This window comes from Astyanax mexicanus, chromosome 1, assembly GCF_023375975.1.
Source record: "Astyanax mexicanus isolate ESR-SI-001 chromosome 1, AstMex3_surface, whole genome shotgun sequence".
Classification (NCBI taxonomy): Eukaryota; Metazoa; Chordata; class Actinopteri; order Characiformes; family Acestrorhamphidae; genus Astyanax; species Astyanax mexicanus.
This window is the reverse complement of record NC_064408.1, coordinates 67,283,134-67,354,234: the sequence shown is the minus strand read 5'-3', so window position 1 is coordinate 67,354,234 and position 71,101 is coordinate 67,283,134.

Below are 71,101 nucleotides of genomic sequence, written 5' to 3'. Positions count from 1 at the left end.
TTGAAAAATTTTGGGACCAAAAAAATTTTGACCCAAAAAAAACTTCGAAAAATTTTGGGACCAAAAAAATTTTGACCCAAAAAAAACTTCGAAAAATTTTGGGACCAAAAAAATTTTGAGCCAAAAAAACAGTTTGAAGAATTTTGGGACCAAAAAAACTTTGACCCAAAAAAAAGTTCGAAAAATTTTGGGACCAATCAAAAAATTTGACCCAAAAAAGTTTGAAAAATTTTGGGACCAAAAAAATTTTGACCCAAAAAAAAGTTTGAAAAATTTTGGGACCAAAAAAATTTTGACCCAAAAAAACTTCGAAAAATTTTGGGACCAAAAAAATTTTAAGTCAAAAAAAAGTTTGAAAAATTTTGGGACCAAAAAAATTTTGACCCAAAAAAAAGTTCGAAAAATTTTGGGACCAAAAAAATTTTGACCAAAAAAAAAGTTTGAAAAATTTTGGGACCAAAAAAAATTTGACCCAAAAAAAAGTTCGAAAAATTTTGGGACCAAAAAAATTTTGACCCAAAAAAACTTCGAAAAATTTTGGGACCAAAAACATTTTAAGTCAAAAAAAAGTTCGAAAAATTTTGGGACCAAAAAAATTTTGACTCAAAAAAAACTTAGAAAAATTTTGGGACCAAAAAAATTTTGACCCAAAAAAAACTTCGAAAAATTTTGGGACCAAAAACATTTTGAGCCAAAAAAACAGTTTGAAGAATTTTGGGACCAAAAAAACTTTGACCCAAAAAAAAGTTCGAAAAATTTTGGGACCAAAAAAATTTTGACCCAAAAAAGTTTGAAAAATTTTGGGACCAAAAAAATTTTGACCCAAAAAAAAGTTCGAAAAATTTTCGGATCAAAAAAATTTTGACCCAAAAAAAAGTTCGAAAAATTTTGGGACCAAAAAAAATTTGACCCAAAAAAAAGTTTGAAAAATTTTGGGACCAAAAAAATTTTGACCCAAAAAAAAGTTCGAAAAATTTTGGGACCAAAAAAATTTTGAGCCAAAAAAAAAGTTTGAAAAATTTTGGGACCAAAAAAAATTTGACCCAAAAAAAAGTTTGAAAAATTTTGGCACCAAAAAAATTTTGACCTAAAAAAAAGTTTGAAAAATTTTGGGACCAAAAAAAATTTGACCCAAAAAAAAGTTTGAAAAATTTTGGGACCAAAAAAATTTTGACCCAAAAAAAACTTCGAAAAATTTTGGGACCAAAAAAATTTTGACCCAAAAAAAACTTCGAAAAATTTTGGGACCAAAAAAATTTTGAGCCAAAAAAACAGTTTGAAGAATTTTGGGACCAAAAAAACTTTGACCCAAAAAAAAGTTCGAAAAATTTTGGGACCAAAAAAATTTTGACCCAAAAAAGTTTGAAAAATTTTGGGACCAAAAAAATTTTGACCCAAAAAAAAGTTTGAAAAATTTTGGGACCAAAAAAATTTTGACCCAAAAAAACTTCGAAAAATTTTGGGACCAAAAAAATTTTAATTCAAAAAAAAGTTTGAAAAATTTTGGGACCAAAAAAATTTTGACCCAAAAAAAAGTTCGAAAAATTTTGGGACCAAAAAAATTTTGACCAAAAAAAAAGTTTGAAAAATTTTGGGACCAAAAAAAATTTGACCCAAAAAAAAGTTCGAAAAATTTTGGGACCAAAAAAATTTTGACCCAAAAAAACTTCGAAAAATTTTGGGACCAAAAACATTTTAAGTCAAAAAAAAGTTCGAAAAATTTTGGGACCAAAAAAATTTTGACTCAAAAAAAACTTAGAAAAATTTTGGGACCAAAAAAATTTTGACCCAAAAAAAACTTCGAAAAATTTTGGGACCAAAAACATTTTGAGCCAAAAAAACAGTTTGAAGAATTTTGGGACCAAAAAAACTTTGACCCAAAAAAAAGTTCGAAAAATTTTGGGACCAAAAAAATTTTGACCCAAAAAAGTTTGAAAAATTTTGGGACCAAAAAAATTTTGACCCAAAAAAAAGTTCGAAAAATTTTGGGACCAAAAAAATTTTGACCCAAAAAAAAGTTCGAAAAATTTTGGGACCAAAAAAAATTTGACCCAAAAAAAAGTTTGAAAAATTTTGGGACCAAAAAAATTTTGACCCAAAAAAAAGTTCGAAAAATTTTGGGACCAAAAAAATTTTGAGCCAAAAAAAAAGTTTGAAAAATTTTGGGACCAAAAAAACTTCGAAAAAATTTTGACCCAAAAAAAAGTTTGAAAAATTTTGGGACCAAAAAAATTTTGACCCAAAAAAAAGTTCGAAAAATTTTGGGACCAAAAAAATTTTTACCCAAAAAAAAGTTTGAAAAATTTTGGGACCAAAAAAAATTTGACCCAAAAAAACTTCGAAAAATTTTGGGACCAAAAAAATTTTTACCCAAAAAAAAGTTTGAAAAATTTTGGGACCAAAAAAAATTTGACCCAAAAAAACTTCGAAAAATTTTGGGACCAAAAAAATTTTGAGTCAAAAAAAAGTTCGAAAAATTTTGGGACCAAAAAAACTTTGACCCAAAAAAAAGTTCGAAAAATTTTGGGACCAAAAAAATTTTGACCAAAAAAAAAGTTTGAAAACTTTTGGGACCAAAAAAACTTTGACCCAAAAAAAAGTTCGAAAAATTTTGGGACCAAAAAAATTTTGAGCCAAAAAAAAGTTTGAAAAATTTTGGGACCAAAAAAATTTTTGACCAAAAAAAAAGTACGAAAAATTTTGGGACCAAAAAAATTTTGAGCCAAAAAAAAATTTGAAAAATTTTGGGACCAAAAAATTTTTGACCCAAAAAAAAAGTTTGAAAAAATTTGGGACCAAAAAAATTTTGACCCAAAAAAAACGTCGAAAAATTTTGGGACCAAAAAAATTTTGAGCCAAAAAAAAAGTTTGAAGAATTTTGGGACCAAAAAAACTTTGACCCAAAAAAAAGTTCGAAAAATTTTGGGACCAAAAAAACTTCGCAAAAATTTTGACCTAAAAAAAAGTTTGAAAAATTTTGGGACCAAAAAAATTTTGACCCAAAAAAAACTTCGAAAAAATTTTGACCCAAAAAAAAGTTTGAAAAATTTTGGGACCAAAAAAATTTTGACCCAAAAAAAAGTTTGAAAAATTTTGGGACCAAAAAAATTTTAAGTCAAAAAAAAGTTCGAAAAATTTTGGGACCAAACAAATTTTGACCCAAAAAAAACTTCGAAAAATTTTGGGACCAAAAAAATTTTAAGTCAAAAAAAAGTTCGAAAAATTTTGGGACCAAAAAAATTTTGACCCAAAAAAACGTTCGAAAAATTTTGGGACCAAAAAAATTTTGACCCAAAAAAAAGTTCGAAAAATTTTGGGACCAAAAAAAATTTGACACAATAAAAAGTTTGAAAAATTTTGGGACCAAAAAAATTTTGACCCAAAAAAAAGTTTGAAAAATTTTGGGACCAAAAAAATTTTGAGTCAAAAAAAAGTTCGAAAAATTTTGGGACCAAAAAAATTTTGACCCAAAAAAAAGTTCGAAAAATTTTGGGACCAAAAAAAATTTGACCCAAAAAAAAGTTTGAAAAATTTTGGGACCAAAAAAATTTTGACCCAAAAAAAAGGTCGAAAAATTTTGGGACAAAAAAAATTTTGAGCCAAAAAAAAAGTTTGAAAAATTTTGGGACCAAAAAAACTTCGAAAAAATTTTGACCCAAAAAAAAGTTTGAAAAATTTTGGGACCAAAAAAATTTTGGTACCAAAAAAATTTTGACCAAAAAAAAAGTTTGAAAAATTTTGGGACCAAAAAAAATTTGACCCAAAAAAAAGTTCGAAAAATTTTGGGACCAAAAAAATTTTGACCCAAAAAAACTTCGAAAAATTTTGGGACCAAAAACATTTTAAGTCAAAAAAAAGTTCGAAAAATTTTGGGACCAAAAAAATTTTGACTCAAAAAAAACTTAGAAAAATTTTGGGACCAAAAAAATTTTGACCCAAAAAAAACTTCGAAAAATTTTGGGACCAAAAAAATTTTGAGCCAAAAAAACAGTTTGAAGAATTTTGGGACCAAAAAAACTTTGACCCAAAAAAAAGTTCGAAAAATTTTGGGACCAAAAAAATTTTAAGTCAAAAAAAACTTCGAAAAATTTTGGGACCAAAAAAATTTTGACCCAAAAAAAACTTCGAAAAATTTTGGGACCAAAAAAATTTTGAGCCAAAAAAACAGTTTGAAGAATTTTGGGACCAAAAAAACTTTGACCCAAAAAAAATTTCGAAAAATTTTGGGACCAAAAAAATTTTGACCCAAAAAAGTTTGAAAAATTTTGGGACCAAAAAAATTTTGACCCAAAAAAAAGTTCGAAAAATTTTGGGACCAAAAAAATTTTAAGTCAAAAAAAAGTTCGAAAAATTTTGGGACCAAAAAAAATCTGACCCAAAAAAAAGTTAGAAAAATTTTGGGACCAAAAAAAATTTGACCCAAAAAAAAGTTTGAAAAATTTTGGGACCAAAAAAATTTTGACCTAAAAAAAAGTTCGAAAAATTTTGGGACCAAAAACAAATTTGACCCAAAAAAAAGTTTGAAAAATTTTGGGACCAAAAAAATTTTGACCCAAAAAAAACTTCGAAAAATTTTGGGACCAAAAAAATTTTGACCCAAAAAAAACTTCGAAAAATTTTGGGACCAAAAAAATTTTGAGCCAAAAAAACAGTTTGAAGAATTTTGGGACCAAAAAAACTTTGACCCAAAAAAAAGTTCGAAAAATTTTGGGACCAAAAAAATTTTGACCCAAAAAAGTTTGAAAAATTTTGGGACCAGAAAAATTTTGACCCAAAAAAAAGTTCGAAAAATTTTGGGACCAAAAAAATTTTAAGTCAAAAAAAAAGTTCGAAAAATTTTGGGACCAAAAAAAATTTGACCCAAAAAAAAGTTTGAAAAATTTTGGGACCAAAAAAAATTTGACCCAAAAAAAAGTTTGAAAAATTTTGGGACCAAAAAAAATTTGACCCAAAAAAAAGTTCGAAAAATTTTGGGACCAAAAAAATTTTGACCCCAAAAAAACTTCGAAAAATTTTGGGACCAAAAAAATTTTAAGTCAAAAAAAAAGTTCGAAAAATTTTGGGACCAAAAAAATTTTGACCCAAAAAAAACTTAGAAAAATTTTTGAACTAAAAAAATTTTGACCCAAAAAAAACTTCGAAAAATTTTGGGACCAAAAAAATTTTGAGCCAAAAAAACAGTTTGAAGAATTTTGGGACCAAAAAAACTTTGACCCAAAAAAAAGTTCGAAAAATTTTGGGACCAAAAAAATTTTGACCCAAAAAAGTTTGAAAAATTTTGGGACCAAAAAAATTTTGACCCAAAAAAAAGTTCGAAAAATTTTGGGACCAAAAAAATTTTAAGTCAAAAAAAAAGTTCAAAAAATTTTGGGACCAAAAAAAATTTGACCCAAAAAAAAGTTCGAAAAATTTTGGGACCAAAAAAAAATTGACCCAAAAAAAAGTTTGAAAAATTTTGGGACCAAAAAAATTTTGACCCAAAAAAAAGTTCGAAAAATTTTGGGACCAAAAAAAATTTGACCCAAAAAAAAGTTTGAAAAATTTTGGGACCAAAAAAAATTTGACCCAAAAAAAAACTTCGAAAAATTTTGGGACCAAAAAAATTTTGAGCCAAAAAAACAGTTTGAAGAATTTTGGGACCAAAAAAACTTTGACCCAAAAAAAAGTTTGAAAAATTTTGGGACCAAAAAAATTTTGACCCAAAAAGGTTTGAAAAATTTTGGGACCAAAAAAATTTTGACCCAAAAAAAAGTTCGAAAAATTTTGGGACCAAAAAAATTTTGACCCAAAAAAAACTTCGAAAAATTTTGAGACCAAAAAAATTTTAAGTCAAAAAAAAGTTCGAAAAATTTTGGGACCAAAAAAATTTTGACCCAAAAAAAAGTTAGAAAAATTTTGGGACCAAAAAAAATTTGACCCAAAAAAAAGTTTGAAAAATTTTGGGACCAAAAAAATTTTGACCCAAAAAAAAGTTCGAAAAATTTTGGGACCAAAAAAATTTTGAGCCAAAAAAAAAGTTTGAAAAATTTTGGGACCAAAAAAACTTCGAAAAAATTTTGACCCAAAAAAAAGTTTGAAAAATTTTGGGACCAAAAAAATTTTGACCCAAAAAAAGTTCGAAAAATTTTGGGACCAAAAAAATTTTGACCCAAAAAAAACCTCGAAAAATTTTGGGACCAAAAAAATTTTGAGCCAAAAAAAAACTTTGAAGAATTTTGGGACCAAAAAAACTTTGACCCAAAAAAAAGTTCGAAAAATTTTGGGACCAAAAAAATTTTGACCCAAAAAAGTTTGAATAATTTTGGGACCAAAAAAATTTTGACCCAAAAAAAAGTTCGAAAAATTTTGGGACCAAAAAAAATTTGACCCAAAAAAAAGTTTGAAAAATTTTGGGACCAAAAAAATTTTGACCCAAAAAAAAGTTCGAAAAATTTTGGGACCAAAAAAATTTTGAGCCAAAAAAAAAGTTTGAAAAATTTTGGGACCAAAAAAACTTCGAAAAAATTTTGACCCAAAAAAAAGTTTGAAAAATTTTGGGACCAAAAAAATTTTGACCCAAAAAAAGTTCGAAAAATTTTGGGACCAAAAAAATTTTGACCCAAAAAAAACCTCGAAAAATTTTGGGACCAAAAAAATTTTGAGCCAAAAAAAAACTTTGAAGAATTTTGGGACCAAAAAAACTTTGACCCAAAAAAAAGTTCGAAAAATTTTGGGACCAAAAAAATTTTGACCCAAAAAAGTTTGAATAATTTTGGGACCAAAAAAATTTTGACCCAAAAAAAAGTTCGAAAAATTTTGGGACCAAAAAAACTTTGACCCAAAAAAAAAGTTCGAAAAGTTTTGGGACCAAAAAAATTTTGACCCAAAAATGTTTGAAAAATTTTGGGACCAAAAAAATTTTGACCCAAAAAAAAGTTCGAAAAATTTTGGGACCAAAAAAACTTTGACCCAAAAAAAAGTTCGAAAAATTTTGGGACCAAAAAAACTTTGACCCAAAAAAAAGTTCGAAAAATTTTGGGACCAAAAAAACTTTGACCCAAAAAAAAGTTCGAAAAATTTTGGGACCAAAAAAATTTTGAGCCAAAAAAAAACTTTGAAGAATTTTGGGACCAAAAAAACTTTGACCCAAAAAAAAGTTCGAAAAATTTTGGTACCAAAAAAATTTTGAGCCAAAAAAAAAAGTTTGAAGAATTTTGGGACCAAAAAAACTTTGACCCAAAAAAAAGTTCGAAAAATTTTGGGACCAAAAAAATTTTGACCCAAAAAAGTTTGAATAATTTTGGGACCAAAAAAATTTTGACCCAAAAAAAAGTTCGAAAAATTTTGGGACCAAAAAAACTTTGACCCAAAAAAAAAGTTCGAAAAGTTTTGGGACCAAAAAAATTTTGACCCAAAAATGTTTGAAAAATTTTGGGACCAAAAAAATTTTGACCCAAAAAAAAGTTCGAAAAATTTTGGGACCAAAAAAACTTTGACCCAAAAAAAAGTTCGAAAAATTTTGGGACCAAAAAAATTTTGACCCAAAAAAAAGTTTGAAAAATTTTGGGACCAAAAAAAATTTGACCCAAAAAAAAGTTTGAAAAATTTTGGGACCAAAAAAATTTTGAGCCAAAAAAAATTTAGAAAAATTTTGGGACCAAAAAAATTTTGACCCAAAAAAAACTTCGAAAAATTTTGGGACCAAAAAAAATTTGACCCAAAAAAAAGTTTGAAAAATTTTGGGACCAAAAAAATTTTGACCCAAAAAAAAGTTTGAAAAATTTTGGGACCAAAAAAATTTTGACCCAAAAAAACTTCGAAAAAAATTTGACCCAAAAAAACTTCGAAAAATTTTGGGACCAAAAAAATGTTGAGCCAAAAAAAAAGTTTGAAGAATTTTGGGACCAAAAAAACTTTGACCCAAAAAAAAGTTCGAAAAATTTTGGGACCAAAAAAATTTTGACCCAAAAAAAACTTCGAAAAATTTTGGGACCAAAAAAATTTTGAGCCAAAAAAAATTTAGAAAAATTTTGGGACCAAAAAAATTTTGACCCAAAAAAAACTTCGAAAAATTTTGGGACCAAAAAAATTTTGACCCAAAAAAAAGTTTGAAAAATTTTGGGACCAAAAAAATTTTGACCCAAAAAAAAGTTAGAAAAATTTTGGGACCAAAAAAAATTTGACCCAAAAAAAAGTTTGAAAAATTTTGGGACCAAAAAAATTTTGACCCAAAAAAAAGTTCGAAAAATTTTGGGACCAAAAAAATTTTGAGCCAAAAAAAACTTAGAAAAATTTTGGGACCAAAAAAATTTTGACCCAAAAAAAACTTCGAAAAATTTTGGGACCAAAAAAATTTTGAGCCAAAAAAACAGTTTGAAGAATTTTGGGACCAAAAAAACTTTGACCCAAAAAAAAGTTCGAAAAATTTTGGGACCAAAAAAATTTTAAGTCAAAAAAAACTTCGAAAAATTTTGGGACCAAAAAAATTTTGACCCAAAAAAAACTTCGAAAAATTTTGGGACCAAAAAAATTTTGAGCCAAAAAAACAGTTTGAAGAATTTTGGGACCAAAAAAACTTTGACCCAAAAAAAATTTCGAAAAATTTTGGGACCAAAAAAATTTTGACCCAAAAAAGTTTGAAAAATTTTGGGACCAAAAAAATTTTGACCCAAAAAAAAGTTCGAAAAATTTTGGGACCAAAAAAATTTTAAGTCAAAAAAAAGTTCGAAAAATTTTGGGACCAAAAAAAATCTGACCCAAAAAAAAGTTAGAAAAATTTTGGGACCAAAAAAAATTTGACCCAAAAAAAAGTTTGAAAAATTTTGGGACCAAAAAAATTTTGACCTAAAAAAAAGTTCGAAAAATTTTGGGACCAAAAAAAATTTGACCCAAAAAAAAGTTTGAAAAATTTTGGGACCAAAAAAATTTTGACCCAAAAAAAACTTCGAAAAATTTTGGGACCAAAAAAATTTTGACCCAAAAAAAACTTCGAAAAATTTTGGGACCAAAAAAATTTTGAGCCAAAAAAACAGTTTGAAGAATTTTGGGACCAAAAAAACTTTGACCCAAAAAAAAGTTCGAAAAATTTTGGGACCAAAAAAATTTTGACCCAAAAAAGTTTGAAAAATTTTGGGACCAGAAAAATTTTGACCCAAAAAAAAGTTCGAAAAATTTTGGGACCAAAAAAATTTTAAGTCAAAAAAAAAGTTCGAAAAATTTTGGGACCAAAAAAAATTTGACCCAAAAAAAAGTTTGAAAAATTTTGGGACCAAAAAAAATTTGACCCAAAAAAAAGTTTGAAAAATTTTGGGACCAAAAAAAATTTGACCCAAAAAAAAGTTCGAAAAATTTTGGGACCAAAAAAATTTTGACCCCAAAAAAACTTCGAAAAATTTTGGGACCAAAAAAATTTTAAGTCAAAAAAAAAGTTCGAAAAATTTTGGGACCAAAAAAATTTTGACCCAAAAAAAACTTAGAAAAATTTTTGAACTAAAAAAATTTTGACCCAAAAAAAACTTCGAAAAATTTTGGGACCAAAAAAATTTTGAGCCAAAAAAACAGTTTGAAGAATTTTGGGACCAAAAAAACTTTGACCCAAAAAAAAGTTCGAAAAATTTTGGGACCAAAAAAATTTTGACCCAAAAAAGTTTGAAAAATTTTGGGACCAAAAAAATTTTGACCCAAAAAAAAGTTCGAAAAATTTTGGGACCAAAAAAATTTTAAGTCAAAAAAAAAGTTCAAAAAATTTTGGGACCAAAAAAAATTTGACCCAAAAAAAAGTTCGAAAAATTTTGGGACCAAAAAAAAATTGACCCAAAAAAAAGTTTGAAAAATTTTGGGACCAAAAAAATTTTGACCCAAAAAAAAGTTCGAAAAATTTTGGGACCAAAAAAAATTTGACCCAAAAAAAAGTTTGAAAAATTTTGGGACCAAAAAAATTTTGACCCAAAAAAAACTTCGAAAAATTTTGGGACCAAAAAAATTTTGAGCCAAAAAAACAGTTTGAAGAATTTTGGGACCAAAAAAACTTTGACCCAAAAAAAAGTTTGAAAAATTTTGGGACCAAAAAAATTTTGACCCAAAAAGGTTTGAAAAATTTTGGGACCAAAAAAATTTTGACCCAAAAAAAAGTTCGAAAAATTTTGGGACCAAAAAAATTTTGACCCAAAAAAAACTTCGAAAAATTTTGAGACCAAAAAAATTTTAAGTCAAAAAAAAGTTCGAAAAATTTTGGGACCAAAAAAATTTTGACCCAAAAAAAAGTTAGAAAAATTTTGGGACCAAAAAAAATTTGACCCAAAAAAAAGTTTGAAAAATTTTGGGACCAAAAAAATTTTGACCCAAAAAAAAGTTCGAAAAATTTTGGGACCAAAAAAATTTTGAGCCAAAAAAAAAGTTTGAAAAATTTTGGGACCAAAAAAACTTCGAAAAAATTTTGACCCAAAAAAAAGTTTGAAAAATTTTGGGACCAAAAAAATTTTGACCCAAAAAAAGTTCGAAAAATTTTGGGACCAAAAAAATTTTGACCCAAAAAAAACCTCGAAAAATTTTGGGACCAAAAAAATTTTGAGCCAAAAAAAAACTTTGAAGAATTTTGGGACCAAAAAAACTTTGACCCAAAAAAAAGTTCGAAAAATTTTGGGACCAAAAAAATTTTGACCCAAAAAAGTTTGAATAATTTTGGGACCAAAAAAATTTTGACCCAAAAAAAAGTTCGAAAAATTTTGGGACCAAAAAAACTTTGACCCAAAAAAAAAGTTCGAAAAGTTTTGGGACCAAAAAAATTTTGACCCAAAAATGTTTGAAAAATTTTGGGACCAAAAAAATTTTGACCCAAAAAAAAGTTCGAAAAATTTTGGGACCAAAAAAACTTTGACCCAAAAAAAAGTTCGAAAAATTTTGGGACCAAAAAAACTTTGACCCAAAAAAAAGTTCGAAAAATTTTGGGACCAAAAAAATTTTGAGCCAAAAAAAAACTTTGAAGAATTTTGGGACCAAAAAAACTTTGACCCAAAAAAAAGTTCGAAAAATTTTGGTACCAAAAAAATTTTGAGCCAAAAAAAAAAGTTTGAAGAATTTTGGGACCAAAAAAACTTTGACCCAAAAAAAAGTTCGAAAAATTTTGGGACCAAAAAAATTTTGACCCAAAAAAGTTTGAATAATTTTGGGACCAAAAAAATTTTGACCCAAAAAAAAGTTCGAAAAATTTTGGGACCAAAAAAACTTTGACCCAAAAAAAAAGTTCGAAAAGTTTTGGGACCAAAAAAATTTTGACCCAAAAATGTTTGAAAAATTTTGGGACCAAAAAAATTTTGACCCAAAAAAAAGTTCGAAAAATTTTGGGACCAAAAAAACTTTGACCCAAAAAAAAGTTCGAAAAATTTTGGGACCAAAAAAATTTTGACCCAAAAAAAAGTTTGAAAAATTTTGGGACCAAAAAAAATTTGACCCAAAAAAAAGTTTGAAAAATTTTGGGACCAAAAAAATTTTGAGCCAAAAAAAATTTAGAAAAATTTTGGGACCAAAAAAATTTTGACCCAAAAAAAACTTCGAAAAATTTTGGGACCAAAAAAAATTTGACCCAAAAAAAAGTTTGAAAAATTTTGGGACCAAAAAAATTTTGACCCAAAAAAAAGTTTGAAAAATTTTGGGACCAAAAAAATTTTGACCCAAAAAAACTTCGAAAAAAATTTGACCCAAAAAAACTTCGAAAAATTTTGGGACCAAAAAAATGTTGAGCCAAAAAAAAAGTTTGAAGAATTTTGGGACCAAAAAAACTTTGACCCAAAAAAAAGTTCGAAAAATTTTGGGACCAAAAAAATTTTGACCCAAAAAAAACTTCGAAAAATTTTGGGACCAAAAAAATTTTGAGCCAAAAAAAATTTAGAAAAATTTTGGGACCAAAAAAATTTTGACCCAAAAAAAACTTCGAAAAATTTTGGGACCAAAAAAATTTTGACCCAAAAAAAAGTTTGAAAAATTTTGGGACCAAAAAAATTTTGACCCAAAAAAAACTTCGAAAAAATTTTGACCCAAAAAAAAGTTTGAAAAATTTTGAGACCAAAAAAAATTTGACCCAAAAAAACTTCGAAAAATTTTGGGACCAAAAAAATTTTGACCCAAAAAAAACTTCGAAAAATTTTGGGACCAAAAAAATTTTGACCCAAAAAAAACGTCGAAAAATTTTGGGACCAGAAAAATTTTGAGCCAAAAAAAAAGTTTGAAGAATTTTGGGACCAAAAAAACTTTGACCCAAAAAAAAGTTTGAAAAATTTTGGGACCAAAAAAATTTTGACCCAAAAAAAAGTTTGAAAAATTTTGGGACCAAAAAAATTTTGACCCAAAAAAAAGTTTGAAAAATTTTGGGACCAAAAAAATTTTGACCCAAAAAAACTTCGAAAAAAATTTTGACCCAAAAAAAACTTCGAAAAATTTTGGGACCAAAAAAATGTTGAGCCAAAAAAAAAGTTTGAAGAATTTTGGGACCAAAAAAACTTTGACCCAAAAAAAAGTTCGAAAAATTTTGGGACCAAAAAAATTTTGACCCAAAAAAAACTTCGAAAAATTTTGGGACCAAAAAAATTTTGAGCCAAAAAAAATTTAGAAAAATTTTGGGACCAAAAAAATTTTGACCCAAAAAAAACTTCGAAAAATTTTGGGACCAAAAAAATTTTGACCCAAAAAAAAGTTTGAAAAATTTTGGGACCAAAAAAATTTTGACCCAAAAAAAACTTCGAAAAAATTTTGACCCAAAAAAAAGTTTGAAAAATTTTGAGACCAAAAAAAATTTGACCCAAAAAAACTTCGAAAAATTTTGGGACCAAAAAAATTTTGACCCAAAAAAAACTTCGAAAAATTTTGGGACCAAAAAAATTTTGACCCAAAAAAAACGTCGAAAAATTTTGGGACCAGAAAAATTTTGAGCCAAAAAAAAAGTTTGAAGAATTTTGGGACCAAAAAAACTTTGACCCAAAAAAAAGTTTGAAAAATTTTGGGACCAAAAAAATTTTGACCCAAAAAAAAGTTTGAAAAATTTTGGGACCAAAAAAATTTTGACCCAAAAAAAAGTTTGAAAAATTTTGGGACCAAAAAAATTTTGACCCAAAAAAAAGTTCGAAAAATTTTGGGACCAAAAAAAATTTGACCCAAAAAAAGTTTGAAAAATTTTGGGACCAAAAAAATTTTGACCCAAAAAAAAGTTCGAAAAATTTTGGGACCAAAAAAATTTTGAGCCAAAAAAAAAGTTTGAAAAATTTTGGGACCAAAAAAACTTCGAAAAAATTTTGACCCAAAAAAAAGTTTGAAAAATTTTGGGACCAAAAAAATTTTGACCCAAAAAAACTTCAAAAAAATTTTGACCCAAAAAAAAGTTTGAAAAATTTTGGGACCAAAAAAATTTTGACCCAAAAAAAAGTTCGAAAAATTTTGGGACCAAAAAAATTTTGAGCCAAAAAAAAAGTTTGAAAAATTTTGGGACCAAAAAAACTTCGAAAAAATTTTGACCCAAAAAAAAGTTTGAAAAATTTTGGGACCAAAAAAACTTTGACCCAAAAAAAAGTTCGAAAAATTTTGGGACCAAAAAAATTTTGAGCCAAAAAAAAGTTTGAAAAATTTTGGGACCAAAAAAATTTTTGACCAAAAAAAAAGTACGAAAAATTTTGGGACCAAAAAAATTTTGAGCCAAAAAAAAATTTGAAAAATTTTGGGACCAAAAAATTTTTGACCCAAAAAAAAAGTTTGAAAAATTTTGGGACCAAAAAAATTTTGACCCAAAAAAAACGTCGAAAAATTTTGGGACCAAAAAAATTTTGAGCCAAAAAAAAAGTTTGAAGAATTTTGGGACCAAAAAAACTTTGACCCAAAAAAAAGTTCGAAAAATTTTGGGACCAAAAAAACTTCGCAAAAATTTTGACCTAAAAAAAAGTTTGAAAAATTTTGGGACCAAAAAAATTTTGACCCAAAAAAAACTTCGAAAAAATTTTGACCCAAAAAAAAGTTCGAAAAATTTTGGGACCAAAAAAATTTTGACCAAAAAAAAAGTTTGAAAACTTTTGGGACCAAAAAAATTTTGACCCAAAAAAAACTTCGAAAAATTTTGGGACCAAAAAAATTTTGAACCAAAAAAAAGTTTGAAAAATTTTGGGACCAAAAAAATTTTGACCAAAAAAAAAGTACGAAAAATTTTGGGACCAAAAAAATTTTGAGCCAAAAAAAAATTTGAAAAATTTTGGGACCAAAACATTTTTGACCCAAAAAAAGTTTGAAAAATTTTGAGACCAAAAAAATTTGACCCAAAAAAACTTCGAAAAATTTTGGGACCAAAAAAATTTTGACCCAAAAAAAACTTCGAAAAATTTTGGGACCAAAAAAATTTTGACCCAAAAAAAACGTCGAAAAATTTTGGGACCAAAAAAAATTTGAGCCAAAAAAAAAGTTTGAAGAATTTTGGGACCAAAAAAACTTTGACCCAAAAAAAAGTTCGAAAAATTTTGGGACCAAAAAAACTTCGAAAAAATTTTGACCTAAAAAAAAGTTTGAAAAATTTTGGGACCAAAAAAATTTTGACCCAAAAAAAAGTTTGAAAAATTTTGGGACCAAAAAAATTTTGAGTCAAAAAAAAGTTCGAAAACTTTTGGGACCAAAAAAATTTTGACCCAAAAAAAAGTTCGAAAAATTTTGGGACCAAAAAAAATTTGACCCAAAAAAAAGTTTGAAAAATTTTGGGACCAAAAAAATTTTGACCCAAAAAAAAGTTCGAAAAATTTTGGGACCAAAAAAATTTTGAGCCAAAAAAAAAGTTTGAAAAATTTTGGGACCAAAAAAACTTCGAAAAAATTTTGACCCAAAAAAAAGTTTGAAAAATTTTGGGACCAAAAAAATTTTGACCCAAAAAAAGTTTGAAAAATTTTGGGACCAAAAAAATTTTTACCCAAAAAAAAGTTTGAAAAACTTTGGGACCAAAAAAATTTTGACCCAAAAAAAACTTCGAAAAATTTTGGGACCAAAAAAATGTTGAGCCAAAAAAAAAGTTTGAAGAATTTTGGGACCAAAAAAACTTTGACCCAAAAAAAAGTTCGAAAAATTTTTGGACCAAAAAAATTTTGACCCAAAAAAAACTTCGAAAAATTTTGGGACCAAAAAAATTTTGAGCCAAAAAAAATTTAGAAAAATTTTGGGACCAAAAAAATTTTGACCCAAAAATAACTTCGAAAAATTTTGGGACCAAAAAAACTTTGACCCAAAAAAAAGTTCGAAAAATTTTTGGACCAAAAAAATTTTGACCCAAAAAAAACTTCGAAAAATTTTGGGACCAAAAAAATGTTGAGCCCAAAAAAAATTTGAAGAATTTTGGGACCAAAAAAACTTTGACCCAAAAAAAGTTCGAAAAATTTTTGGACCAAAAAAAATTTGACCCAAAAAAACTTCGAAAAATTTTAGAACCAAAAAAATTTTGACCCAAAAAAAACTTCGAAAAATTTTGGGACCAAAAAAATTTTAAGTCAAAAAAAAGTTCGAAAAATTTTGGGACCAAAAAAATTTTGACCCAAAAAAACGTTCGAAAAATTTTGGGACCAAAAAAATTTTGACCCAAAAAAAAGTTCGAAAAATTTTGGGACCAAAAAAAATTTGACCCAATAAAAAGTTTGAAAAATTTTGGGACCAAAAAAATTTTGACCCAAAAAAAAGTTTGAAAAATTTTGGGACCAAAAAAATTTTGAGTCAAAAAAAAGTTCGAAAAATTTTGGGACCAAAAAAATTTTGACCCAAAAAAAAGTTCGAAAAATTTTGGGACCAAAAAAAATTTGACCCAAAAAAAAGTTTGAAAAATTTTGGGACCAAAAAAATTTTGACCCAAAAAAAAGGTCGAAAAATTTTGGGACCAAAAAAATTTTGAGCCAAAAAAAAAGTTTGAAAAATTTTGGGACCAAAAAAACTTCGAAAAAATTTTGACCCAAAAAAAAGTTTGAAAAATTTTGGGACCAAAAAAATTTTGACCCAAAAAAAGTTTGAAAAATTTTGGGACCAAAAAAATTTTTACCCAAAAAAAAGTTTGAAAAACTTTGGGACCAAAAAAATTTTGACCCAAAAAAAACTTCGAAAAATTTTGGGACCAAAAAAATGTTGAGCCAAAAAAAAAGTTTGAAGAATTTTGGGACCAAAAAAACTTTGACCCAAAAAAAAGTTCGAAAAATTTTTGGACCAAAAAAATTTTGACCCAAAAAAAACTTCGAAAAATTTTGGGACCAAAAAAATTTTGAGCCAAAAAAAATTTAGAAAAATTTTGGGACCAAAAAAATTTTGACCCAAAAATAACTTCGAAAAATTTTGGGACCAAAAAAACTTTGACCCAAAAAAAAGTTCGAAAAATTTTTGGACCAAAAAAATTTTGACCCAAAAAAAACTTCGAAAAATTTTGGGACCAAAAAAATGTTGAGCCCAAAAAAAATTTGAAGAATTTTGGGACCAAAAAAACTTTGACCCAAAAAAAGTTCGAAAAATTTTTGGACCAAAAAAAATTTGACCCAAAAAAACTTCGAAAAATTTTAGAACCAAAAAAATTTTGACCCAAAAAAAACTTCGAAAAATTTTGGGACCAAAAAAATTTTAAGTCAAAAAAAAGTTCGAAAAATTTTGGGACCAAAAAAATTTTGACCCAAAAAAACGTTCGAAAAATTTTGGGACCAAAAAAATTTTGACCCAAAAAAAAGTTCGAAAAATTTTGGGACCAAAAAAAATTTGACCCAATAAAAAGTTTGAAAAATTTTGGGACCAAAAAAATTTTGACCCAAAAAAAAGTTTGAAAAATTTTGGGACCAAAAAAATTTTGAGTCAAAAAAAAGTTCGAAAAATTTTGGGACCAAAAAAATTTTGACCCAAAAAAAAGTTCGAAAAATTTTGGGACCAAAAAAAATTTGACCCAAAAAAAAGTTTGAAAAATTTTGGGACCAAAAAAATTTTGACCCAAAAAAAAGGTCGAAAAATTTTGGGACCAAAAAAATTTTGAGCCAAAAAAAAAGTTTGAAAAATTTTGGGACCAAAAAAACTTCGAAAAAATTTTGACCCAAAAAAAAGTTTGAAAAATTTTGGGACCAAAAAAATTTTGACCCAAAAAAAGTTCGAAAAATTTTGGGACCAAAAAAATTTTTACCCAAAAAAAAGTTTGAAAAATTTTGGGACCAAAAAAAATTTGACCCAAAAAAACTTCGAAAAATTTTGGGACCAAAAAAATTTTGAGTCAAAAAAAAGTTCGAAAAATTTTGGGACCAAAAAAACTTTGACCCAAAAAAAAGTTCGAAAAATTTTGGGACCAAAAAAATTTTGACCAAAAAAAAAGTTTGAAAACTTTTGGGACCAAAAAAATTTTGACCAAAAAAAAAGTACGAAAAATTTTGGGACCAAAAAAATTTTGACCCAAAAAAAAATTTGAAAAATTTTGGGACCAAAACATTTTTGACCCAAAAAAAAAGTTTGAAAAATTTTGGGACCAAAAAAATTTTGACCCAAAAAAAACTTAGAAAAATTTTGGGACCAAAAAAATTTTGACCCAAAAAAAAGTTTGAAAAATTTTGGGACCAAAAAAATTTTGAGCCAAAAAAACAGTTTGAAGAATTTTGGGACCAAAAAAACTTTGACCCAAAAAAAAGTTCGAAAAATTTTGCGACCAAAAAAATTTTGACCCAAAAAAGTTTGAAAAATTTTGGGACCAAAAAAATTTTGACCCAAAAAAAAGTTCGAAAAATTTTGGGACCAAAAAAATTTTAAGTCAAAAAAAAGTTCGAAAAATTTTGGGACCAAAAAAATTTTAAGTCAAAAAAAAGTTCGAAAAATTTTGGGACCAAAAAAAATTTGACCCAAAAAAAAGTTCGAAAAATTTTGGGACCAAAAAAAATTTGACCCAAAAAAAAGTTTGAAAAATTTTGGGACCAAAAAAATTTTGACCTAAAAAAAAGTTTGAAAAATTTTGGGACCAAAAAAAATTTGACCCAAAAAAAAGTTTGAAAAATTTTGGGACCAAAAAAATTTTGACCCAAAAAAAACTTCGAAAAATTTTGGGACCAAAAAAATTTTGACCCAAAAAAAACTTCGAAAAATTTTGGGACCAAAAAAATTTTGAGCCAAAAAAACAGTTTGAAGAATTTTGGGACCAAAAAAACTTTGACCCAAAAAAAAGTTCGAAAAATTTTGGGACCAATCAAAAAATTTGACCCAAAAAAGTTTGAAAAATTTTGGGACCAAAAAAATTTTGACCCAAAAAAAAGTTTGAAAAATTTTGGGACCAAAAAAATTTTGACCCAAAAAAACTTCGAAAAATTTTGGGACCAAAAAAATTTTAAGTCAAAAAAAAGTTTGAAAAATTTTGGGACCAAAAAAATTTTGACCCAAAAAAAAGTTCGAAAAATTTTGGGACCAAAAAAATTTTGACCAAAAAAAAAGTTTGAAAAATTTTGGGACCAAAAAAAATTTGACCCAAAAAAAAGTTCGAAAAATTTTGGGACCAAAAAAATTTTGACCCAAAAAAACTTCGAAAAATTTTGGGACCAAAAACATTTTAAGTCAAAAAAAAGTTCGAAAAATTTTGGGACCAAAAAAATTTTGACTCAAAAAAAACTTAGAAAAATTTTGGGACCAAAAAAATTTTGACCCAAAAAAAACTTCGAAAAATTTTGGGACCAAAAACATTTTGAGCCAAAAAAACAGTTTGAAGAATTTTGGGACCAAAAAAACTTTGACCCAAAAAAAAGTTCGAAAAATTTTGGGACCAAAAAAATTTTGACCCAAAAAAGTTTGAAAAATTTTGGGACCAAAAAAATTTTGACCCAAAAAAAAGTTCGAAAAATTTTCGGACCAAAAAAATTTTGACCCAAAAAAAAGTTCGAAAAATTTTGGGACCAAAAAAAATTTGACCCAAAAAAAAGTTTGAAAAATTTTGGGACCAAAAAAATTTTGACCCAAAAAAAAGTTCGAAAAATTTTGGGACCAAAAAAATTTTGAGCCAAAAAAAAAGTTTGAAAAATTTTGGGACCAAAAAAAATTTGACCCAAAAAAAAGTTTGAAAAATTTTGGCACCAAAAAAATTTTGACCTAAAAAAAAGTTTGAAAAATTTTGGGACCAAAAAAAATTTGACCCAAAAAAAAGTTTGAAAAATTTTTAAACCAAAAAAATTTTGACCCAAAAAAAACTTCGAAAAATTTTGGGACCAAAAAAATTTTGACCCAAAAAAAACTTCGAAAAATTTTGGGACCAAAAAAATTTTGAGCCAAAAAAACAGTTTGAAGAATTTTGGGACCAAAAAAACTTTGACCCAAAAAAAAGTTCGAAAAATTTTGGGACCAAAAAAATTTTGACCCAAAAAAGTTTGAAAAATTTTGGGACCAAAAAAATTTTGACCCAAAAAAAAGTTTGAAAAATTTTGGGACCAAAAAAATTTTGACCCAAAAAAACTTCGAAAAATTTTGGGACCAAAAAAATTTTAAGTCAAAAAAAAGTTTGAAAAATTTTGGGACCAAAAAAATTTTGACCCAAAAAAAAGTTCGAAAAATTTTGGGACCAAAAAAATTTTGACCAAAAAAAAAGTTTGAAAAATTTTGGGACCAAAAAAAATTTGACCCAAAAAAAAGTTCGAAAAATTTTGGGACCAAAAAAATTTTGACCCAAAAAAACTTCGAAAAATTTTGGGACCAAAAACATTTTAAGTCAAAAAAAAGTTCGAAAAATTTTGGGACCAAAAAAATTTTGACTCAAAAAAAACTTAGAAAAATTTTGGGACCAAAAAAATTTTGACCCAAAAAAAACTTCGAAACATTTTGGGACCAAAAACATTTTGAGCCAAAAAAACAGTTTGAAGAATTTTGGGACCAAAAAAACTTTGACCCAAAAAAAAGTTCGAAAAATTTTGGGACCAAAAAAATTTTGACCCAAAAAAGTTTGAAAAATTTTGGGACCAAAAAAATTTTGACCCAAAAAAAAGTTCGAAAAATTTTGGGACCAAAAAAATTTTGACCCAAAAAAAAGTTCGAAAAATTTTGGGACCAAAAAAAATTTGACCCAAAAAAAAGTTTGAAAAATTTTGGGACCAAAAAAATTTTGACCCAAAAAAAAGTTCGAAAAATTTTGGGACCAAAAAAATTTTGAGCCAAAAAAAAAGTTTGAAAAATTTTGGGACCAAAAAAACTTCGAAAAAATTTTGACCCAAAAAAAAGTTTGAAAAATTTTGGGACCAAAAAAATTTTGACCCAAAAAAAAGTTCGAAAAATTTTGGGACCAAAAAAATTTTTACCCAAAAAAAAGTTTGAAAAATTTTGGGACCAAAAAAAATTTGACCCAAAAAAACTTCGAAAAATTTTGGGACCAAAAAAATTTTTACCCAAAAAAAAGTTTGAAAAATTTTGGGACCAAAAAAAATTTGACCCAAAAAAACTTCGAAAAATTTTGGGACCAAAAAAATTTTGAGTCAAAAAAAAGTTCGAAAAATTTTGGGACCAAAAAAACTTTGACCCAAAAAAAAGTTCGAAAAATTTTGGGACCAAAAAAATTTTGACCAAAAAAAAAGTTTGAAAACTTTTGGGACCAAAAAAACTTTGACCCAAAAAAAAGTTCGAAAAATTTTGGGACCAAAAAAATTTTGAGCCAAAAAAAAGTTTGAAAAATTTTGGGACCAAAAAAATTTTTGACCAAAAAAAAAGTACGAAAAATTTTGGGACCAAAAAAATTTTGAGCCAAAAAAAAATTTGAAAAATTTTGGGACCAAAAAATTTTTGACCCAAAAAAAAAGTTTGAAAAAATTTGGGACCAAAAAAATTTTGACCCAAAAAAAAACGTCGAAAAATTTTGGGACCAAAAAAATTTTGAGCCAAAAAAAAAGTTTGAAGAATTTTGGGACCAAAAAAACTTTGACCCAAAAAAAAGTTCGAAAAATTTTGGGACCAAAAAAACTTCGCAAAAATTTTGACCTAAAAAAAAGTTTGAAAAATTTTGGGACCAAAAAAATTTTGACCCAAAAAAAACTTCGAAAAAATTTTGACCCAAAAAAAAGTTTGAAAAATTTTGGGACCAAAAAAATTTTGACCCAAAAAAAAGTTTGAAAAATTTTGGGACCAAAAAAATTTTAAGTCAAAAAAAAGTTCGAAAAATTTTGGGACCAAACAAATTTTGACCCAAAAAAAACTTCGAAAAATTTTGGGACCAAAAAAATTTTAAGTCAAAAAAAAGTTCGAAAAATTTTGGGACCAAAAAAATTTTGACCCAAAAAAACGTTCGAAAAATTTTGGGACCAAAAAAATTTTGACCCAAAAAAAAGTTCGAAAAATTTTGGGACCAAAAAATATTTGACACAATAAAAAGTTTGAAAAATTTTGGGACCAAAAAAATTTTGACCCAAAAAAAAGTTTGAAAAATTTTGGGACCAAAAAAATTTTGAGTCAAAAAAAAGTTCGAAAAATTTTGGGACCAAAAAAATTTTGACCCAAAAAAAAGTTCGAAAAATTTTGGGACCAAAAAAAATTTGACCCAAAAAAAAGTTTGAAAAATTTTGGGACCAAAAAAATTTTGACCCAAAAAAAAGGTCGAAAAATTTTGGGACCAAAAAAATTTTGAGCCAAAAAAAAAGTTTGAAAAATTTTGGGACCAAAAAAACTTCGAAAAAATTTTGACCCAAAAAAAAGTTTGAAAAATTTTGGGACCAAAAAAATTTTGGTACCAAAAAAATTTTGACCAAAAAAAAAGTTTGAAAAATTTTGGGACCAAAAAAAATTTGACCCAAAAAAAAGTTTGAAAAATTTTGGGACCAAAAAAATTTTGACCCAAAAAAACTTCGAAAAATTTTGGGACCAAAAACATTTTAAGTCAAAAAAAAGTTCGAAAAATTTTGGGACCAAAAAAATTTTGACTCAAAAAAAACTTAGAAAAATTTTGGGACCAAAAAAATTTTGACCCAAAAAAAACTTCGAAAAATTTTGGGACCAAAAACATTTTGAGCCAAAAAAACAGTTTGAAGAATTTTGGGACCAAAAAAACTTTGACCCAAAAAAAAGTTCGAAAAATTTTGGGACCAAAAAAATTTTGACCCAAAAAAGTTTGAAAAATTTTGGGACCAAAAAAATTTTGACCCAAAAAAAAGTTCGAAAAATTTTGGGACCAAAAAAATTTTGACCCAAAAAAAAGTTCGAAAAATTTTGGGACCAAAAAAAATTTGACCCAAAAAAAAGTTTGAAAAATTTTGGGACCAAAAAAATTTTGACCCAAAAAAAAGTTCGAAAAATTTTGGGACCAAAAAAATTTTGAGCCAAAAAAAAAGTTTGAAAAATTTTGGGACCAAAAAAACTTCGAAAAAATTTTGACCCAAAAAAAAGTTTGAAAAATTTTGGGACCAAAAAAATTTTGACCCAAAAAAAGTTCGAAAAATTTTGGACCAAAAAAATTTTGACCCAAAAAAGTTCGAAAAATTTTTAAACCAAAAAAAATTTGAGCCAAAAAAAAGTTCGAAAAATTTTGGGACCAAAAAAATTTTGACCCAAAAAAAGTTTGAAAAATTTTGACCCAAAAAAAACTTCAAAAAAATTTTGACCAAAAAAAAAGTTTGAAAAACTTTGGGACCAAAAAAATTTTGACCCAAAAAAAAGTTCGAAAAAATTTTGACCCAAAACAATTTTTAGCCAAAAAAAAGTTAGAAAAATTTTGGGACCAAAAAAATTTTGACCCAAAAAAAATTCGAAAAAAATTTTTTTCCCCAAAAAAATTTTGAGCCAAAAAAAACTTCGAAAAATTTTGGGACCAAAAAAATTTTGACCCAAAAAAAACTTCGAAAAAATTTTGACCCAAAAAAATTTTGAGCCAAAAAAAACTTCGAAAAAATTTTGACCCAAAAAAAAGTTCTAAAAATTTTGGGACCAAAACAATTTTGACAAAAAAAAAAACTTCGAAAAAATTTTGACCCAAAAAAATTTTGAGCCAAAAAAAACTTCGAAAAATTTTGGGACCAAAAAAATTTTGACCCAAAAAAAACTTCGAAAAAATTTTGACCCAAAAAAAAGTTCTAAAAATTTTGGGACCAAAACAATTTTGACCAAAAAAAAGTTCGAAAAATTTTGGGACCAAAAACATTTTGACCCAAAAAAAAGTTCGAAAAATTTTGACCCAAAAAAAATTTGAAAAACTTTGGGACCAAAAAAATTGAGCCAAAAAAAAAAGTTCGAAAAATTTTGGCCCTAAAAAAAAGTTCGAAAAATTTTGGGAGCAAAAAAATTTTTGACCCAAAAAAAAGTTCGAAAAATTTTGGGACCAAAAAAAAGTTCTAAAAATTTTGGGACCAAAAAAATGTTGACCCAAAAAAAAGTTCGAAAAATTTTGACCCAAAAAAATTTTGACCCAAAAAAAAACTTCGAAAACTTTTGGGACCAAAAAAATTTTGACCCAAAAAAAACTTCGAAAAAATTTTGACCCAAAAAAAAGTTCAAAAAATTTTGGGACCAAAATAATTTTGACCAAAAAAAAAGTTCGAAAAAATTTGGGACCAAAAAAATTTTGACACAAAAAATAGTTCGAAAAATTTTGGGACCAAAAAAATTTTGACCCAAAAAAAAGTTCGAAAAATTTTGGGACCAAATAAATTTTGACCCAAAAAAAGTTCGAAAAAATTTTAAACTAAAAAAATTTTGAGCCAAAAAAAAGTTCGAAAAAATTTTTACCCAAAAAAAAGTTCGAAAAAATTTTAAACCAAAAAAAATTTGAGCCAAAAAAAACTTCGAAAAATTTTGGGACCAAAAAAATTTTGACCCAAAAGAAACTTTGAAAAATTTTGGGACCAAAAAAATTTTGAGCCAAAAAAAACTTCGAAAAATTTTGGGACCAAAAAAAAGTTTGAAAAACTTTGGGACCTAAAACATTTTGACCCAAAAAAAAGTTCGAAAAATTTTGACCCAAAAAAAACTTCAAAAAAAATTTGACCCAAAAAAAAAGTTTGAAAAACTTTGGGACCAAAAAAAGTTTGACCCAAAAAAAAGTTCGAAAAGTTTTGGGACCAAAAAAATTTTGACCCAAAAAAAGTTTGAAAAGTTTTGACCCAAAAAAAACTTCAAAAAAATTTTGACCAAAAAAAAAGTTTGAAAAACTTTGGGACCAAAAAAATTTTGACCCAAAAAAAAGTTCGAAAAAATTTTAAACCAAAAAAATTTTGAGCCAAAAAAAAGTTCGAAAAATTTTGGGACCAAAAAAATTTTGACCCAAAAAAAGTTTGAAAAATTTTGACCCAAAAAAAACTTCAAAAAAATGTTGACCAAAAAAAAAGTTCGAAAAAATTTTGACCCAAAACAATTTTTAGCCAAAAAAAAAGTTTGAAAAATTTTGGGACCAAAAAAAATTTGACACAAAAAAAACTTCGAAAAAATTTTGACCCAAAAAAAAGTTCTAAAAATTTTGGGACCAAAAAAATTTTGACCCAAAAAAAACTTCGAAAAATTTTGGGACCAAAAAAATTTTAAGTCAAAAAAAAGTTCGAAAAATTTTGGGACCAAAAAAATTTTGACCCAAAAAAAACTTCGAAAAATTTTGGGACCAAAAAAATTTTAAGTCAAAAAAAAGTTAGAAAAATTATGGGACCAAAAAAATTTTGACCCAAAAAAAAGTTCGAAAAATTTTGGGACCAAAAAAATTTTGACCCAAAAAAAAGTTCGAAAAATTTTGGGACCAAAAAAAATTGGACCCAATAAAAAGTTTGAAAAATTTTGGGACCAAAAAAATTTTGACCCAAAAAAAAGTTTGAAAAATTTTGGGACCAAAAAAATTTTGAGTCAAAAAAAAGTTCGAAAAATTTTGGGACCAAAAAAATTTTGACCCAAAAAAAAGTTCGAAAAATTTTGGGACCAAAAAAAATTTGACCCAAAAAAAAGTTTGAAAAATTTTGGGACCAAAAAAATTTTGACCCAAAAAAAAGGTCGAAAAATTTTGGGACCAAAAAAATTTTGAGCCAAAAAAAAAGTTTGAAAAATTTTGGGACCAAAAAAATTCGAAAAAATTTTGACCCAAAAAAAACTTTGAAAAATTTTGGGACCAAAAAAATTTTGACCCAAAAAAAGTTCGAAAAATTTTGGGACCAAAAAAATTTTTACCCCAAAAAAAGTTTGAAAAATTTTGGGACCAAAAAAAATTTGACCCAAAAAAACTTCGAAAAATTTTGGGACCAAAAAAATTTTGAGTCAAAAAAAAGTTCGAAAAATTTTGGGACCAAAAAAACTTTGACCCAAAAAAAAGTTCGAAAAATTTTGGGACCAAAAAAATTTTGACCAAAAAAAAAGTTTGAAAACTTTTGGGACCAAAAAAATTTTGACCCAAAAAAAACTTCGAAAAATTTTGGGACCAAAAAAATTTTGAGCCAAAAAAAAGTTTGAAAAATTTTGGGACCAAAAAAATTTTGACCAAAAAAAAAGTACGAAAAATTTTGGGACCAAAAAAATTTTGAGCCAAAAAAAAATTTGAAAAATTTTGGGACCAAAACATTTTTGACCCAAAAAAAAGTTTGAAAAATTTTGAGACCAAAAAAATTTTGACCCAAAAAAAACTTCGAAAAATTTTGGGACCAAAAAAATTTTGACCCAAAAAAAACGTCGAAAAATTTTGGGACCAAAAAAATTTTGAGCCAAAAAAAAAGTTTGAAGAATTTTGGGACCAAAAAAACTTTGACCCAAAAAAAAGTTCGAAAAATTTTGGGACCAAAAAAACTTCGAAAAAATTTTGACCTAAAAAAAAGTTTGAAAAATTTTGGGACCAAAAAAATTTTGACCCAAAAAAAAGTTTGAAAAAATTTGGGACCAAAAAAATTTTGAGTCAAAAAAAAGTTCGAAAACTTTTGGGACCAAAAAAATTTTGACCCAAAAAAAAGTTCGAAAAATTTTGGGACCAAAAAAAATTTGACCCAAAAAAAAGTTTGAAAAATTTTGGGACCAAAAAAATTTTGACCCAAAAAAAAGTTCGAAAAATTTTGGGACCAAAAAAATTTTGAGCCAAAAAAAAAGTTTGAAAAATTTTGGGACCAAAAAAACTTCGAAAAAATTTTTACCCAAAAAAAAGTTTGAAAAATTTTGGGACCAAAAAAATTTTGACCCAAAAAAAACTTCGAAAAATTTTGGGACCAAAAAAATGTTGAGCCAAAAAAAAAGTTTGAAGAATTTTGGGACCAAAAAAACTTTGACCCAAAAAAAAGATCGAAAAATTTTTGGACCAAAAAAATTTTGACCCAAAAAAAACTTCGAAAAATTTTGGGACCAAAAAAATTTTGAGCCAAAAAAAATTTAGAAAAATTTTGGGACCAAAAAAATTTTGACCCAAAAATAACTTCGAAAAATTTTGGGACCAAAAAAACTTTGACCCAAAAAAAAGTTCGAAAAATTTTTGGACCAAAAAAATTTTGACCCAAAAAAAACTTCGAAAAATTTTGGGACCAAAAAAATGTTGAGCCCAAAAAAAATTTGAAGAATTTTGGGACCAAAAAAACTTTGACCCAAAAAAAGTTCGAAAAATTTTTGGACCAAAAAAAATTTGACCCAAAAAAACTTCGAAAAATTTTAGAACCAAAAAAATTTTGACCCAAAAAAAACTTCGAAAAATTTTGGGACCAAAAAAATTTTGACCCAAAAAAAAGTTCGAAAAATTTTGGGACCAAAAAAAATTTGACCGAATAAAAAGTTTGAAAAATTTTGGGACCAAAAAAATTTTGACCCAAAAAAAAGTTTGAAAAATTTTGGGACCAAAAAAATTTTGAGTCAAAAAAAAGTTCGAAAAATTTTGGGACCAAAAAAATTTTGACCCAAAAAAAAGTTCGAAAAATTTTGGGACCAAAAAAAATTTGACCCAAAAAAAAGTTTGAAAAATTTTGGGACCAAAAAAATTTTGACCCAAAAAAAAGGTCGAAAAATTTTGGGACCAAAAAAATTTTGAGCCAAAAAAAAAGTTTGAAAAATTTTGGGACCAAAAAAACTTCGAAAAAATTTTGACCCAAAAAAAGTTTGAAAAATTTTGGGACCAAAAAAATTTTGACCCAAAAAAAGTTCGAAAAATTTTGGGACCAAAAAAATTTTTACCCAAAAAAAAGTTTGAAACATTTTGGGACCAAAAAAAATTTGACCCAAAAAAACTTCGAAAAATTTTGGGACCAAAAAAATTTTGAGTCAAAAAAAAGTTCGAAAAATTTTGGGACCAAAAAAACTTTGACCCAAAAAAAAGTTCGAAAAATTTTGGGACCAAAAAAATTTTGACCAAAAAAAAAGTTTGAAAACTTTTGGGACCAAAAAAATTTTGACCAAAAAAAAAGTACGAAAAATTTTGGGACCAAAAAAATTTTGACCCAAAAAAAAATTTGAAAAATTTTGGGACCAAAACATTTTTGACCCAAAAAAAAAGTTTGAAAAATTTTGGGACCAAAAAAATTTTGACCCAAAAAAAACTTAGAAAAATTTTGGGACCAAAAAAATTTTGACCCAAAAAAAAGTTTGAAAAATTTTGGGACCAAAAAAATTTTGAGCCAAAAAAACAGTTTGAAGAATTTTGGGACCAAAAAAACTTTGACCCAAAAAAAAGTTCGAAAAATTTTGCGACCAAAAAAATTTTGACCCAAAAAAGTTTGAAAAATTTTGGGACCAAAAAAATTTTGACCCAAAAAAAAGTTCGAAAAATTTTGGGACCAAAAAAATTTTAAGTCAAAAAAAAGTTCGAAAAATTTTGGGACCAAAAAAATTTTAAGTCAAAAAAAAGTTCGAAAAATTTTGGGACCAAAAAAAATTTGACCCAAAAAAAAGTTCGAAAAATTTTGGGACCAAAAAAAATTTGACCCAAAAAAAAGTTTGAAAAATTTTGGGACCAAAAAAATTTTGACCTAAAAAAAAGTTTGAAAAATTTTGGGACCAAAAAAAATTTGACCCAAAAAAAAGTTTGAAAAATTTTGGGACCAAAAAAATTTTGACCCAAAAAAAACTTCGAAAAATTTTGGGACCAAAAAAATTTTGACCCAAAAAAAACTTTCGAAAAATTTTGGGACCAAAAAAATTTTGAGCCAAAAAAACAGTTTGAAGAATTTTGGGACCAAAAAAATTTTGACCCAAAAAAAAGTTCGAAAAATTTTGGGACCAAAAAAATTTTGACCCAAAAAAGTTTGAAAAATTTTGGGACCAAAAAAATTTTGACCCAAAAAAAAGTTTGAAAAATTTTGGGACCAAAAAAATTTTGACCCAAAAAAACTTCGAAAAATTTTGGGACCAAAAAAATTTTAAGTCAAAAAAAAGTTTGAAAAATTTTGGGACCAAAAAAATTTTGACCCAAAAAAAAGTTCGAAAAATTTTGGGACCAAAAAAATTTTGACCAAAAAAAAAGTTTGAAAAATTTTGGGACCAAAAAAAATTTGACCCAAAAAAAAGTTCGAAAAATTTTGGGACCAAAAAAATTTTGACCCAAAAAAACTTCGAAAAAGTTTGGGACCAAAAACATTTTAAGTCAAAAAAAAGTTCGAAAAATTTTGGGACCAAAAAAATTTTGACTCAAAAAAAACTTCGAAAAATTTTGGGACCAAAAACATTTTGAGCCAAAAAAACAGTTTGAAGAATTTTGGGACCAAAAAAACTTTGACCCAAAAAAAAGTTCGAAAAATTTTGGGACCAAAAAAATTTTGACCCAAAAAAGTTTGAAAAATTTTGGGACCAAAAAAATTTTGACCCAAAAAAAAGTTCGAAAAATTTTGGGACCAAAAAAATTTTGACCCAAAAAAAAGTTCGAAAAATTTTGGGACCAAAAAAAATTTGACCCAAAAAAAAGTTTGAAAAATTTTGGGACCAAAAAAATTTTGACCCAAAAAAAAGTTCGAAAAATTTTGGGACCAAAAAAATTTTGAGCCAAAAAAAAAGTTTGAAAAATTTTGGGACCAAAAAAACTTCGAAAAAATTTTGACCCAAAAAAAAGTTTGAAAAATTTTGGGACCAAAAAAATTTTGACCCAAAAAAAAGTTCGAAAAATTTTGGGACCAAAAAAATTTTTACCCAAAAAAAAGTTTGAAAAATTTTGGGACCAAAAAAAATTTGACCCAAAAAAACTTCGAAAAATTTTGGGACCAAAAAAATTTTGAGTCAAAAAAAAGTTCGAAAAATTTTGGGACCAAAAAAACTTTGACCCAAAAAAAAGTTCGAAAAATTTTGGGACCAAAAAAATTTTGACCAAAAAAAAAGTTTGAAAACTTTTGGGACCAAAAAAACTTTGACCCAAAAAAAAGTTCGAAAAATTTTGGGACCAAAAAAATTTTGAGCCAAAAAAAAGTTTGAAAAATTTTGGGACCAAAAAAATTTTTGACCAAAAAAAAAGTACGAAAAATTTTGGGACCAAAAAAATTTTGAGCCAAAAAAAAATTTGAAAAATTTTGGGACCAAAAAATTTTTGACCCAAAAAAAAGTTTGAAAAATTTTGGGACCAAAAAAATTTTGACCCAAAAAAAACGTCGAAAAATTTTGGGACCAAAAAAATTTTGAGCCAAAAAAAAAGTTTGAAGAATTTTGGGACCAAAAAAACTTTGACCCAAAAAAAAGTTCGAAACATTTTGGGACCAAAAAAACTTCGCAAAAATTTTGACCTAAAAAAAAGTTTGAAAAATTTTGGGACCAAAAAAATTTTGACCCAAAAAAAACTTCGAAAAAATTTTGACCCAAAAAAAAGTTTGAAAAATTTTGGGACCAAAAAAATTTTGACCCAAAAAAAAGTTTGAAAAATTTTGGGACCAAAAAAATTTTAAGTCAAAAAAAAGTTCGAAAAATTTTGGGAACAAACAAATTTTGACCCAAAAAAAACTTCGAAAAATTTTGGGACCAAAAAAATTTTAAGTCAAAAAAAAGTTCGAAAAATTTTGGGACCAAAAAAATTTTGACCCAAAAAAACGTTCGAAAAATTTTGGGACCAAAAAAATTTTGACCCAAAAAAAAGTTCGAAAAATTTTGGGACCAAAAAAAATTTGACACAATAAAAAGTTTGAAAAATTTTGGGACCAAAAAAATTTTGACCCAAAAAAAAGTTTGAAAAATTTTGGGACCAAAAAAATTTTGAGTCAAAAAAAAGTTCGAAAAATTTTGGGACCAAAAAAATTTTGACCCAAAAAAAAGTTCGAAAAATTTTGGGACCAAAAAAAATTTGACCCAAAAAAAAGTTTGAAAAATTTTGGGACCAAAAAAATTTTGACCCAAAAAAAAGGTCGAAAAATTTTGGGACCAAAAAAATTTTGAGCCAAAAAAAAAGTTTGAAAAATTTTGGGACCAAAACAACTTCGAAAAAATTTTGACCCAAAAAAAAGTTTGAAAAATTTTGGGACCAAAAAAATTTTGGTACCAAAAAAATTTTGACCAAAAAAAAAGTTTGAAAAATTTTGGGACCAAAAAAAATTTGACCCAAAAAAAAGTTCGAAAAATTTTGGGACCAAAAAAATTTTGACCCAAAAAAACTTCGAAAAATTTTGGGACCAAAAACATTTTAAGTCAAAAAAAAGTTCGAAAAATTTTGGGACCAAAAAAATTTTGACTCAAAAAAAACTTAGAAAAATTTTGGGACCAAAAAAATTTTGACCCAAAAAAAACTTCGAAAAATTTTGGGACCAAAAACATTTTGAGCCAAAAAAACAGTTTGAAGAATTTTGGGACCAAAAAAACTTTGACCCAAAAAAAAGTTCGAAAAATTTTGGGACCAAAAAAATTTTGACCCAAAAAAGTTTGAAAAATTTTGGGACCAAAAAAATTTTGACCCAAAAAAAAGTTCGAAAAATTTTGGGACCAAAAAAATTTTGACCCAAAAAAAAGTTCGAAAAATTTTGGGACCAAAAAAAATTTGACCCAAAAAAAAGTTTGAAAAATTTTGGGACCAAAAAAATTTTGACCCAAAAAAAAGTTCGAAAAATTTTGGGACCAAAAAAATTTTGAGCCAAAAAAAAAGTTTGAAAAATTTTGGGACCAAAAAAACTTCGAAAAAATTTTGACCCAAAAAAAAGTTTGAAAAATTTTGGGACCAAAAAAATTTTGACCCAAAAAAAGTTCGAAAAATTTTGGACCAAAAAAATTTTGACCCAAAAAAGTTCGAAAAATTTTTAAACCAAAAAAAATTTGAGCCAAAAAAAAGTTCGAAAAATTTTGGGACCAAAAAAATTTTGACCCAAAAAAGGTTTGAAAAATTTTGACCCAAAAAAAACTTCAAAAAAATTTTGACCAAAAAAAAAGTTTGAAAAACTTTGGGACCAAAAAAATTTTGACCCAAAAAAAAGTTCGAAAAAATTTTGACCCAAAACAATTTTTAGCCAAAAAAAAGTTAGAAAAATTTTGGGACCAAAAAAATTTTGACCCAAAAAAAATTCGAAAAAAATTTTTTTCCCCAAAAAAATTTTGAGCCAAAAAAAACTTCGAAAAATTTTGGGACCAAAAAATTTTGACCCAAAAAAAACTTCGAAAAAATTTTGACCCAAAAAAATTTTGAGCCAAAAAAAACTTCGAAAAATTTTGGGACCAAAAAAATTTTGACCAAAAAAAAACTTCGAAAAAATTTTGACCCAAAAAAAAGTTCTAAAAATTTTGGGACCAAAACAATTTTGACAAAAAAAAAAACTTCGAAAAAATTTTGACCCAAAAAAATTTTGAGCCAAAAAAAACTTCGAAAAAATTTTGACCCAAAAAAATTTTGAGCCAAAAAAAACTTCGAAAAATTTTGGGACCAAAAAAATTTTGACCCAAAAAAAACTTCGAAAAAATTTTGACCCAAAAAAAAGTTCTAAAAATTTTGGGACCAAAACAATTTTGACCAAAAAAAAGTTCGAAAAATTTTGGGACCAAAAACATTTTGACCCAAAAAAAAGTTCGAAAAATTTTGACCCAAAAAAAATTTGAAAAACTTTGGGACCAAAAAAATTGAGCCAAAAAAAAAAGTTCGAAAAATTTTGGCCCTAAAAAAAAGTTCGAAAAATTTTGGGAGCAAAAAAATTTTTGACCCAAAAAAAAGTTCGAAAAATTTTGGGACCAAAAAAAAGTTCTAAAAATTTTGGGACCAAAAAAATGTTGACCCAAAAAAAAGTTCGAAAAATTTTGACCCAAAAAAATTTTGACCCAAAAAAAAACTTCGAAAAATTTTGGGACCAAAAAAATTTTGACCCAAAAAAAACTTCCAAAAAATTTTGACCCAAAAAAAAGTTCAAAAAATTTTGGGACCAAAATAATTTTGACCAAAAAAAAAGTTCGAAAAAATTTGGGACCAAAAAAATTTTGACACAAAAAATAGTTCGAAAAATTTTGGGACCAAAAAAATTTTGACCCAAAAAAAAGTTCGAAAAATTTTGGGACCAAAAAAATTTTGACCCAAAAAAAGTTCGAAAAAATTTTAAACTAAAAAAATTTTGAGCCAAAAAAAAGTTCGAAAAAATTTTTACCCAAAAAAAAGTTCGAAAAAATTTTAAACCAAAAAAAATTTGAGCCAAAAAAAAGTTCGAAAAATTTTGGGACCAAAAAAAATTTGACCCAAAAAAAGTTTGAAAAATTTTGACCCAAAAAAAACTTCGAAAAAATTTTGACCTAAAAAAAATTTGAGCCAAAAAAAACTTCGAAAAATTTTGGGACCAAAAAAATTTTGACCCAAAAGAAACTTCGAAAAATTTTGGGACCAAAAAAATTTTGAGCCAAAAAAAACTTCGAAAAATTTTGGGACCAAAAAAAAGTTTGAAAAACTTTGGGACCTAAAACATTTTGACCCAAAAAAAAGTTCGAAAAATTTTGACCCAAAAAAAACTTCAAAAAAAATTTGACCCAAAAAAAAAGTTTGAAAAACTTTGGGACCAAAAAAATTTTGACCCAAAAAAAAGTTCGAAAAGTTTTGGGACCAAAAAAATTTTGACCCAAAAAAAGTTTGAAAAGTTTTGACCCAAAAAAAACTTCAAAAAAATTTTGACCAAAAAAAAAGTTTGAAAAACTTTGGGACCAAAAAAATTTTGACCCAAAAAAAAGTTCGAAAAAATTTTAAACCAAAAAAATTTTGAGCCAAAAAAAAGTTCGAAAAATTTTGGGACCAAAAAAATTTTGACCCAAAAAAAGTTTGAAAAATTTTGACCCAAAAAAAACTTCAAAAAAATGTTGACCAAAAAAAAAGTTCGAAAAAATTTTGACCCAAAACAATTTTTAGCCAAAAAAAAAGTTTGAAAAATTTTGGGACCAAAAAAATTTTGACACAAAAAAAACTTCGAAAAAATTTTGACCCAAAAAAAAGTTCTAAAAATTTTGGGACCAAAAAAATTTTGACCCAAAAAAAACTTCGAAAAAATTTTGACCCAAAAAAAAGTTCTAAAAATTTTGGGACCAAAATAATTTTGACCAAAAAAAAACTTCGAAAAATTTTGGGACCAAAAAAATTTTGACACAAAAAATAGTTCGAAAAATTTTGGGACTAAAAAAATTTTGACCCAAAAAAAAGTTCGAAAAATTTTGGGACCAAAAAAATTTTGACCCAAAAAAAGTTCAAAAAAATTTTAAACTAAAAAAATTTTGAGCCAAAAAAAAGTTCGAAAAATTTTGGGACCAAAAAAATTTTGACCCAAAAAAATTTTGAAAAACTTTGGGACCAAAAAAATTTTGAGCAAAAAAAAAGTTCGAAAAATTTTGGCCCTAAAAAAAACTTCGAAAAATTTTGACCCAAAAAATTTTGACCCAAAAAAATTTTGAAAAACTTTGGGACCAACAAAAGTTTGAGCCAAAAAAAAGTTCGAAAAATTTTGGGACTAAAAAAATTTTGACCCAAAAAAAAGTTCGAAAAATTTTGGGACCAAAAAAATTTTGACCCAAAAAAATTTTGAAAAACTTTGGGACCAACAAAAGTTTGAGCCAAAAAAAAGTTCGAAAAAATTTGGGACCAAAAAAATGTTGACCCAAAAAAAAATTCGAAAAATATTGAACCCAGAAAAAACTTCGAAAAAATTTTGAGCCAAAAAAAGTTCGATAAAATTTGGGAACAAAAAAATTTTGACCCAAAAAATAAGTTCGAAAAATATTGAACCTAAAAAAAAGTTTGAAAAATTTTGACCCAAAAAAAACTTCGAAAAAATTTTGACCCAAAAAAAAGTTCGAAAAAATTTTGCAACCAAAAAAATTTTGAGCCAAAAAAAACTTCGAAAAAATTTTGACCCAAAAAAAAGTTCGAAAAATTTTGCAACCAAAAAAATTTTGACCCAAAAAAAAGTTCGAAAAAATTTTGACCCAAAAAAAAGTTCGAAAAATTTTGGGACCAAAAAAATTTTGACCCAAAAAAAAGTTCGAAAAATATTGAACCCAAAAAAACTTCGAAAAAATTTTGAGAAAAAAAAGTTCGAAAAATTTTGGGACCAAAAAAAGTTTGAGATAAAAAAAAGTTCGAAAATTTTGGGACCAAAAAAATTTTGACCCAAAAAAAAGTTCGAAAAATATTGAACCCAAAAAAACTTCTAAAAAATTTTGAGAAAAAAATGTTCGAAAAATTTTGGGACCGAAAAAAGTTTGAGCCAAAAAAAAGTTCGAAAAATTTTGGGACCAAAAAAAGTTTGAGCCAAAAAAAAGTTCGAAAATTTTGGGACCAAAAAAATTTGACCCAAAAAAAACTTCGAAAAATTTTGGGACCAAAAAAATTTTGACCCAAAAAAAAGTTCAAAAAATTTTGGGACCAAAAAAATTTTGACCCAAAAAAAAGTTCGAAAAATTTTGGGACCAAAAAAATTTTGACCCAAAAAAAAGTTCGTAAAAATTTTAAACCAAAAAACATTTGAGCCAAAAAAAAGTTCGAAAAATTTTGGGACCAAAAAAATTTTGACCCAAAAAAAGTTTGAAAAATTTTGACCCAAAAAAAACTTCAAAAAAATTTTGAGCCAAAAAAAAACTTCGAAAAATTTTGGGACCAAAAAAATTTTGACCCAAAAAAAACTTCGAAAAAATTTTGACCCAAAAAAAAGTTCTAAAAATTTTGGGACCAAAACAATTTTGACCAAAAAAAAAGTCCGAAAAATTTTGGGACCAAAAAAATTTTGACACAAAAAATAGTTCGAAAAATTTTGAGACCAAAAAAATTTTGACCCAAAAAAAAGTTCGAAAAATTTTGGGACCAAAAAAATTTTGACCCAAAAAAAGTTCGAAAAAATTTTAAACTAAAAAAATTTTGAGCCAAAAAAAAGTTTGAAAAATTTTGGGACCAAAAAAATTTTGACCCAAAAAAAAGTTCGAAAAATTTTGAGCCAAAAAAATTTTGAAAGACTTTGGGACCAAAAAAATTTTGAGCCAAAAAAAAAGTTCGAAAAATTTTGACCCAAAAAAAATTTGAAAAACTTTGGGACCAACAAAAGTTTGAGCCAAAAAAAAGTTCGAAAATTTTGGGACCAAAAAAATTTTGACAAAAAAAAAATTTGAAAAATATTGAACCCAGAAAAAACTTCGAAAAAATTTTGAGCCAAAAAAAACTTCGAAAAATATTGGGACCAAAAAAATTGACCCAAAAAAAACTTCGAAAAAATTTTGACCCAAAAAAATTTTGAGCCAAAAAAAAGTTCGATAAATTTTGGGACCAAAAAAATTTTGACCCAAAAAAAACTTCGAAAAAATTTTGACCCAAAAAAAAGTTCGAAAAATTTTGGAACCAAAAAAATTTTGACCCAAAAAAAAGATCGAAAAAATTTTGACCCAAAAAAAAGTTCGAAAAATTTTGGGACCAAAAAAATTTTGACCCAAAAAAAAGTTCGAAAAATATTGAACCCAAAAAAACTTCGAAAAAATTTTGAGAAAAAAAAGTTCGAAAAATTTTGAGACCAAAAAAAGTTTGAGCCAAAAAAAACTTCGAAAAAATTTTGACCCAAAAAAAAGTTCGAAAAATTTTGGAACCAAAAAAATTTTGACCCAAAAAAAAGATCGAAAAAATTTTGACCCAAAAAAAAGTTCGAAAAATTTTGGGACCAAAAAAATTTTGACCCAAAAAAAAGTTCGAAAAATATTGAACCCAAAAAAACTTCGAAAAAATCTTGAGAAAAAAATGTTCGAAAAATTTTGGGACCAAAAAAAGTTTGAGCCAAAAAAAAATTCGAAAATTTTGGGACCAAAAAAATTTTGACCCAAAAAAAAGTTCGAAAAATTTTGGGACCAAAACAATTTTGACCCAAAAAAAAGTTCGAAAAAATATTGACCCAAAAAAATTTTGAGCCAAAAAAAACTTCGAAAAAATTTTGACCCAAAAAAATTTTGAGCCAAAAAAAACTTCGATAAATTTTGGGACCAAAAAAATTTTGACCCAAAAAAAACTTCGAAAAAATTTTGACCCAAAAAAAAGTTCGAAAAATTTTGGAACCAAAAAAAAGATCGAAAAAATTTTGACCCAAAAAAAAGTTCGAAAAATTTTGGGACCAAAAAAATTTTGACCCAAAAAAAAGTTCGAAAAATATTGAACCCAAAAAAACTTCGAAAAAATCTTGAGAAAAAAATGTTCGAAAAATTTTGGGACCAAAAAAAGTTTGAGCCAAAAAAAAATTCGAAAATTTTGGGACCAAAAAAATTTTGACCCAAAAAAAAGTTCGAAAAATTTTGGGACCAAAACAATTTTGACCCAAAAAAAAGTTCGAAAAAATTTTGACCCAAAAAAATTTTGAGCCAAAAAAAACTTCGAAAAAATTTTGACCCAAAAAAATTTTGAGCCAAAAAAAACTTCGATAAATTTTGGGACCAAAAAAATTTTGACCCAAAAAAAACTTCGAAAAAATTTTGACCCAAAAAAAAGTTCGAAAAATTTTGGAACCAAAAAAATTTTGAAAAAAAAAGTTCGAAAAAATTTTGACCCAAAAAAAAATTCGAAAAGTGTTGGGACCAAAAAAATTTTGACCCAAAAAAAAGTTCGAAAAATTTTGACCCAAAAAGAACTTCAAAAAAATTTTGACCCAAAAAAAAAGTTTGAAGAACTTTGGGACCAAAAAAATTTTGACCCAAAAAAAAGTTCGAAAAGTTTTTGGACCAAAAAAATTTTGACCCAAAAAAAGTTTGAAAAATTTTGACCCAAAAAAAATTTGAGCCAAAAAAAAACTTCGAAAAATTTTGGGACCAAAAAAAAGTTCTAAAAATTTTGGGACCAAAAAAATTTTGACCCAAAAAAAAGTTCGAAAAATATTGAACCCAAAAAAACTTTGACATAAAAAATAGTTCGAAAAATTTTGGGACCAAAAAAAGTTTGACCCAAAAAAGTTCGAAAAAATTTTAAACTAAAAAAATTTTGAGCCAAAAATAAGTTCGAAAAATGTTGTGACCAAAAAAATTTTTACCCAAAAAAAGTTCGAAAAATTTTGACCCAAAAAAAATTTGAAAAACTTTTGGACCAAAAAAATTTTGAGCCAAAAAAAAGTTCGAAAAATTTTGACCCAAAAAACTTCGAAAAATTTTGGGACCAAAAAAAAATTTGAAAAACTTTTGGACCAAAAAAATTTTGAGCCAAAAAAAAGTTCGAAAAATTTTGGCCCTAAAAAAAACTTCGAAAAATTTTGGGACCAAAAAAAATTTGACCCAAAAAATAGTTCGAAAAATTTTGGGACCAAAACAATTTTTACCCAAAAAATAGTTCGAAAAATTTTGGGACCAAAAAAATTTTGACCCAAAAAAAGTTTGAAAAACTTTGGCACCAAAAAAATTTTGACCCAAAAAAAAGTTCGAAAAATTTTGACCAAAAAAAACTTCGAAAAAATTTTGAGCCAAAAAAAAGTTCGAAAAATTTTGGGACCAACAAAATTTTGACCCAAAAAAAAGTTCGAAAAATTTTGGGACCAAAAAAATTTTGACCCAAAAAATAGTTCGAAAAATTTTGGGACCAAAAAAATTTTGAACAAAAAAAAGTTCGAAAAAATTTTGACCCAAAAAAAAATTCGAAAAATATTGAACCCAGAAAAAACTTAGAAAAAAATTTGACCCAAAAAAGTTCGAAAAAATTTTAAACTAAAAAAATTTTGAGCCAAAAATAAGTTCGAAAAATGTTGTGACCAAAAAAATTTTGACCCAAAAAAAAGTTCGAAAAATTTTGACCCAAAAAAATTTGAAAAACTTTTGGACCAAAAAAATTTTGACCCAAAAAAAACTTCGAAAAATTTTGACCCAAAAAAAACTTCGAAAAATTTTGGGACCAAAAAAAAAATTTGAAAAACTTTTGGACCAAAAAAATTTTGAGCCAAAAAAAAGTTCGAAAAATTTTGGCCCTAAAAAATAGTTCGAAAAATTTTGGGACCAAAACAATTTTTACCCAAAAAATAGTTCGAAAAATTTTGGGACCAAAAAAATTTTGACCCAAAAAAAGTTTGAAAAACTTTGGCACCAAAAAAATTTTGACCCAAAAAAAACTTCGAAAAATTTTGGGACCAAAAAAAAGTTCGAAAAATTTTGACCCAAAAAAAACTTCGAAAAATTTTGGGACCAAAAAAAAAATTTGAAAAACTTTTGGACCAAAAAAATTTTGAGCCAAAAAAAAGTTCGAAAAATTTTGGCCCTAAAAAATAGTTCGAAAAATTTTGGGACCAAAACAATTTTTACCCAAAAAATAGTTCGAAAAATTTTGGGACCAAAAAAATTTTGACCCAAAAAAAGTTTGAAAAACTTTGGCACCAAAAAAATTTTGACCCAAAAAAAAGTTCGAAAAATTTTGACCAAAAAAAACTTCGAAAAAATTTTGAGCCAAAAAAAAGTTCGAAAAATTTTGGGACCAACAAAATTTTGACCCAAAAAAAAGTTCGAAAAATTTTGGGACCAAAAAAATTTTGACCCAAAAAATAGTTCGAAAAATTTTGGGACCAAAAAAATTTTGAACAAAAAAAAAGTTCGAAAAAATTTTGACCCAAAAAAAATTCGAAAAATATTGAACCCAGAAAAAACTTAGAAAAAATTTTGAGCCAAAAAAAAGTTCGATAAAATTTGGGACCAAAAAAATTTTGACCCAAAAAATAAGTTCGAAAAAATTTTGACCCAAAAAAAAGTTCGAAAAAATTTTGACCCAAAACAATTTTTAGCCAGAAAAAAGTTTGAAAAATTTTGGGACCAAAAAAATTTTGACCCAAAAAAAACTTCGAAAAAATTTTGACCCAAAAAAATTTTGAGCCAAAAAAAACTTCGAAAAATTTTGATACCAAAAAAATTTTGACCCAAAAAAAAGTTCTAAAAATTTTGGGACCAAAAAAATTTTGACCCGAAAAAAAGTTAAAAAAAATTTTGACCCAAAAAAATTTTGACCCAAAAAAAAGTTCGAAAAATTTTGACCAAAAAAAACTTCGAAAAAATTTTGACCCAAAAAAAAGTTCGAAAAATTTTGGGACCAACAAAATTTTGACCCAAAAAAAAGTTCGAAAAATTTTGGGACCAAAAAAATTTTGACCCAAAAAATAGTTCGAAAAATTTTGGGACCAAAAAAATTTTGAACAAAAAAAAAGTTCGAAAAAATTTTGACCCAAAAAAAATTCGAAAAATATTGAACCCAGAAAAAACTTAGAAAAAAATTTGAGCCAAAAAAAAGTTCGATAAAATTTGGGACCAAAAAAATTTTGACCCAAAAAATAAGTTCGAAAAAATTTTGACCCAAAAAAAAGTTCGAAAAAATTTTGACCCAAAACAATTTTTAGCCAGAAAAAAGTTTGAAAAATTTTGGGACCAAAAAAATTTTGACCCAAAAAAAACTTCGAAAAAATTTTGACCCAAAAAAATTTTGAGCCAAAAAAAACTTCGAAAAATTTTGAGACCAAAAAAATTTTGACCCAAAAAAAACTTCGAAAAAATTTTGACCCAAAAAAAAGTTCTAAAAATTTTGGGACCAAAAAAATTTTGACCCGAAAAAAAGTTAAAAAAAAATTTGACCCAAAAAAATTTTGAGCCAAAAAAAACATCGAAAAAATTTTGACCCAAAAAAATTTTGAGCCAAAAAAAACTTCGATAAATTTTGGGACCAAAAAAATTTTGAGCCAAAAAAAACTTCGAAAAATTTTGGGACCAAAAAAATTTTGACCAAAAAGAAACTTCGAAAAATTTTGGGGCCAAAAAAATTTTGAGCCAAAAAAAAACTTCGAAAAATTTTGGGACCAAAAAAATTTTGACCAAAAAAAACTTCGAAAAATTTTGGGACCAAAAAAAAGTTTGAAAAACTTTGGGACCAAAAAAATTTTGACCCAAAAAAAACTTCAAAAAAATTTTGACCAAAAAAAAAGTTTGAAGAACTTTGGGACCAAAAAAATTTTGACCCAAAAAAAAGTTCGAAAAATTTTGACCCAAAAAAAACTTCGAAAAATTTTGGGACCAAAAAAAAAATTTGAAAAACTTTTGGACCAAAAAAATTTTGAGCCAAAAAAAAGTTCGAAAAATTTTGGCCCTAAAAAAAACTTCGAAAAATTTTGGGACCAAAAAAAAGTTCGAAAAATTTTGACCCAAAAAAAACTTCGAAAAATTTTGGGACCAAAAAAAAAATTTGAAAAACTTTTGGACCAAAAAAATTTTGAGCCAAAAAAAAGTTCGAAAAATTTTGGCCCTAAAAAATAGTTCGAAAAATTTTGGGACCAAAACAATTTTTACCCAAAAAATAGTTCGAAAAATTTTGGGACCAAAAAAATTTTGACCCAAAAAAAGTTTGAAAAACTTTGGCACCAAAAAAATTTTGACCCAAAAAAAAGTTCGAAAAATTTTGACCAAAAAAAACTTCGAAAAAATTTTGAGCCAAAAAAAAGTTCGAAAAATTTTGGGACCAACAAAATTTTGACCCAAAAAAAAGTTCGAAAAATTTTGGGACCAAAAAAATTTTGACCCAAAAAAATAGTTCGAAAAATTTTGGGACCAAAAAAATTTTGAACAAAAAAAAAGTTCGAAAAAATTTTGACCCAAAAAAAATTCGAAAAATATTGAACCCAGAAAAAACGTAGAAAAAAATTTGAGCCAAAAAAAAGTTCGATAAAATTTGGGACCAAAAAAATTTTGACCCAAAAAATAAGTTCGAAAAAATTTTGACCCAAAAAAAAGTTCGAAAAAATTTTGACCCAAAACAATTTTTAGCCAGAAAAAAGTTTGAAAAATTTTGGGACCAAAAAAATTTTGACCCAAAAAAAACTTCGAAAAAATTTTGACCCAAAAAAATTTTGAGCCAAAAAAAACTTCGAAAAATTTTGAGACCAAAAAAATTTTGACCCAAAAAAAACTTCGAAAAAATTTTGACCCAAAAAAAAGTTCTAAAAATTTTGGGACCAAAACAATTTTGACCCGAAAAAAAGTTCAAAAAAATTTTGACCCAAAAAAATTTTGAGCCAAAAAAAACTTCGAAAAAATTTTGACCCAAAAAAATTTTGAGCCAAAAAAAACTTCGATAAATTTTGGGACCAAAAAAATTTTGAGCCAAAAAAAACTTCGAAAAATTTTGGGACCAAAAAAATTTTGACCAAAAAGAAACTTCGAAATATTTTGGGACCAAAAAAATTTTGAGCCAAAAAAAACTTCGAAAAATTTTGGGACCAAAAAAATTTTGACCAAAAAGAAACTTCGAAAAATTTTGGGACCAAAAAAATTTTGAGCCAAAAAAAACTTCGAAAAATTTTGGGACCAAAAAAATTTTGACCAAAAAGAAACTTCGAAAAATTTTGGGACCAAAAAAATTTTGAGCCAAAAAAAACTTCGAAAAATTTTGACCCAAAAAAAACTTCAAAAAAATTTTGACCCAAAAAAAAAGTTTGAAGAACTTTGGGACCAAAAAAATTTTGAGCCAAAAAAAAGTTCGAAAAATTTTGGGACCAAAAAAATTTTGACCCAAAAAAAAGTTCAAAAAAATTTTGGGACCAAAAAAGTTTTGACCCAAAAAAAGGTTCGAAAAAATTTTGACCCGAAAAAATTTTGATCCAAAAAAATTTTGAGCCAAAAAAAGGTTGAAAAATTTTGGGACCAAAAAAATTTCGACCCAAAAAAAACTTCGAAAAAATTTTGACCCAAAAAAAAGTTTGAAAAATTTTGGGACCAAAAAAATTTTGACCCAAAAAAAAGTTCGAAAACATTTTGATCCAAAAAAATTTTGACCCAAAAAAAAGTTTGAAAAATTTTGGGACCAAAAAAAATTTGAGCCAAAAAAAACTTCGAAAAATTTTGGGACCAAAAACATTTTGAGCCAAAAAAAAGTTTGAAAAATTTTGGGACCAAAAAAATTTTGACCCAAAAAAAGGTTCGAAAAATTTTGGGACCAAAAAAATTTTGACCAAAAAGAAACTTCGAAAAATTTTGGGACCAAAAAAATTTTGAGCCTAAAAAAACTTCGAAAAATTTTGGGACCAAAAAAATTTTGACCAAAAAGAAACTTCGAAAAATTTTGGGACCAAAAAAATTTTGAGCCAAAAAAAACTTCGAAAAATTTTGGGACCAAAAAAAAGTTTGAAAAACTTTGGGACCAAAAAAATTTTGACCCAAAAAAAAGTTCGAAAAATTTTGACCCAAAAAAAACTTCAAAAAAATTTTGACCCAAAAAAAAAGTTTGAAGAACTTTGGGACCAAAAAAATTTTGAGCCAAAAAAAAGTTCAAAAAAATTTTGGGACCAAAAAAGTTTTGACCCAAAAAAAGATTCGAAAAAATTTTGACCCGAAAAAATTTTGATCCAAAAAAATTTTGAGCCAAAAAAAAGTTTGAAAAATTTTGGGACCAAAAAAATTTCGACGCAAAAAAAACTTCGAAAAAATTTTGAGCCAAAAAAAAAGTTTGAAAAATTTTGGGACCAAAAAAAATTTGAACCAAAAAATATTTTGAGCCAAAAAAAAGTTTGAAAAATTTTGGGACCAAAAAAATTTTGACCCAAAAAATAGTTCGAAAAATTTTGGGACCAACAAAAGTTTGAGCCAAAAAAAAAGTTCGAAAATTTTGGGACCAAAAACATTTTGACCCAAAAAAAAAAAGTTCGAAAAATTTTGGGACCAAAAAAATTTTGACCCAAAAAATAGTTCGAAAAATTTTGGGACCAAAAAAATTTTGACCAAAAAAAAAGTTTGAAAAAATTTGGGACCAAAAAAATTTTGACCGAAAAAAAAGTTCGAAAAAATTTTGATCCAAAAAAATTTTGAGCCAAAAAAAAGTTCGAAAATTTTGGGACCAAAAACATTTTGACCCAAAAAAAACTTCAAAAAATTTTGGGACCAAAAAAATTTTGACCCAAAAAATAGTTCGAAAAATTTTGGGACCAAAAAAATTTTGACCCAAAAAAAAGTTCAAAAAAATTTTGGGACCAAAAAAGTTTTGACCCAAAAAAAGGTTCGAAAAAATTTTGACCCGAAAAAATTTTGATCCAAAAAAATTTTGAGCCAAAAAAAAGTTTGAAAAATTTTGGGACCAAAAAAATTTTGACCCAAGAAAAAGTTCGAAAAAATTTTGATCCAAAAAAATTTTGAGCCAAAAAAAAGTTTGAAAAATTTTGGGACCAAAAAAAATTTGAACCAAAAAAAAGTTTGAAAAATTTTGGTACCAAAAAAATTTTGACCCAAAAAATAGTTCGAAAAATTTTGGGACCAAAAAAAGTTTGAGCCAAAAAAAAGTTCGAAAATTTTGGGACCAAAAACATTTTGACCCAAAAAAAAGTTCGAAAAATATTGAACCCAAAAAAAAGTTCGAAAAATTTTGACCTGAAAAAATTTTGATAAAAAAAATTTTTGGCCAAAAAAAAGTTCGAAAAATTTTGGGACCAAAAACATTTTGACCCAAAAAAAAAGTTCGAAAAATTTTGGGACCAAAAAAAATTTGACCGAAAAAAAAGTTCGAAAAAATTTTGATCCAAAAAAATTTTGAGCCAAAAAAAAGTTTGAAAAATTTTGGGACCAAAAAAATTTTGACCCAAAAAAAACTTCGAAAAAATTTTGACCCAAAAAAAAGTTTGAAAAATTTTGGGACCAAAAAAATTTTGACCCAAAAAAAAGATTGAAAAATTTTGGGACTAAAAAAATTTTGACCCAAAAAAAAGTTCGAAAAATTTTGGGACCAAAAAAATTTTGACCCAAAAAAAAGTTCGAAAAATATTGAACCCAAAAAAAACTTCGAAAAAATTTTGAGCCAAAAAAAAGTTCGAAAAATTTTGGGACCAAAAAAATTTTGACCCAAAAAAAACTTCGAAAAAATTTTGACCCAAAAAAAACTTTTGAGCCAAAAAAAAGTTCAAAAAATTTTGGGACCAAAAAAGTTTGAGCCAAAAAAAAGTTCGGAAATTTTGGGACCAAAAAAATGTTGAACCAAAAAAAAAATTTGAAAAATATTGAACCCAAAAAAACCTGGAAAAAATTTTGAGCCAAAAAAAAGTTCGAAAAATTTTGGGACCAAAAAAAGTTTGAGCCAAAAAAAAGTTCGAAAAATTTTGGGACCAAAAAAAGTTTGAGCCAAAAAAAAGTTCGAAAAAATATTAACTCAAAAAATATTTGAGCCAAAAAAAAGTTTGAAAAATTTTGGGACCAAAAAAATGTTTACCCAAAAAAAGTTTGAAAAATTTTGGGACCAAAAAAATGTTTACCCAAAAAAAGTTTGAAAAATTTTGGGACCAAAAAAAAATTGAGCCAAAAAAAAGTTCGAAAAATTTTGGGACCAAAAAAATTTTGACCCAAAAAAAAGTTCAAAAAAATTTTGACCCAAAAAAAAGTTCGAAAAATTTTGGGAACAAAAAAATTTTGACCCAAAAAAAAGTTCGAAAAATTTTGGGACCAAAAAATTTTTGACCCAAAAAAAAGTTCGAAAAATATTGAACCCAAAAAAAAGTTTGAAAAATTTTGGGACCAAAAAAATGTTGACCCAAAAAATAGTTCGAAAAATTTTGGGACCAAAAAAATTTTGACCAAAAAAAAAGTTTGAAAAAATTTGGGACCAAACAAATTTTGACCGAAAAAAAAGGTCAAAAAAATTTTGATCCAAAAAAATTTTGAGCCAAAAAAATTTTGAGCCAAAAAAAGTTTGAAAAATTTTGGGACCAAAAAAAAATTGAGCCAAAAAAAAGTTCGAAAAATTTTGGGACCAAAAAAATTTTGACCCAAAAAAAAGTTCGAAAAAATTTTGACCCAAAAAAAAGTTCGAAAAATTTTGGGAACAAAAAATTTTTGACCCAAAAAAAAGTTCGAAAAATTTTGGGACCAAAAAATTTTTGACCCAAAAAAAAGTTCGAAAAATATTGAACCCAAAAAAAACTTCGAAAAAATTTTGAGCCAAAAAAAGTTCGAAAATTTTGGGACCAAAAACATTTTGACCCAAAAAAAAGTTCGAAAAATATTGAACCCAAAAAAAAGTTCGAAAAATTTTGGGACCAAAAAAATGTTGACCCAAAAAATAGTTCGAAAAATTTTGGGACCAAAAAAAGTTTGACCAAAAAAAAAGTTTGAAAAAATTTGGGACCAAAAAAATTTTGACCGAAAAAAAAGTTCGAAAAAATTTTGATCCAAAAAAATTTTGAGCCAAAAAAAAGTTCGAAAATTTTGGGACCAAAAACATTTTGACCCAAAAAAAACTTCGAAAAATTTTGGGACCAAAAAAATTTTGACCCAAAAAATAGTTCGAAAAATTTTGGGACCAAAAAAATTTTGACCCAAAAAAAAGTTCAAAAAAATTTTGGGACCAAAAAAGTTTTGACCCAAAAAAAAGGTTCGAAAAAATTTTGACCCGAAAAAATTTTGATCCAAAAAAAAGTTCGAAAATTTTTGGACCAAAAACATTTTGACCCAAAAAAAAGTTCGAAAAATATTGAACCCAAAAAAAAGTTCGAAAAATTTTGGGACCAAAAAAATGTTGACCCAAAAAAAAAGTTTGAAAAAATTTGGGACTAAAAAAATTTTGACCAAAAAAAAAGTTTGAAAAATTTTGGGACCAAAAAAATTTTGACCCAAAAAAAAGTTCGAAAAATATTGATCCCAAAAAAAACTTCGAAAAAATTTTGAGCCAAAAAAAAGTTCGAAAATTTTGGGACCAAAAACATTTTGACCCAAAAAAAAGTTCGAAAAATATTGAACCCAAAAAAAAGTTCGAAAAATTTTGGGACCAAAAAAATGTTGACCCAAAAAATAGTTCGAAAAATTTTGGGACCAAAAAAATTTAGACCAAAAAAAAAGTTTGAAAAAATTTGGGACCAAACAAATTTTGACCGAAAAAAAAGTTCGAAAAAATTTTGATCCAAAAAAATTTTGAGCCAAAAAAAAATTTGAAAAATTTTGGGACCAAAAAAATTTTGACCCAAAAAAAAGTTCGAAAAATATTGAACCCAAAAAAAACTTCGAAAAAATTTTGAGCCAAAAAAAAGTTCGAAAATTTTGGGACCAAAAACATTTTGACCCAAAAAAAAGTTCGAAAAATATTGAACCCAAAAAAAAGTTCGAAAAATTTTGGGACCAAAAAAATGTTGACCCAAAAAATAGTTCGAAAAATTTTGGGACCAAAAAAATTTTGACCAAAAAAAAAGTTTGAAAAAATTTGGGACCAAACAAATTTTGACCGAAAAAAAAGTTCGAAAAAATTTTGATCCAAAAAAATTTTGAGCCAAAAAAAAGTTCGAAAATTTTGGGACCAAAAACATTTTGACCCAAAAAAAACTTCGAAAAATTTTGGGACCAAAAAAATTTTGACCCAAAAAATAGTTCGAAAAATTTTGGGACCAAAAAAATTTTGACCCAAAAAAAAGTTCAAAAAAATTTTGACCCGAAAAAATTTTGATCCAAAAAAATTTTGAGCCAAAAAAAGTTTGAAAAATTTTGGGACCAAAAAAAAATTGAGCCAAAAAAAAGTTCGAAAAATTTTGGGACCAAAAAAATTTTGACCCAAAAAAAAGTTCGAAAAAATTTTGACCCAAAAAAAAGTTCGAAAAATTTTGGGAACAAAAAATTTTTGACCCAAAAAAAAGTTCGAAAAATTTTGGGACCAAAAAATTTTTGACCCAAAAAAAAGTTCGAAAAATATTGAACCCAAAAAAAACTTCGAAAAAAATTTGAGCCAAAAAAAAGTTCGAAAATTTTGGGACCAAAAACATTTTGACCCAAAAAAAAGTTCGAAAAATATTGAACCCAAAAAAAAGTTCGAAAAATTTTGGGACCAAAAAAATGTTGACCCAAAAATAGTTCGAAAAATTTTGGGACCAAAAAAATTTTGACCAAAAAAAAAGTTTGAAAAAATTTGGGACCAAAAAAATTTTGACCGAAAAAAAAGTTCGAAAAAATTTTGATCCAAAAAAATTTTGAGCCAAAAAAAAGTTCGAAAATTTTGGGACCAAAAACATTTTGACCCAAAAAAACTTCGAAAAATTTTGGGACCAAAAAAATTTTGACCCAAAAAATAGTTCGAAAAATTTTGGGACCAAAAAAATTTTGAACCAAAAAAAAGTTCAAAAAAATTTTGGGACCAAAAAAGTTTTGACCCAAAAAAAGGTTCGAAAAAATTTTGACCCGAAAAAATTTTGATCCAAAAAAAAGTTCGAAAATTTTTGGACCAAAAACATTTTGACCCAAAAAAAAGTTCGAAAAATATTGAACCCAAAAAAAAGTTCGAAAAATTTTGGGACCAAAAAAATGTTGACCCAAAAAAAAAGTTTGAAAAAATTTGGGACCAAAAAAATTTTGACCCAAAAAAAAGTTCGAAAAATATTGAACCCAAAAAAAACTTCGAAAAAATTTTGAGCCAAAAAAAAGTTCGAAAATTTTGGGACCAAAAACATTTTGACCCAAAAAAAAGTTCGAAAAATATTGAACCCAAAAAAAAGTTCGAAAAATTTTGGGACCAAAAAAATGTTGACCCAAAAAATAGTTCGAAAAATTTTGGGACCAAAAAAATTTTGACCAAAAAAAAAGTTTGAAAAAATTTGGGACCAAAAAAATTTTGACCGAAAAAAAAGTTCGAAAAAATTTTGATCCAAAAAAATTTTGAGCCAAAAAAAAGTTCGAAAATTTTGGGACCAAAAACATTTTGACCCAAAAAAAACTTCGAAAAATTTTGGGACCAAAAAAATTTTGACCCAAAAAATAGTTCGAAAAATTTTGGGACCAAAAAAATTTTGACCCAAAAAAAAGTTCAAAAAAATTTTGGGACCAAAAAAGTTTTGACCCAAAAAAAGGTTCGAAAAAATTTTGACCCGAAAAAATTTTGATCCAAAAAAAAGTTCGAAAATTTTGGGACCAAAAACGTTTTGACCCAAAAAAAAACTTCGAAAAATTTTGGGACCAAATAAATTTTGACCCAAAAAATAGTTCGAAAAATTTTGGGACCAAAAAAATTTTGACCCAAAAAAAAGTTCAAAAAAATTTTGGGACCAAAAAAGTTTTGACCCAAAAAAAGGTTCGAAAAAATTTTGACCCGAAAAAATTTTGATCCAAAAAAATTTTGAGCCAAAAAAAAGTTTGAAAAATTTTGGGACCAAAAAAATTTTGACCCAAAAAAAAGTTCGAAAAAATTTTGATCCAAAAAAATGTTGAGCCAAAAAAAAGTTTGAAAAATTTTGGGACCAAAAAAAATTTGAACCAAAAAAAATTTTGAGCCAAAAAAAAGTTTGAAAAATTTTGGGACCAAAAAAATTTTGAGCCAAAAAAAAGTTTGAAAAATTTTGGTACCAAAAAAATTTTGACCCAAAAAATAGTTAGAAAAATTTTGGGACCAACAAAAGTTTGAGCCAAAAAAAAGTTCGAAAATTTTGGGACCAAAAACATTTTGACCCAAAAAAAAGTTCGAAAAATTTTGGGACCAAAAAAATGTTGACCCAAAAAAAAAGTTTGAAAAAATTTGGGACTAAAAAAATTTTGACCAAAAAAAAAGTTTGAAAAAATTTGGGACCAAAAAAATTTTGACCGAAAAAAAAGTTCGAAAAAATTTTGACCTGAAAAAATTTTGATAAAAAAAATTTTGACCCAAAAAAAAGTTCGAAAAATTTTGGGACCAAAAAAAATTTGACCGAAAAAAAAGTTCGAAAAAATTTTGATCCAAAAAAATTTTGAGCCAAAAAAAAGTTTGAAAAATTTTGGGACCAAAAAAATTTTGACCCAAAAAAAACTTCGAAAAAATTTTGACCCAAAAAAAAGTTTGAAAAATTTTGGGACCAAAAAAATTTTGAGCCAAAAAAAAGTTTGAAAAATTTTGGGACTGAAAAAATTTTGACCCAAAAAAAAGTTCGAAAAATTTTGGGACCAAAAAAATTTTGACCCAAAAAAAAGTTCGAAAAATATTGAACCCAAAAAAAAGTTCGAAAAAATTTTGAGCCAAAAAAATGTTCGAAAAATTTTGGGACCAAAAAACTTTTGACCCAAAAAAAACTTCGAAAAAATTTTGACCCAAAAAAAACTTTTGAGCCAAAAAAATGTTCGACAAATTTTGGGACCAAAAAAAGTTTGAGCCAAAAAAAAGTTCGGAAATTTTGGGACCAAAAAAATGTTGAACCAAAAAAAAGTTCGAAAAATATTGAACCCAAAAAAACCTGGAAAAAATTTTGAGCCAAAAAAAAGTTCGAAAAATTTTGGGACCAAAAAAAGTTTGAGCCAAAAAAAAGTTCGAAAAATTTTGGGACCAAAAAAAGCTTGAGCCAAAAAAAAAGTTCGAAAAAATATTAACTCAAAAAATATTTGAGCCAAAAAAAAGTTTGAAAAATTTTGGGACCAAAAAAATGTTTACCCAAAAAAAGTTTGAAAAATTTTGGGACCAAAAAAATGTTTACCCAAAAAAAGTTTGAAAAATTTTGGGACCAAAAAAAAATTGAGCCAAAAAAAAGTTAGAAAAATTTTGGGACCAAAAAAACTTTGACCCAAAAAAAAGTTCGAAAAAATTTTGACCCAAAAAAAAGTTCGAAAAATTTTGGGAACAAAAAATTTTTGACCCAAAAAAAATTTCGAAAAATTTTGGGACCAAAAAATTTTGAGCCAAAAAAAAGTTCGAAAATTTTGGGACCAAAAACATTTTGACCCAAAAAAAAGTTCGAAAAATATTGAACCCAAAAAAAAGTTTGAAAAATTTTGGGACCAAAAAAATGTTGACCCAAAAAATAGTTCGAAAAATTTTGGGACCAAAACAATTTTGACCAAAAAAAAAGTTTGAAAAAATTTGGGACCAAACAAATTTTGACCGAAAAAAAAGTTCGAAAAAATTTTGATCCAAAAAAATTTTGAGCCAAAAAAAAGTTCGAAAATTTTGGGACCAAAAACATTTTGACCCAAAAAAAACTTCGAAAAATTTTGGGACCAAAAAAATTTTGACCCAAAAAATAGTTCGAAAAATTTTGGGACCAAAAAAATTTTGACCCAAAAAAAAGTTCAAAAAAATTTTGGGACCAAAAAAGTTTTGACCCAAAAAAAGGTTCGAAAAAATTTTGACCCGAAAAAATTTTGATCCAAAAAAATTTTGAGCCAAAAAAAGTTTGAAAAATTTTGGGACCAAAAAAAAATTGAGCCAAAAAAAAGTTCGAAAAATTTTGGGACCAAAAAAATTTTGACCCAAAAAAAAGTTCGAAAAAATTTTGACCCAAAAAAAAGTTCGAAAAATTTTGGGAACAAAAAATTTTTGACCCAAAAAAAAGTTCGAAAAATTTTGGGACCAAAAAATTTTTGACCCAAAAAAAAGTTCGAAAAATATTTAACCCAAAAAAAACTTCGAAAAAATTTTGAGCCAAAAAAAAGTTCGAAAATTTTGGGACCAAAAACATTTTGACCCAAAAAAAAGTTCGAAAAATATTGAACCCAAAAAAAAGTTTGAAAAATTTTGGGACCAAAAAAATGTTGACCCAAAAAATAGTTCGAAAAATTTTGGGACCAAAAAAATTTTGACCAAAAAAAAAGTTTGAAAAAATTTGGGACCAAAAAAATTTTGACCGAAAAAAAAGTTCGAAAAAATTTTGATCCAAAAAAATTTTGAGCCAAAAAAAAGTTCGAAAATTTTGGGACCAAAAACATTTTGACCCAAAAAAAACTTCGAAAAATTTTGGGACCAAAAAAATTTTGACCCAAAAAATAGTTCGAAAAATTTTGGGACCAAAAAAATTTTGACCCAAAAAAAAGTTCAAAAAAATTTTGGGACCAAAAAAGTTTTGACCCAAAAAAAGGTTCGAAAAAATTTTGACCCGAAAAAATTTTGATCCAAAAAAAAGTTCGAAAAATTTTGGGACCAAAAACATTTTGACCCAAAAAAAAGTTCGAAAAATATTGAACCCAAAAAAAAGTTCGAAAAATTTTGGGACCAAAAAAATGTTGACCCAAAAAAAAAGTTTGAAAAAATTTGGGACTAAAAAAATTTTGACCAAAAAAAAAGTTTGAAAAATTTTGGGACCAAAAAAATTTTGACCCAAAAAAAAGTTCGAAAAATATTGAACCCAAAAAAAACTTCGAAAAAATTTTGAGCCAAAAAAAAGTTCGAAAATTTTGGGACCAAAAACATTTTGACCCAAAAAAAAGTTCGAAAAATATTGAACCCAAAAAAAAGTTCGAAAAATTTTGGGACCAAAAAAATGTTGACCCAAAAAATAGTTCAAAAAATTTTGGGACCAAAAAAATTTTGACCAAAAAAAAAGTTTGAAAAAATTTGGGACCAAAAAAATTTTGACCGAAAAAAAAGTTCGAAAAAATTTTGATCCAAAAAAATTTTGAGCCAAAAAAAAGTTCGAAAATTTTGGGACCAAAAACATTTTGACCCAAAAAAAACTTCGAAAAATTTTGGGACCAAAAAAATTTTTACCCAAAAAATAGTTCGAAAAATTTTGGGACCAAAAAAATTTTGACCCAAAAAAAAGTTCAAAAAAATTTTGGGACCAAAAAAGTTTTGACCCAAAAAAAGGTTCGAAAAAATTTTGACCCGAAAAAATTTTGATCCAAAAAAAAGTTCGAAAATTTTGGGACCAAAATCGTTTTGACCCAAAAAAAAACTTCGAAAAATTTTGGGACCAAAAAAATTTTGACCCAAAAAATAGTTCGAAAAATTTTGGGACCAAAAAAATTTTGACCCAAAAAAAAGTTCAAAAAAATTTTGGGACCAAAAAAGTTTTGACCCAAAAAAAGCTTCGAAAAAATTTTGACCCGAAAAAATTTTGATCCAAAAAAATTTTGAGCCAAAAAAAAGTTTGAAAAATTTTGAGCCAAAAAAAAGTTTGAAACATTTTGGGACCAAAAAAATTTTGACCCAAAAAAAAGTTCGAAAAAATTTTGATCCAAAAAAATGTTGAGCCAAAAAAAAGTTTGAAAAATTTTGGGACCAAAAAAAATTTGAACCAAAAAAAATTTTGAGCCAAAAAAAACTTTGAAAAATTTTGGGGCCAAAAAAATTTTGAGCCAAAAAAAAGTTTGAAAAATTTTGGTACCAAAAAAATTTTGACCCAAAAAATAGTTAGAAAAATTTTGGGACCAACAAAAGTTTGAGCCAAAAAAAAGTTCGAAAATTTTGGGACCAAAAACATTTTGACCCAAAAAAAAGTTCGAAAAATATTGAACCCAAAAAAAAGTTCGAAAAATTTTGGGACTAAAAAAATTTTGACCAAAAAAAAAGTTTGAAAAAATTTGGGACCAAAAAAATTTTGACCGAAAAAAAAGTTCGAAAAAATTTTGACCTGAAAAAATTTTGATAAAAAAAATTTTGAGCCAAAAAAAAGTTCGAAAAATTTTGGGACCAAAAACATTTTGACCCAAAAAAAAGTTCGAAAAATTTTGGGACCAAAAAAAATTTGACCGAAAAAAAAGTTCGAAAAAATTTTGATCCAAAAAAATTTTGAGCCAAAAAAAAGTTTGAAAAATTTTGGGACCAAAAAAATTTTGACCCAAAAAAAACTTCGAAAAAATTTTGACCCAAAAAAAAGTTTGAAAAATTTTGGGACTGAAAAAATTTTGACCCAAAAAAAAGTTCGAAAAATTTTGGGACCAAAAAAATTTTGACCCAAAAAAAAGTTCAAAAAAATTTTGGGACCAAAAAAGTTTTGACCCAAAAAAAGGTTCGAAAAAATTTTGACCCGAAAAAATTTTGATCCAAAAAAAAGTTCGAAAAATTTTGGGACCAAAAACATTTTGACCCAAAAAAAAGTTCGAAAAATATTGAACCCAAAAAAAAGTTCGAAAAATTTTGGGACCAAAAAAATGTTGACCCAAAAAAAAAGTTTGAAAAAATTTGGGACTAAAAAAATTTTGACCAAAAAAAAAGTTTGAAAAATTTTGGGACCAAAAAAATTTTGACCCAAAAAAAAGTTCGAAAAATATTGAACCCAAAAAAAACTTCGAAAAAATTTTGAGCCAAAAAAAAGTTCGAAAATTTTGGGACCAAAAACATTTTGACCCAAAAAAAAGTTTGAAAAATATTGAACCCAAAAAAAAGTTCGAAAAATTTTGGGACCAAAAAAATGTTGACCCAAAAAATAGTTCAAAAAATTTTGGGACCAAAAAAATTTTGACCAAAAAAAAAAGTTTGAAAAAATTTGGGACCAAAAAAATTTTGACCGAAAAAAAAGTTCGAAAAAATTTTGATCCAAAAAAATTTTGACCCAAAAAAAAGTTCAAAAAAATTTTGGGACCAAAAAAGTTTTGACCCAAAAAAAGGTTCGAAAAAATTTTGACCCGAAAAAATTTTGATCCAAAAAAAAGTTCGAAAATTTTGGGACCAAAATCGTTTTGACCCAAAAAAAAACTTCGAAAAATTTTGGGACCAAATAAATTTTGACCCAAAAAATAGTTCGAAAAATTTTGGGACCAAAAAAATTTTGACCCAAAAAAAAGTTCAAAAAAATTTTGGGACCAAAAAAGTTTTGACCCAAAAAAAGGTTCGAAAAAATTTTGACCCGAAAAAATTTTGATCCAAAAAAATTTTGAGCCAAAAAAAAGTTTGAAAAATTTTGAGCCAAAAAAAAAGTTTGAAAAATTTTGGGACCAAAAAAATTTTGACCCAAAAAAAAGTTCGAAAAAATTTTGATCCAAAAAAATGTTGAGCCAAAAAAAAGTTTGAAAAATTTTGGGACCAAAAAAAATTTGAACCAAAAAAAATTTTGAGCCAAAAAAAAGTTTGAAAAATTTTGGGACCAAAAAAATTTTGAGCCAAAAAAAAGTTTGAAAAATTTTGGTACCAAAAAAATTTTGACCCAAAAAATAGTTAGAAAAATTTTGGGACCAACAAAAGTTTGAGCCAAAAAAAAGTTCGAAAATTTTGGGACCAAAAACATTTTGACCCAAAAAAAAGTTCGAAAAATATTGAACCCAAAAAAAAGTTCGAAAAATTTTGGGACTAAAAAAATTTTGACCAAAAAAAAAGTTTGAAAAAATTTGGGACCAAAAAAATTTTGACCGAAAAAAAAGTTCGAAAAAATTTTGACCTGAAAAAATTTTGATAAAAAATATTTTGAGCCAAAAAAAAGTTCGAAAAATTTTGGGACCAAAAACATTTTGACCCAAAAAAAAGTTCGAAAAATTTTGGGACCAAAAAAAATTTGACCGAAAAAAAAGTTCGAAAAAATTTTGATCCAAAAAAATTTTGAGCCAAAAAAAAGTTTGAAAAATTTTGGGACCAAAAAAATTTTGACCCAAAAAAAACTTCGAAAAAATTTTGACCCAAAAAAAATTTGAAAAATTTTGGGACTGAAAAAATTTTGACCCAAAAAAAAGTTCGAAAAATTTTGGGACCAAAAAAATTTTGACCCAAAAAAAAGTTTGAAAAAATTTGGGACCAAAAAAATTTTGACCGAAAAAAAAGTTCGAAAAAATTTTGATCCAAAAAAATTTTGAGCCAAAAAAAAGTTCGAAAATTTTGGGACCAAAAACATTTTGACCCAAAAAAAACTTCGAAAAATTTTGGGACCAAAAAAATTTTGACCCAAAAAATAGTTCGAAAAATTTTGGGACCAAAAAAAAATTGACCCAAAAAAAAGTTCAAAAAAATTTTGGGACCAAAAAAGTTTTGACCCAAAAAAAGGTTCGAAAAAATTTTGACCCGAAAAAATTTTGAGCCAAAAAAAAGTTTGAAAAATTTTGGGACCAAAAAAATTTTGACCCAAAAAAAAGTTTGAAAAAATTTGGGACCAAAAAAATTTTGACCGAAAAAAAAGTTCGAAAAAATTTTGATCCAAAAAAATTTTGAGCCAAAAAAAAGTTCGAAAATTTTGGGACCAAAAACATTTTGACCCAAAAAAAACTTCGAAAAATTTTGGGACCAAAAAAATTTTGACCCAAAAAATAGTTCGAAAAATTTTGGGACCAAAAAAATTTTGACCCAAAAAAAAGTTCAAAAAAATTTTGGGACCAAAAAAGTTTTGACCCAAAAAAAGGTTCGAAAAAATTTTGACCCGAAAAAATTTTGATCCAAAAAAAAGTTCGAAAATTTTGGGACCAAAAACGTTTTGACCCAAAAAAAAACTTCGAAAAATTTTGGGACCAAATAAATTTTGACCAAAAAAAAGTACGAAAAATTTTGGGACCAAAAAAATTTTGACCCAAAAAAAAGTTCAAAAAAATTTTGGGACCAAAAAAGTTTTGACCCAAAAAAAGGTTCGAAAAAATTTTGACCCGAAAAAATTTTGATCCAAAAAAATTTTGAGCCAAAAAAAAGTTTGAAAAATTTTGGGACCAAAAAAATTTTGACCCAAAAAAAAGTTCGAAAAAATTTTGATCCAAAAAAATGTTGAGCCAAAAAAAAGTTTGAAAAATTTTGGGACCAAAAAAAATTTGAACCAAAAAAAATTTTGAGCCAAAAAAAAGTTTGAAAAATTTTGGGACCAAAAAAATTTTGAGCCAAAAAAAAGTTTGAAAAATTTTGGTACCAAAAAAATTTTGACCCAAAAAATAGTTAGAAAAATTTTGGGACCAACAAAAGTTTGAGCCAAAAAAAATTTCGAAAATTTTGGGACCAAAAACATTTTGACCCAAAAAAAGTTCGAAAAATATTGAACCCAAAAAAAAGTTCGAAAAATTTTTGGACCAAAAAAATGTTGACCCAAAAAAAAAGTTTGAAAAAATTTGGGACTAAAAAAATTTTGACCAAAAAAAAAGTTTGAAAAAATTTGGGACCAAAAAAATTTTGACCGAAAAAAAAGTTCGAAAAAATTTTGACCTGAAAAATTTTTGATAAAAAAAAATTTGAGCCAAAAAAAAGTTCAAAAAATTTTGGGACCAAAAACATTTTGACCCAAAAAAAAGTTCGAAAAATTTTGGGACCAAAAAAAATTTGACCGAAAAAAAAGTTCGAAAAAATTTTGATCCAAAAAAATTTTGAGCCAAAAAAAAGTTTGAAAAATTTTGGGACCAAAAAAATTTTGACCCAAAAAAAACTTCGAAAAAATTTTGACCCAAAAAAAAGTTTGAAAAATTTTGGGACCAAAAAAATTTTGAGCCAAAAAAAAGTTTGAAAAATTTTGGGACTTAAAAAATTTTGACCCAAAAAAAAGTTCGAAAAATTTTGGGACCAAAAAAATTTTGACCCAAAAAAAAGTTCGAAAAATATTGAACCCAAAAAAAACTTCGAAAAAATTTTGAGCCAAAAAAATGTTCGAAAAATTTTGGGACCAAAAAAATTTTGAGCCAAAAAAAAGTTCGAAAAATTTTGGGACCAAAAAACTTTTGACCCAAAAAAAACTTCGAAAAAATTTTGACCCAAAAAAAACTTTTGAGCCAAAAAAATGTTCGACAAATTTTGGGACCAAAAAAAGTTTGAGCCAAAAAAAAGTTCGGAAATTTTGGGACCAAAAAAATGTTGAACCAAAAAAAAGTTCGAAAAATATTGAACCCAAAAAAACCTGGAAAAAATTTTGAGCCAAAAAAAAGTTCGAAAAATTTTGGGACCAAAAAAAGTTTGAGCCAAAAAAAAGTTCGAAAAATTTTGGGACCAAAAAAAGTTTGAGCCAAAAAAAAAGTTCGAAAAAATATTAACTCAAAAAATATTTGAGCCAAAAAAAAGTTTGAAAAATTTTGGGACCAAAAAAATGTTTACCCAAAAAAAGTTTGAAAAATTTTGGGACCAAAAAAAAATTGAGCCAAAAAAAAGTTCGAAAAAATTTTGACCCAAAAAAAAGTTCGAAAAATTTTGGGAACAAAAAATTTTTGACCCAAAAAAAATTTCGAAAAATTTTGGGACCAAAAAATTTTTGACCCAAAAAAAAGTTCGAAAAAATTTTGATCCAAAAAATGTTGAGCCAAAAAAAAGTTTGAAAAATTTTGGGACCAAAAAAAATTTGAACCAAAAAAAATTTTGAGCCAAAAAAAAGTTTGAAAAATTTTGGGACCAAAAAAATTTTGAGCCAAAAAAAAGTTTGAAAAATTTTGGTACCAAAAAAATTTTGACCCAAAAAAAAGTTTGAAAAATTTTGGGATTAAAAAAATATTTACCCAAAAAAAGTTTGAAAAATTTTGGGACCAAAAAAAAATTGAGCCAAAAAAAAGTTCGAAAAAATTTTGACCCAAAAAAAAGTTCGAAAAATTTTGGGAACAAAAAATTTTTGACCCAAAAAAAATTTCGAAAAATTTTGGGACCAAAAAATTTTTGACCCAAAAAAAAGTTCGAAAAAATTTTGATCCAAAAAAATGTTGAGCCAAAAAAAAGTTTGAAAAATTTTGGGACCAAAAAAAATTTTGACCCAAAAAAAAGTTCGAAAAAATTTTGATCCAAAAAAATTTTGAGCCAAAAAAAAGTTTGAAAAATTTTGGGACCAAAAAAATTTTGAGCCAAAAAAAAGTTTGAAAAATTTTGGTACCAAAAAAATTTTGACCCAAAAAATAGTTAGAAAAATTTTGGGACCAACAAAAGTTTGAGCCAAAAAAAAGTTCGAAAATTTTGGGACCAAAAACATTTTGACCCAAAAAAAAGTTCGAAAAATATTGAACCCAAAAAAAAGTTCGAAAAATTTTGGGACCAAAAAAATGTTGACCCAAAAAAAAAGTTTGAAAAAATTTGGGACTAAAAAAATTTTGACCGAAAAAAAAGTTTGAAAAAATTTGGGACCAAAAAAATTTTGACCAAAAAAAAAGTTCGAAAAAATTTTGACCTGAAAAAATTTTGATAAAAAAAATTTTGAGCCAAAAAAAAGTTCGAAAAATTTTGGGACCAAAAACATTTTGACCCAAAAAAAAGTTCGAAAAATTTTGGGACCAAAAAAAATTTGACCGAAAAAAAAGTTCGAAAAAATTTTGATCCAAAAAAATTTTGAGCCAAAAAAAGTTTGAAAAATTTTGGGACCAAAAAAATTTTGACCCAAAAAAAACTTCGAAAAAATTTTGACCCAAAAAAAAGTTTGAAAAATTTTGGGACCAAAAAAATTTTGAGCCAAAAAAAAGTTTGAAAAATTTTGGGACTGAAAAAATTTTGACCCAAAAAAAAGTTCGAAAAATTTTGGGACCAAAAAAATTTTGACCCAAAAAAAAGTTTGAAAAAATTTGGGACCAAAAAAATTTTGACCGAAAAAAAAGTTCGAAAAAATTTTGATCCAAAAAAATTTTGAGCCAAAAAAAAGTTCGAAAATTTTGGGACCAAAAACATTTTGACCCAAAAAAAACTTCGAAAAATTTTGGGACCAAAAAAATTTTGACCCAAAAAATAGTTCGAAAAATTTTGGGACCAAAAAAATTTTGACCCAAAAAAAAGTTCGAAAAAATTTTGATCCAAAAAAAGGTTGAGCCAAAAAAAAGTTTGAAAAATTTTGGGACCAAAAAAAATTTGAACCAAAAAAAATTTTGAGCCAAAAAAAAGTTTGAAAAATTTTGGGACCAAAAAAATTTTGAGCCAAAAAAAAGTTTGAAAAATTTTGGTACCAAAACAATTTTGACCCAAAAAATAGTTAGAAAAATTTTGGGACCAACAAAAGTTTGAGCCAAAAAAAAGTTCGAAAATTTTGGGACCAAAAACATTTTGACCCAAAAAAAAGTTCGAAAAATATTGAACCCAAAAAAAAGTTCGAAAAATTTTGGGACCAAAAAAATGTTGACCCAAAAAAAAAGTTTGAAAAAATTTGGGACTAAAAAAATTTTGACCAAAAAAAAAGTTTGAAAAAATTTGGGACCAAAAAAATTTTGACCGAAAAAAAAGTTCGAAAAAATTTTGACCTGAAAAAATTTTGATAAAAAAAATTTTGAGCCAAAAAAAAGTTCGAAAAATTTTGGGACCAAAAACATTTTGACCCAAAAAAAAGTTCGAAAAATTTTGGGACCAAAAAAAATTTGACCGAAAAAAAAGTTCAAAAAAATTTTGATCCAAAAAAATTTTGAGCCAAAAAAAAGTTTGAAAAATTTTGGGACCAAAAAAATTTTGACCCAAAAAAAAACTTCGAAAAAATTTTGACCCAAAAAAAAGTTTGAAAAATTTTGGGACCAAAAAAATTTTGAGCCAAAAAAAAGTTTGAAAAATTTTGGGACTGAAAAAATTTTGACCCAAAAAAAAGTTCGAAAAATTTTGGGACCAAAAAAATTTTGACCCAAAAAAAAGTTCGAAAAATATTGAACCCAAAAAAAACTTCGAAAAAATTTTGAGCCAAAAAAATGTTCGAAAAATTTTGGGACCAAAAAAATTTTGAGCCAAAAAAAAGTTCGAAAAATTTTGGGACCAAAAAACTTTTGACCCAAAAAAAACTTCGAAAAAACTTTGACCCAAAAAAAACTTTTGAGCCAAAAAAATGTTCGACAAATTTTGGGACCAAAAAAATTTTGAGCCAAAAAAAAGTTCGAAAAATTTTGGGACCAAAAAAAGTTTGAGCCAAAAAAAAGTTCGAAAAATTTTGGGACCAAAAAAAGTTTGAGCCAAAAAAAAAGTTCGAAAAAATATTAACTCAAAAAATATTTGAGCCAAAAAAAAGTTTGAAAAATTTTGGGACCAAAAAAATGTTTACCCAAAGAAAGTTTGAAAAATTTTGGGACCAAAAAAAAATTGAGCCAAAAAAAAGTTCGAAAAAATTTTGACCCAAAAAAAAGTTCGAAAAATTTTGGGAACAAAAAATTTTTGACCCAAAAAAAATTTCGAAAAATTTTGGGACCAAAAAATTTTTGACCCAAAAAAAAGTTCGAAAAATATTGAACCCAAAAAAAACTTCGAAAAAATTTTGAGCCAAAAAAAAGTTTGAAAAATTTTGGGACCAAAAAAATTTTGACCAAAAAAAAAAGTTTGAAAAATTTTGGGACCAAAAAAAATTTGACCAAAAAAAAAGTTCAAAAAAATTTTGATCCAAAAAAATTTTGAGCCAAAAAAAAGTTTGAAAAATTTTGAGACCAAAAAATTTTGACCCAAAAAAAACTTCGAAAAAATTTTGACCCAAAAAAAAGTTTGAAAAATTTTGGGACCAAAAAAATTTTGAGCCAAAAAAAAGTTTGAAAAATTTTGGGACCAAAAAATTTTGACCCAAAAAAAACTTCGAAAAAATTTTGACCCAAAAAAAAGTTTGAAAAATTTTGGGACCAAAAAAATTTTGAGCCAAAAAAAAGTTTGAAAAATTTTGGGACTAAAAAAATTTTGACCCAAAAAAACGTTTGAAAAATTTTGGGACCAAAAAAAAATTCACCCAAAAAAAAGTTTGAAAAATTTTGGGACCAAAAAAAGTTTGAGCCAAAAAAAAAGTTCGAAAAAATAATAACTCAAAAAATATTTGAGCCAAAAAAAAGGTTGAAAAATTTTGGGACCAAAAAAATGTTTACCCAAAAAAAGTTTGAAAAATTTTGGGACCAAAAAAAAATTGAGCCAAAAAAAAGTTCGAAAAATTTTGGGACCAAAAAAATTTTGACCCAAAAAAAAGTTCGAAAAAATTTTGACCCAAAAAAAAGTTCGAAAAATATTGAACCCAAAAAAAACTTCAAAAAAATTTTGGGCCAAAAAAAAGTTTGAAAAAATTTGGGACCAAAAAAATTTGACCAAAAAAAAGTTTGAAAAATTTTGGGACCAAAAAAATTTTGACCCAAAAAAAACTTCAAAATAATTTTGACCCAAAAAAAAGTTTGAAAAACTTTGGGACCAAAAAAATGTTGACCCAAAAAAATGTTTGAAAAATTTTGGGACCAAAAAAATTTTGACCCAAAAAAAAGTTCGAAAAAATTTTGATCCAAAAAAAAGTTTGAAAAATTTTGGGACCAAAAAAATTTTGAGCCAAAAAAAAGTTTGAAAAATTTTGGGACTAAAAAAATTTTGACCCAAAAAAACGTTTGAAAAATTTTGGGACCAAAAAAAAATTCACCCAAAAAAAAGTTTGAAAAATTTTGGGACCAAAAAAAGTTTGAGCCAAAAAAAAGTTCGAAAAAATATTAACTCAAAAAATATTTGAGCCAAAAAAAAGTTTGAAAAATTTTGGGACCAAAAAAATGTTTACCCAAAAAAAGTTTGAAAAATTTTGGGACCAAAAAAAAATTGAGCCAAAAAAAAGTTCGAAAAATTTTGGGACCAAAAAAATTTTGACCCAAAAAAAAGTTCGAAAAAATTTTGACCCAAAAAAAAGTTCGAAAAATATTGAACCCAAAAAAAACTTCAAAAAAATTTTGGGCCAAAAAAAAGTTTGAAAAAATTTGGGACCAAAAAAATTTGACCAAAAAAAAGTTTGAAAAATTTTGGGACCAAAAAAATTTTGACCCAAAAAAAACTTCAAAATAATTTTGACCCAAAAAAAAGTTTGAAAAACTTTGGGACCAAAAAAATGTTGACCCAAAAAAAAGTTCGAAAAAATTTTGATCCAAAAAAATTTTGAGTCAAAAAAAAGTTTGAAAAATTTTGGGACCAAAAAAATTTCGACCCAAAAAAATGTTTGAAAAATTTTGGGACCAAAAAAATTTTGACCCAAAAAAATGTTCGAAAAAATTTTGATCCAAAAAAATTTTGAGCCAAAAAAAAGTTTGAAAAATTTTGGGACCAAAAAAATTTTGACCCAAAAAAAAATTTGAAAAATTTTGGGACCAAAAAAATTTTGACCCAAAAAAAAGTTCGAAAAAATTTTGACCCGAAAAAATTTTGATCCAAAAAAATTTTGAGCCAAAAAAAAGTTTGAAAAATTTTGGGACCAAAAAAATGTTGACCCAAAAAAAAGTTTGAAAAAATTTGCGACTAAAAAAATTTTGACCCAAAAAAAAGTTCGAAAAATTTTGGGACCAAAAAAATTTTGACCCAAAAAAAAAGTTCGAAAATATTTTGATCCAAAAAAATTTTGAGCCAAAAAAAAGTTTGAAAAATTTTGGGACCAAAAAAATTTTGACCCAAAAAAAAGTTTGAAAAATTTTGGGACCAAAAAAAATTTGAGCCAAAAAAAAGTTCGAAAAATTTTGGGACCAAAAAAATTTTGACCCAAAAAAAAGTTCGAAAAAATTTTGACCCGAAAAAATTTTGATCCAAAAAAATTTTGAGCCAAAAAAAAGTCGAAAAATTTTGGGACCAAAAAAAATTTGACCCAAAAAAAAGTTTGAAAAATTTTGGGACCAAAAAAAATTTGAGCCAAAAAAAAGTTCAAAAAATTTTGGGACCAAAAAAATTTTGACCCAAAAAAAAGTTCGAAAAAATTTTGACCCGAAAAAATTTTGATCCAAAAAAATTTTGAGCCAAAAAAAAGTTTGAAAAATGTTGGGACCAAAAAACTTTTGAGCCAAAAAAAACTTTGAAAAATTTTGGTACCAAAAAAATTTTGACCCAAAAAATAGTTCGAAAAATTTTGGGACCAACAAAAGTTTGAGCCAAAAAAATGTTCAAAAAAATTTTGGGACCAAAAAAGTTTTGACCCAAAAAAAGGTTCGAAAGAATTTTGACCCGAAAAAATTTTGATCCAAAAAAGTTTTGAGCCAAAAAAAAGTTTGAAAAATTTTGGGACCAAAAAAATTTCGACCCAAAAAAATGTTTGAAAAATTTTGGGACCAAAAAAATTTTTAGCCAAAAAAAAGTTCGAAAAAGTTTTGGGACCAAAAAAATTTTGACCCAAAAAATAGTTCGAAAAATTTTGGGACCAAAAAAATTTTGAGCCAAAAAAAAGTTCGAAAAAATTTTTGACCAACAAAAGTTTGAGCCAAAAAAAGTTCGAAAATTTTGGGACCAAAAACATTTTGACCAAAAAAAAACTTCGAAAAAATTTTGACCCAAAAAAAACTTCGAAAAATTTTGGGACCAACAAAAGTTTGAGCCAAAAAAATGTTCGAAAATTTTGGGACCAAAAACGACCCAAAAAAAACTTCGAAAAATTTTGGGACCAAAACAAATTTGACCCAAAAAAAAGTCGAAAAATTTTGGGACCAAAAAAAATTTGACCCAAAAAAAAGTTTGAAAAATTTTGGGACCAAAAAAAATTTGAGCCAAAAAAAAGTTCAAAAAATTTTGGGACCAAAAAAATTTTGACCCAAAAAAAAGTTCGAAAAAATTTTGACCCGAAAAAATTTTGATCCAAAAAAATTTTGAGCCAAAAAAAAGTTTGAAAAATGTTGGGACCAAAAAACTTTTGAGCCAAAAAAAACTTTGAAAAATTTTGGTACCAAAAAAATTTTGACCCAAAAAATAGTTCGAAAAATTTTGGGACCAACAAAAGTTTGAGCCAAAAAAATGTTCAAAAAAATTTTGGGACCAAAAAAGTTTTGACCCAAAAAAAGGTTCGAAAGAATTTTGACCCGAAAAAATTTTGATCCAAAAAAATTTTGAGCCAAAAAAAAGTTTGAAAAATTTTGGGACCAAAAAAATTTCGACCCAAAAAAATGTTTGAAAAATTTTGGGACCAAAAAAATTTTGACCCAAAAAAAAGTTCGAAAAAATTTTGATCCAAAAAAAAGTTTGAAAAATTTTGGGACCAAAAAAATTTTGACCCAAAAAAAAATTTGAAAAATTTTGGGACCAAAAAAATTTTGACCCAAAAAAAAGTTCGAAAAAATTTTGACCCGAAAAAATTTTGATCCAAAAAAATTTTGAGCCAAAAAAAAGTTTGAAAAATTTTGGGTCCAAAAAAATTTTGAGCCAAAAAAAAGTTCGAAAAAATTTGGGACCAACAAAAGTTTGAGCCAAAAAAAAGTTCGAAAATTTTGGGACCAAAAACATTTTGACCCAAAAAAAACTTCGAAAAAATTTTGACCCAAAAAAAACTTCGAAAAATTTTGGGACCAACAAAAGTTTGAGCCAAAAAAATGTTCGAAAATTTTGGGACCAAAAACGACCCAAAAAAAACTTCGAAAAATTTTGGGACCAAAACAAATTTGACCCAAAAAAAAGTCGAAAAATTTTGGGACCAAAAAAAATTTGACCCAAAAAAAAGTTTGAAAAATTTTGGGACCAAAAAAAATTTGAGCCAAAAAAAAGTTCAAAAAATTTTGGGACCAAAAAAATTTTGACCCAAAAAAAAGTTCGAAAAAATTTTGACCCGAAAAAATTTTGATCCAAAAAAATTTTGAGCCAAAAAAAAGTTTGAAAAATTTTGGGACCAAAAAAATTTCGACACAAAAAAATGTTTGAAAAATTTTGGGACCAAAAAAATTTTGACCCAAAAAAAAGTTCGAAAAAATTTTGATCCAAAAAAATTTTGAGCCAAAAAAAAGTTTGAAAAATTTTGGGACCAAAAAAATTTTGACCCCAAAAAAAATTTGAAAAATTTTGGGACCAAAAAAATTTTGACCCAAAAAAAAATTTGAAAAATTTTGGGACCAAAAAAATTTTGACCCAATAAAAAGTTCGAAAAATTTTTGACCCGAAAAAATTTTGATCCAAAAAATTTTGAGCCAAAAAAGTTCGAAAAAATTTTGACCCAAAAAAAAACTTCGAAAAATTTTGGGACCAAAAAAATTTTGACCCAAAAAATAGTTCGAAAAATTTTGGGACCCAAAAAATTTTGAGCCAAAAAAAAGTTCGAAAAATTTTGGGACCAACAAAAGTTTGAGCCAAAAAAAAGTTCGAAAATTTTGGGACCAAAAAAAATTTGACCCCAAAAATAGTTTGAAAAATTTTGGGACCAAAAAAAATTGAGCCAAAAAAAGTTCGAAAAATTTTGGGACCAAAAAAATTTTGACCCAAAAAAAAGTTCGAAAAAATTTTGACCCAAAAAAATTTTGACCCAAAAAAATTTTGACCCAAAAAAAAGTTCAAAAAATTTTGGGACCAAAAAAATGTTGACCAAAAAAAAAGTTCGAAAAATATTGAACCCAAAAAAAACTTCGAAAAAATTTTGGGCCAAAAAAAAGTTTGAAAAATTTTGGGACCAAAAAAATTTTGACCCAAAAAAAACTTCAAAATAATTTTGACCCAAAAAAAAGTTTGAAAAACTTTGGGACCAAAAAAATGTTGACCCAAAAAAAAGTTTGAAAAAATTTGCGACTAAAAAAATTTTGACCCAAAAAAAAGTTCGAAAAAATTTTGACCCGAAAAAATTTTGATCCAAAAAAATTTTGAGCCAAAAAAAAGTTCGAAAAATTTTTGACCCGAAAAAATTTTGATCCAAAAAAATTTTGACCCAAAAAAAACTTCAAAATAATTTTGACCCAAAAAAAAGTTTGAAAAATTTTGGGACTAAAAAAATTTTGACCCAAAAAAAAGTTGGAAAAATTTTGGGACAAAAAAAATTTTGACCCAAAAAAAAGTTCGAAAAATTTTTGGACCAAAAAAAATTTGACCCAAAAAAAAGTTTGAAAAAAATTTTGGACCAAAAAAATTTTGACCCAAAAAATAGTTCGAAAAATTTTGGGACCAAAAAAATTTTGACCCAAAAAAAAATTCGAAAAATATTGAACCCAAAAAAGAACTTCGAAAAAATGTTGAGCCAAAAAAAAGTTCGAAAAATTTTGGGACCAAAAAAATTTTGACCCAAAAAAAACTTCAAAATAATTTTGACCCAAAAAAAAAGTTTGAAAAACTTTGGGACCAAAAAAATGTTGACCCAAAAAAAAGTTTGAAAAAATTTTGATCCAAAAAAATGTTGAGCCAAAAAGAAGTTCGAAAAATTTTGGGACCAAAAACATTTTGACCGAAAAAAAAGTTCGAAAAATTTTGGGACCAAAAAAATTATGACCCAAAAAAAAGTTCGAAAAATTTTGGGACCAAAAACATTTTGACCCAAAAAAAAGTTCGAAAAATTTTGGGACCAAAAAATTTTTGACCCAAAAAAAAGTTCGAAAAATATTGAACCCAAAAAAAACTTCGAAAAAATTTTGAGCCAAAAAAAAGTTCGAAAAATTTTGTGACCAAAAAAATTTTGAGCCAAAAAAAAGTTCGAAAAATTTTGGGACCAAAAACATTTTGACCCAAAAAAAACTTCGAAAAATTTTGGGACCAAAAAAAATTTGACCCAAAAAAAAGTTCGAAAAATTTTGGAACCAAAAAACTTTTGTCCCAAAAAAACAGTTTGAAAAACTTTGGGACCAAAAAAATTTTGACCCAAAAAAAAGTTCGAAAAATTTTGGGACCAAAAAAATTTTGATCCAAAAAAAAAGTTTGAAAACTTTTGACCCAAAAAAAAGTTCGAAAAAATTTTGGGACCAAAAAAATGTTGACCCAAAAAAAAATTCGAAAAATATTGAACCCAAAAAAACTTCGAAAAAATTTTGACCCAAAAAAAAGTTCGAAAAATTTTGGGACCAAAAAAATTTTGACCCAAAAAAAGTTCGAAAAAATTTAGATCCAAAAAAATTTTGAGCCAAAAAAAAGTTTGAAAAATTTTGGGACCAAAAAAATTTTGACCCAAAAAAAGTTTGAAAAATTTTGGGACCAAAAAAATGTTGACCAAAAAAAAAGTTCGAAAAATATTGAACCCAAAAAAAAGTTCGAAAAATTTTGGGACCAAAAAAATTTTGACCCAAAAAAAGTTCGAAAAAATTTAGATCCAAAAAAATTTTGAGCCAAAAAAAAGTTTGAAAAATTTTGGGACCAAAAAAATTTTGACCCAAAAAAAAGTTCAAAAAATTTTGGGACCAAAAAAAATTTGACCCAAAAAAAAGTTTGAAAAAAATTTTGGACCAAAAAAATTTTGACCCAAAAAATAGTTCGAAAAATTTTGGGACCAAAAAAATTTTGACCCAAAAAAAAATTCGAAAAATATTGAACCCAAAAAAGAACTTCGAAAAAATGTTGAGCCAAAAAAAAGTTCGAAAAATTTTGGGACCAAAAAAATTTTGACCCAAAAAAAACTTCAAAATAATTTTGACCCAAAAAAAAAGTTTGAAAAACTTTGGGACCAAAAAAATGTTGACCCAAAAAAAAGTTTGAAAAAATTTTGATCCAAAAAAATGTTGAGCCAAAAAGAAGTTCGAAAAATTTTGGGACCAAAAACATTTTGACCGAAAAAAAAGTTCGAAAAATTTTGGGACCAAAAAAATTATGACCCAAAAAAAAGTTCGAAAAATTTTGGGACCAAAAACATTTTGACCCAAAAAAAAGTTCGAAAAATTTTGGGACCAAAAAAATTTTGACGCAAAAAAAAGTTCGAAAAATTTTGGGACCAAAAAATTTTTGACCCAAAAAAAAGTTCGAAAAATTTTGAACCCAAAAAAAACTTCGAAAAAATTTTGAGCCAAAAAAAAGTTCGAAAAATTTTATGACCAAAAAAATTTTGAGTCAAAAAAAAGTTCGAAAAATTTTGGGACCAAAAACATTTTGACCCAAAAAAAACTTCGAAAAATTTTGGGACCAAAAAAAATTTGACCCAAAAAAAAGTTCGAAAAATTTTGGAACCAAAAAACTTTTGTCCCAAAAAAACAGTTTGAAAAACTTTGGGACCAAAAAAATTTTGACCCAAAAAAAAGTTCGAAAAATTTTGGGACCAAAAAAATTTTGATCCAAAAAAAAAGTTTGAAAACTTTTGACCCAAAAAAAAGTTCGAAAAAATTTTGGGACCAAAAAAATGTTGACCCAAAAAAAAATTCGAAAAATATTGAACCCAAAAAAACTTCGAAAAAATTTTGACCCAAAAAAAAGTTCGAAAAATTTTGGGACCAAAAAAATTTTGACCCAAAAAAAGTTCGAAAAAATTTAGATCCAAAAAAATTTTGAGCCAAAAAAAAGTTTGAAAAATTTTGGGACCAAAAAAATTTTGACCCAAAAAAAGTTTGAAAAATTTTGGGACCAAAAAAAATTTGAGCCAAAAAAAAGTTCGAAAAATTTTGGGACCAAAAAAATTTTGACCGAAAATAAAGTTTGAAAAAATTTTGACCCGAAAAAATTTTGATCCAAAAAAATTTTGAGCCAAAAAAAAGTTCGAAAAATTTTGGGACCAAAAACATTTTGACCCAAAAAAAAGTTCGAAAAATTTTGGGACCAAAAAAATTATGACCCAAAAAAAAGTTCGAAAAATTTTGGGACCAAAAAAATTTTGAGCCAAAAAAAAGGTCGAAAAATATTGAACCCAAAAAAAACTTCGAAAAAATTTTGAGCCAAAAAAAAGTTCGAAAAAATTTTGACCCGAAAAAATTTTGATCCAAAAAAATTTGAGCCAAAAAAAAGTTCGAAAAATTTTTGACCCGAAAAAATTTTGATCCAAAAAAATTTTGACCCAAAAAAAACTTCAAAATAATTTTGACCCAAAAAAAAGTTTGAAAAATTTTGGGACTAAAAAAATTTTGACCCAAAAAAAAGTTGGAAAAATTTTGGGACAAAAAAAATTTTGACCCAAAAAAAAGTTCGAAAAATTTTTGGACCAAAAAAAATTTGACCCAAAAAAAAGTTTGAAAAAAATTTTGGACCAAAAAAATTTTGACCCAAAAAATAGTTCGAAAAATTTTGGGACCAAAAAAATTTTGACCCAAAAAAAAATTCGAAAAATATTGAACCCAAAAAAGAACTTCGAAAAAATGTTGAGCCAAAAAAAAGTTCGAAAAATTTTGGGACCAAAAACATTTTGAGTCAAAAAAAAGTTCGAAAAATTTTGGGACCAAAAAAATTTTGACCCAAAAAAAACTTCAAAATAATTTTGACCCAAAAAAAAAGTTTGAAAAACTTTGGGACCAAAAAAATGTTGACCCAAAAAAAAGTTTGAAAAAATTTTGATCCAAAAAAATGTTGAGCCAAAAAGAAGTTCGAAAAATTTTGGGACCAAAAACATTTTGACCGAAAAAAAAGTTCGAAAAATTTTGGGACCAAAAAAATTATGACCCAAAAAAAAGTTCGAAAATTTTTGGGACCAAAAACATTTTGACCCAAAAAAAAGTTCGAAAAATTTTGGGACCAAAAAAATTTTGACGCAAAAAAAAGTTCGAAAAATTTTGGGACCAAAAAATTTTTGACCCAAAAAAAAGTTCGAAAAATATTGAACCCAAAAAAAACTTCGAAAAAATTTTGAGCCAAAAAAAAGTTCGAAAAATTTTGTGACCAAAAAAATTTTGAGCCAAAAAAAAGTTCGAAAAATTTTGGGACCAAAAACATTTTGACCCAAAAAAAACTTCGAAAAATTTTGGGACCAAAAAAAATTTGACCCAAAAAAAAGTTCGAAAAATTTTGGAACCAAAAAACTTTTGTCCCAAAAAAACAGTTTGAAAAACTTTGGGACCAAAAAAATTTTGACCCAAAAAAAAGTTTGAAAAATTTTGGGACCAAAAAAATTTTGATCCAAAAAAAAAGTTTGAAAAATTTTGACCCAAAAAAAAGTTCGAAAAAATTTTGGGACCAAAAAAATGTTGACCCAAAAAAAAATTCGAAAAATATTGAACCCAAAAAAACTTCGAAAAAATTTTGACCCAAAAAAAAGTTCGAAAAATTTTGGGACCAAAAAAATTTTGACCCAAAAAAAGTTCGAAAAAATTTAGATCCAAAAAAATTTTGAGCCAAAAAAAAGTTTGAGAAATTTTGGGAACAAAAAAATTTTGACCCAAAAAAAGTTTGAAAAATTTTGGGACCAAAAAAAATTTGAGCCAAAAAAAAGTTCGAAAAATTTTGGGACCAAAAAAATTTTGACCGAAAATAAAGTTTGAAAAAATTTTGACCCGAAAAAATTTTGATCCAAAAAAATTTTGAGCCAAAAAAAAGTTCGAAAAATTTTGGGACCAAAAACATTTTGACCCAAAAAAAAGTTCGAAAAATTTTGGGACCAAAAAAATTATGACCCAAAAAAAAGTTCGAAAAATTTTGGGACCAAAAAAATTTTGAGCCAAAAAAAAGTTCGAAAAATATTGAACCCAAAAAAAACTTCGAAAAAATTTTGAGCCAAAAAAAAGTTCGAAAAATTTTGGGACCAAAAAAATTATGACCCAAAAAAAAGTTCGAAAAATTTTGGGACAAAAAAATTTTTGACCCAAAAAAAAGTTCGAAAAATATTGAACCCAAAAAAAACTTCGAAAAAATTTTGAGCCAAAAAAAAGTTCGAAAAATTTTGTGACCAAAAAAAATTTGAGCCAAAAAAAAGTTCGAAAAATTTTGGGACCAAAAACATTTTGACCCAAAAAAAACTTCGAAAAATTTTGGGACCAAAAAAAATTTGACCCAAAAAAAAGTTCGAAAAATTTTGGAACCAAAAAACTTTTGTCCCAAAAAAACAGTTTGAAAAACTTTGGGACCAAAAAAATTTTGACCCAAAAAAAAGTTAGAAAAATTTTGGGACCAAAAAAATTTTGATCCAAAAAAAAGTTTGAAAAATTTTGACCCAAAAAAAAGTTCGAAAAAATTTTGGGACCAAAAAAATGTTTACCCAAAAAAAAGTTCGAAAAATATTGAACCCAAAAAAAACTTCGAAAAAATTTTGAGCCAAAAAATAGTTCGAAAAAATTTGGGAACAAAAAAAATTTTGACCCAAAAAAAAGTTCGAAAAATATTGAACCCAAAAAAAACTTCGAAAAAATTTTGAGCCAAAAAAAAGTTCGAAAAATTTTGGGACCAAAAAAATTTTGACCCAAAAAAAAGTTCGAAAAAATTTTGACCCAAAAAAAAGTTAAAAAAATTTTGGGACCAAAAAAAAAGTTCGAAAAATATTGAACCCAAAAAAAACTTCTAAAAAATTTTGGGCCAAAAAAAAGTTTGAAAAATTTTGGGACCAAAAAAATGTTGACCCAAAAAAAAGTTTGAAAAAATTTGGGACCAAAAAAATTTTACCCAAAAAAAAGTTTGAAAAATTTTGGGACCAAAAAAATTTTGACCCAAAAAAAACTTCAAAATAATTTTGACCCAAAAAAAAGTTTGAAAAACTTTGGGACCAAAAAAATGTTGACCCAAAAAAAAGTTTGAAAAAATTTGCGACCAAAAAAATTTTGTCCCAAAAAAAAGTTCGAAAAATATTGAACCCAAAAAAAACTTCGAAAAAATTTTGAGCCAAAAAAAAGTTCGAAAAATTTTGGGACC